The sequence below is a fragment of the Hibiscus syriacus genome, unplaced genomic scaffold (assembly GCF_006381635.1).
Source record: "Hibiscus syriacus cultivar Baekdansim isolate YM2019G1 unplaced genomic scaffold, ASM638163v2 tig00112285_pilon, whole genome shotgun sequence".
In the NCBI taxonomy this organism is placed as follows: domain Eukaryota; kingdom Viridiplantae; phylum Streptophyta; class Magnoliopsida; order Malvales; family Malvaceae; genus Hibiscus; species Hibiscus syriacus.
Window position 1 is genome coordinate 3,811,620 of NW_024063293.1, and position 72,089 is coordinate 3,883,708.

General features: G+C 34.8%; 6 protein-coding genes and 1 pseudogene across 7 annotated transcripts; 4 read left to right on the top strand and 3 right to left on the bottom strand.

Moving 5' to 3' along the window:
• Positions 1-13,185: 13,185 nt before the first annotated feature.
• Positions 13,186-14,504, bottom strand: LOC120177241 (WUSCHEL-related homeobox 11-like). Its single transcript, XM_039183462.1, has 3 exons — positions 13,905-14,504; positions 13,428-13,603; positions 13,186-13,334 (listed from the first exon to the last, which is right to left on the bottom strand). The coding sequence occupies exons 1-3, from the start codon at positions 14,443-14,445 to the stop codon at positions 13,317-13,319; spliced, it is 735 nt and encodes a 244-aa protein (XP_039039393.1). The 5' UTR covers positions 14,446-14,504; the 3' UTR covers positions 13,186-13,316.
• A 7,433-nt stretch (positions 14,505-21,937) lies between these two features.
• Positions 21,938-22,830, top strand: LOC120177320 (LOB domain-containing protein 20-like). The gene is made up of 2 exons (XM_039183505.1): positions 21,938-22,351; positions 22,471-22,830. Exons 1-2 carry the CDS (start codon positions 21,971-21,973, stop codon positions 22,828-22,830), a joined length of 741 nt encoding a protein of 246 aa, XP_039039436.1. The 5' UTR covers positions 21,938-21,970.
• Positions 22,831-36,929: 14,099 nt separating this feature from the next.
• LOC120177225 lies at positions 36,930-41,171 on the top strand (annotated as a pseudogene).
• A 142-nt stretch (positions 41,172-41,313) lies between these two features.
• On the bottom strand, positions 41,314-43,185 carry LOC120177192 (tubulin alpha-5 chain-like). Of its 2 annotated transcripts, none has more exons than XM_039183413.1 (5): positions 43,068-43,185; positions 42,730-42,947; positions 42,445-42,644; positions 41,814-42,322; positions 41,314-41,730 (listed from the first exon to the last, which is right to left on the bottom strand). In XM_039183413.1, the coding sequence occupies exons 1-5, from the start codon at positions 43,178-43,180 to the stop codon at positions 41,415-41,417; spliced, it is 1,356 nt and encodes a 451-aa protein (XP_039039344.1). In that variant the 5' UTR covers positions 43,181-43,185; the 3' UTR covers positions 41,314-41,414. The 2 variants fall into 2 exon arrangements, with proteins under 2 accessions (XP_039039344.1, XP_039039345.1); XM_039183414.1 differs by having other exon boundaries at positions 41,415-41,730; positions 42,730-42,944.
• A 1,510-nt stretch (positions 43,186-44,695) lies between these two features.
• Positions 44,696-49,093, bottom strand: LOC120177193 (probable disease resistance RPP8-like protein 4). The gene is made up of 2 exons (XM_039183415.1): positions 48,841-49,093; positions 44,696-44,910 (listed from the first exon to the last, which is right to left on the bottom strand). The coding sequence occupies exons 1-2, from the start codon at positions 49,075-49,077 to the stop codon at positions 44,785-44,787; spliced, it is 363 nt and encodes a 120-aa protein (XP_039039346.1). The 5' UTR covers positions 49,078-49,093; the 3' UTR covers positions 44,696-44,784.
• A 2,055-nt stretch (positions 49,094-51,148) lies between these two features.
• Positions 51,149-52,832, top strand: LOC120177321 (putative disease resistance protein At1g50180). The gene is made up of 2 exons (XM_039183506.1): positions 51,149-52,096; positions 52,824-52,832. Exons 1-2 carry the CDS (start codon positions 51,149-51,151, stop codon positions 52,830-52,832), a joined length of 957 nt encoding a protein of 318 aa, XP_039039437.1.
• A 13,987-nt stretch (positions 52,833-66,819) lies between these two features.
• LOC120177322 (disease resistance protein RPH8A-like) lies at positions 66,820-68,361 on the top strand. The gene is made up of 2 exons (XM_039183507.1): positions 66,820-68,074; positions 68,189-68,361. The coding sequence occupies exons 1-2, from the start codon at positions 66,820-66,822 to the stop codon at positions 68,359-68,361; spliced, it is 1,428 nt and encodes a 475-aa protein (XP_039039438.1).
• Positions 68,362-72,089: the final 3,728 nt, after the last annotated feature.

Consider the following 72,089-nt stretch of genomic DNA (forward strand, 5'->3'; position numbering starts at 1 on the left):
CAGAGACTATACAACGTCTTGATGAAGAGATATGGTTTGATTTTCCACCGGCGTATACGTGTTTTGGGCGGGATGAGTTTTGCTTAATCACCGGTCTACGCTTCGGACACGATGATGTAGGTCGGTACACTAGACACATTACCCACCCATCATGGCTATCCCGGGTTTTTCCTGAGCTGGAGAGGCCGAGTCTACACGTAGAAGACCTGACAAGATTGTTGAATAATAAAGATGGTTTTACTCGGATGGATGACGTCGACGTTGTCCGAGTATGCCTTCTAATTCTTTTGCATGCCGGTTTTTAGGCAGAGAGGCCAAACAACCTATTCCAAATGATCTAATCAAATTGGTAGAAGACCTAAATACGTGGAACATGTTTCCGTGGGGCTCATATTTATGGAAAGCTACATGGAATAAGTTATCGTCTGCCTTGGATGATCGAAAAAGTTTGCATGGCGATGGTTCCAAATACACTTTGACAGGCTTTATTTGGGCCTTTAAGGTAAGAATTTTTATATGATGTTTCCAAAATTATAAGTAATTATTTAACAATTACTAATGTTTGTTATTATATTGTTTGTAGATTTGGATTTTTGAGGCCTTTCCCGCCATGAAGACATATGCAATAAAAACTTCAAATGATATTCCCAGGGCTATTTCCTGGAAGAGGAAACGGACCTTGCAATGGGAATATTTACTACGGTATACGACAATAAATAATGTAAGTTAACATAAATACTACCATATGTTTATAAACAAGTTATTATTAGTACACGTTTAACTTTGTTTGAGCTTTTATATTGTTAGAAGGCCAACACTCCTCTACAGAGGCTGACACCCACGGAAGCTGAGCTTGCCACTGATTGGTGGCAAGCTAGTAAGCGTTTTTTTGATGGAACGGTTGATGAGCAGCCTCCACTTCGGGAGCCATCACCTCGCCCAGAGCTATCACCTCACCCAGAGCCATCATCTGATCGACCCGGCTATACACCTCCACAACGACATCCATCACCTATTCTGTCACATCATCGAGCCTCTTCTCCACCATCACCGCAAGATAGGCGACCGGCAAAGATGCCACGACGTTTATCTCCCTGTTCTCCACCTCCACCTCAACGGGATGAGTTAGGGGAGTTACGTGATGAGGTCAATGCCTTGCGTGAGGAGGTCGGTACTTTACGCAAAGACGATGGTGCATGGCGTGTTGAGGTGTCTACATTACGCGGTGAGGTAGCCGCTCTACGTGAGATGGTAGTATCGTTGCAGAATGAGGTTCATACTCTACACAACGAGGTAAGTTTAAGATTTTTCATACTCGTAATTCATTCGGTTGCTGCCAATACTGCTAAACTGTTTTTGTTAGTATTTGTTTTTGGTTTTGTTTTTGTCTTTTGGTTGAAGTAATGCAATCCATTCAAGTTTCAATTTGCAGAAGAAGAATAGTTTACTTTCGCAACACGAAAATGACTATCGCAACGCGAAAATGGCTATCGCAATGCGAAATGAAAATCACAATGACAAAATCGCAATGCGAAATGAAATCGCAACGGCAAAATCGCAACGCGAAATGAAAATCGCAATGCGATTTGTGTTTCGCGTTGCGATTTTGCCGTTGCGATTTTCATTTCGCATTGCGATAACCATTTCGCGTTGCGATAGTCATTTCGCGTTGCGATTTTAAGTTTCGTGTTGCGAAAGTAAACTATTCTTCTTCTAGAATGTTTATATATGTTGTCCTTTTAAATGTTTATATAAGTGCTTACTTCTGGAATGTTATCTGAGCATTTTGTGAACTATGATAGAATAATGATTTGGGTGAATACAATGCTAGTTTGAAACATATTTGTCTTTGTTTAATATCATGTCTGTTTATTTACTGATTTATGTATTAATTTTTTTAGCGGCCCGATAAGGTGGATGCTTTACGTCGGGTTTTCCTTGCACGACGGAGTTCACGCATCAGACGGCGTGGACATGCTATTACGTCTCCGTTCACCCCAATGGTGCGAAGACTCCGCAAGAAGAAGCCCGACTCACCGGTCATCCCTCAAGAGTCCCCTCCAATCGTTCAAGAGGCCCCTATTCTCCCTCAAGATTCCCCCCCACCGTTCAAGAGGCCACTGTCATCGTTGAAGAGGTCCCTCCTACCATTCCAGAGCCAGATTCACATGGGGTAATATATCGAAGTATTGAGAAACCCCCACCGGTTCCGGACATGATGGATGAGAGTTGGCTCTCGTATGAGTTACCGGCTAGTACCCTTCCGGTATCTGAAGTGGAGAGGAGACAACTACCGGAAACAATTGTGGATAATACCCTTTGGGCTAAGACCGCAGTTGATTTTTAACTACATGAGTGGAGCCAAGGGTGTTACACTGACATCAGCAAACTCAACGATGAAATGTTTTTGTTGCTTGATCGGTCTTGGTGGGGTGTGCTATTAGGGGTTGAAGACAGTGGCTATTTGGATGGGAAGGTAAGTCTTATATTTGTCTTATATATGATTTTGATTAATTTGTTTAAAAATTAATGTAATTCACTAATATATGTATTTTTTTGTAAAACAGCATATCGATGCGTGGGTGTCACGTCTACTAATAATAAGGAAGCTTAGGAAAAATAAAAAAAATTCGCTATATACAATAATGCCGACGGCTTTTCACGCAGTTCACTTGAAGAATCAACGAGATGAATCATTTTTGTTGGGCAATGGACAAGCTAAACTTTATCCTGCATGGTGGGAGGTCGATAAGGTTAGTGTTTATTTTTTAAATTTTTTAAAGGTGTTCATAAATAAGTGCGCAAATAAATGAATTATTACTTATGATCGCAGGTGTTTATCCCTGTTTTGGAACGTCGTCACTGGCTTCTCGTCCAACTTCAGCTCCCATCCCTGAAGATAATAGTGTATGACAGCATGATCAATTACATATCACTGTCTGATTTGAGAGATATTTTCAAGGGATGGAGCTCTCATTTGGCTAAATTCTTGGATGAGATTAAGTATTGGAGTCATTCTGGACACAAGAAGCCAAAGAAGTTCAATGTCACAGTTGTTAGAGACGAGACCGCGCCACAGCAATCGCTGGGAGCCAGAGGGGATTGTGGTCCTCTCGTATGCCTTTGCTTGGGGCGTTTGACGACGGGAAGCACAGATTTTTTACCTCCCACCGATAGAGATAGAGCTGCAGTAGGCTTGTGGTTTCGGCATTATATGGCTAGAGCAATATATTCGAGACGCTGACTACCTGCATCCGCGTTATGAAAGTGTCCATTGTTAATTGGTAAGTCAAATGCAAGTTTTGTTAACATATATACTCCTTTTGGTTTGAAAATGTTTGGTTAAGTACCTAGAATTCAATAATTTGCTGTTTGTAGGTTTTAGATGTGTAGGAAGTCTTGTTTGAGCAAATGTTTGGTTTTGCAGGTTAATCCTTAAGTGAGCTGCGTTAAATGGATGTACAGGGTCACAATGTTGTTGATTCATTGATTCAATAATTGATGAAGAAATAAGAATTATTATTATTTTTTGATTGTTTAATTGATTTGTAAAAGATGATTTGTAAATGTTGATTTGTTTAATTGATGTGTACATAATTTGTGTTGAAATGTAATAGTTGATTTGTTGATTTTCAATCTGCTTTATGTTGAAGGCAAAACAGACTATCGTAACGCGAAATGGCTATCGCAACGAGAAAATCGCAATGCGAAATGAAAATCGCAACGAGAAAATCGCAATGCGATTTTCATTTCGCATTGCGATTTTCTCGTTGCGATAGCCATTTTCGCGTTGCGATAACCATTTTCGCGTTGCGATAGTCAAATGAATGTCTAATAAGTGATAACAACTGAACAGATCATAGAAATGTTCAAACTCAAGTTACTAATACATGCCTAACTGAAAATGTTAAAAGTGCACACATAAAATACACATAATGCAAGTTTTGTTAACATATATACTCCTTTTGGTTTGAAAATGTTTGGTTAAGTACCTAGAATTCAATAATTGTTAAAAGTTTATGCATGTTAATCCTCGTTGCCTTTTTCATTTCGCATTGCGATTCTATCGTTGCGATTTGCATTTCACATTGCGATGGTCAAATGATTGCCTTTCGCAACGTGATTCTGACTTTCGCAACGAGATAATACAGAATCGCAATGCGAGTTTCAAAGTTCGCAACAGGTTTTAGTTTCGCAAGCCAAATTTTTTGTGTATATATATACGCAGCAGCAACAACTCATAACCTAAATCCCTAAATCGTAACTCATTCCATCTCCATCTATCACTCTCTCCGGTGACATCCGTTCCTATATCCAACGACATCCTTCCCCATCCGGCAACAGGTCTTAGTTTCACATCTTGTTTGTTTAGTTACAACCATGAAATCATCTAATGTTGATCATGTTTGGATAGATTTGTGTTTTGGAGGGTCATGGGAGAATGTTCATGGTGTTTTACAATATATGCCTTTACCCATGAATCTTCAACTAAAACTGTCATTAAAGAAGTTAACTTATGAAACCCTAATGTTACGTGTTTCAAAGAAATTGAATTTAGAGCCCCTAAGTGGATTTAGGCTATCTTATCAGAGAAATGGTAAAGTTTATTTGTTAACCGACAATGAAGATGTTGAACGATTCATTGCTTACATTAATGTTTCAAGTGATGATGTTACATTGTATGTTGTTGAACCTAGAAGTAGTATTGTTGGGTCAGTAACGGGTAGTAATCAACTAAGTGGGTCTCAAAACCCATAGCCTTTCTCTAATCCAAATCCAAATCAACTTTCAGCACCAAATTCCGGTTTTCGTATTGACCAATTAGACGATGATGAGCCAAGAGAAAAAATTGTGAGTACTAGTCAGTATTCGAAATTTGATCTTGGTTAATACCCGAACTTTGATATTGGTCAATACACGGATTTTGATGATGTTTCAGAAGAAGAAACAGACCCTGCGTGTAATGATTTTGATATTGGTCAATACCCGAATTTTGATGATGAAACACCCGTTGCCGAGGAAGATGTTGTTGATGATAATGAGGAGGAAGTTACGACTGTGAATGAACATGTTGAACATCAATTCTGTAATTCATATAATCCTGAAGAAGAAAAAGAAGAAGAAAAAGTCCCCGAAGAAAAGAAAATGCCACGGGAGTATAACTAGAATATGCCAGAATTACTTCAGCTACCGGAAGAAGAGTTGGCAAAGAAAGCAGTTGATTGTTACACAAAAGTTATTCATATCAAGAAAGATGATTGTTTTGATACAAAGGAAGACTTGAAGATAGCTTTGTATACGAAATGTGTGGAAGATGGCTATCAACTAAAAGTTAACAAATCAAGCAAAGATCGTTTCAAAACAAGGTGTACGATTGACAAAAACTGTACGTGGCGTATGATTGCAAAGAGGATAAAAGATTGCGCAATGTTTCAAGTTAGGACTTTTATTGATAAACATACATGTTCAAGAACCCAAGTTTTTCCTCACCATAGACAGGCAAACAAAAAGGTGTTGGGTGGTTTTCTGGCTGAGTTAATGTTTTTGAATGGCAGGGTATATCGGGGACATGAAATTATGACTGACATGAATGCTCGGTTCAAGATTAGTATATCATATTCTCAAGCTTGGAGAGCCAAATGTTATGCCTTGGAATTGTTGAGAGGGTCGCCAGAAGCATCATTTGCCCAACTGCCGGCTTATTGTCACAATTTAAAGCTGAAAAATCCTGGGTTGGTAACTCATATCAAAACAGATAGAGATGGACGCTTTGAGTTGCTGTTTCTCGCCATTGGTGCTGCGGTTAGTAAATCAATATAATTTTGTTGACTCATTTTTGTTAGTTACATGCATTTCACATTTAAATGATTATATTTCTTGTGTATATTATTTTGTAGATTCGTTCATTTATTACTTGCATGCGCCCAGTTATTATAGTTGACGGAGCACATTTGAAAGGTCGATACCTTGGAGTAAACTTATTAGCAGTAGCCATGGATGCTAACAATGGGATATTGCCAATAGCTTACGGGGTTGGCAAATCTGAAACCTCTGATTCATGGACATGGTTTATGGGGCATCTTAGTGATTGCATAGGTCCTATTAGCAATCTGACAATCATATCCGATAGGGCAAACTCAATTGACAACGCTGTTAGAAGGTGTTTCCCATATGCTTTTCATGGACTTTGTGGTGTTCATTTGTATAGAAATCTAAAATCAAGGTCTGCTGGTATAAAAAAGCACAAATGGACATACTGGAAGGCTGTAAAGGCTTATCGGGAAGTGGATTTCAATAAGCATATAAACTGTTTAAGACGTGTTTTGCCTCAGTGTGCTCAAACACTAGAAGATGTCGGGTTTGAAAGATGGTCAAGAGTACATCAACTTGGAGCAAGATATGGTTTCATGACGTCTAATAGTGCAGAATCAATTAACGCTCTAAGTCGTCATTCCCAGAAATTACCCATTACTATGTTAATGGAGTTTTTTCGAGCCTCTATTCAACAGTGGTACTACAAGAAAAGAAACCATGCAGGTATTATTTCTTTGAATTCGTAACTTATCATATATTTTACTAAGTATTATTTATTTAAATTTACAGGAACATTGGAACATCGTGTTACACCATGGACTGAAAAAAAGATAACGAAACGTGTTGTGAAGTCAACGTCATGGAGAGTTGAACCATGTTCAAACACTTTGTTTGAAGTACTGGATAATAACTTAAATGGGCTTGTCGATCTAAATGCAAGGACGTGTAGTTGTATGAAATGGAAAACATCTGGTTATCCGTGTGGCCATGTTATAAAAGTTTCTCTTCATCTAAACCAAGATGATTCAAGCACATACGCTATGGATTGCTACACTACAGAAGTATATCGACAGACTTATGCCGAGATTGTCTACCCTATTTCACATCCTTCTGAGTGGGACATACCAGATGACTTACAAACAGTTTTGCCACCAGCCATGGACAGAAGGCTACCTGGCCGACCAAAAAGTCATGATCGTATACCGTCTAAGGGTGAAGAGAAGAAGAGATCGACATGTAGTCGGTGCAAGGAAAGTGGTCATACAAGGTTGACATGTGGATCACCAGTGCCATCACAATCATCTTTTCCTCTACCAAAATATGGATCATCATCAAAATCCAAAGCTCATATGGTGTCAAGAAAAAGGCAATCAAAATCGCAATCATCTTTAAAATCCCAATCACAACTGGCTTCACCTTTTGGGACTGTTAACTTAGGTGATTTTTAAATGCAAACGTTGTATTATGTAGATTTTATGTGTGAACTTTTAACATTTTCAGTTAGGCATATATTAGTAACTTGAGTTTGAAAATTGCTATGATCTGTTCAGTTGTTATCACTTAATAGGCAATCATCTTAATGTCTATCGCAACGCGGAAATTACTATCGCAATGCGAAATGAAAATCGCAACGAGAGAATCGCAATACGAAATGAAAATCACAACGCTAATTTCGCAATGCAAAATGAAAATCGCAACGAGGGAATCGTAATGCGAAATGAAAATCGCAACACGGATTTAATTTCGCGTTGTGATTTTTATTTTCGCGTTGCGATTTTCATTTCGCATTGCGATAGTACTTTTTGCCTTCAACATAATGCAGATTGAAATCAACAAAATCAACCATTACATTTCAATCAATTAAACAAGCACAAATAAGAATTATGTTAACATCAATTAAACAAATCAACTTTTACAAATCACTTTTTACAAATCAATTAAACAATCAAAAAATAAGCAATAATTATTAGAGAAAATAACACTTCTACTATTGAATCAACTTTTGCAGCCATACATCATTTTCACGCAGCTCACTTCTGAGATTAACCTGCATAAACCAAACATTTGCTCAAACAACACTTTCTACACATCTAAAACCTACAAACAACAAATTATTGAATTCTAGGTACTTAACCAAACATTTTCAAACCACAAGCCTATAAACATACCAATTGTTTATGGACATTTTTATAACGCGGATGCAGGTAGGCAGCGTCTCGTATATATCGATCTAGCCATATAATGTCGAAACCACAAGCCTACTGCAGCTCTATCTATATCGGTGGGAGGTAGATACTTTATAATTCCTGTGATCAAACGGTCCAACGCCAAGCATACGAGAGGACCACAATCCCCTCTGGGTCCTTTCGTTTGTTGTGATGCGGTCTCGTCTCTGCTAACTGTAATATTGAGCTTCTTTGGCTTCTTGTTTCCAAAACGAGTCCAATAATTTATCGCATCCAAGAATTTAGCCAAATAAGAGCTCCATCCCTTAATAATATCTCTTAAATCAGCCAATGATATGTAATTTATCATGCTGTCATATACTATTGCCTTAAGGGATGGGATCTGAAGCTCGACGAGAAGCCAATGGTTACGTTCCAAAACAGGGATAAACACCTGCAATCATAAGTAATAATTCATTCATTTGCGCACTTATTTATGAATACCTTTAAACTCAATCTAAAATAAACACTAACCTTATCGACCTCCCACCATGCAGGATAAAGTTTAGCTTGTCCATTGCCCAACGCAAATGATTCATCTCGTTGATTCTTCAAGTGAACGGCGTTAAAAGACGTCGGCATAATTGTATATCGTGTATTTCTTTTATTTTCCTTAAGTTTCCTAATTATTAGAAGATGTGACACCCACGCATCGATATGCTGTTTTACAAAAAAAGACATATATTAGTAACTTACATAAATTTACAAAAAAATAATCAAATGAAAATATAAGAAAAATATAAGACTTACCCCTCCATCGAAATAGCCATTGTCTTCGACCCCTAATAATACGCCCCACCAAGACCGATCAAGCAATAAATAGATATCATCATTGAGCTTGCATATGTCAGTGAAACACCCCTGGCTTCGCTCATGTAGATAAAAATCAACTGCGGTCTTAGCCCAAAGGGTGTTATCCAGAATTGTGTCCGGTAGTTGTTTCCTCTCCTCTTCAGATACCGGTATGGTACTGGCCGGTAACTCATATGAGAGCCAACTTGAATCCATCATGTCCGGCACGTCAGAGGGTTTCTCAAGAATACTACATATGACGCCATGTGAATCGGGCTCTTGAATGGTGGGAGGGACCTCTTCAACGATGACAGTGGCCTCTTGAACGGTGGGAGGGGACTCTCGAGGAATGATAGGGGCCTCTTCAATGATAGGAGTGGACTCTTGAGGGATGACAGACAAGTCGGGCTTCTTCTTGCGGTGTCTTCACACTATTGGGGTATACAGAGACTTAATAGCACGTGCACGCCGTCTGATGCGTGAACTCTGTCGTGCAAGAAAAACCCGACGTAAAGCATCCACCTTATCGGTCCGCTAAATAATTAAATACAAATATCAGTAAATAAACAGACATGATATTTAAACAGTGAAAACAAAGATAAATATATTTCAAACTTTCAACCAAAAGACAAAACAAAGACAAATATTAACTTCACAGTAAGTAAAAAGTTTAGCAGTTTTGGCAGCAACCGAATAAATTTACTAAGCAATCTAAGTGAAATGGTTAATTTAAGTGAAATTACGAGTAAATTTATCATCAAGTTAAATATGGAAAATCTTAAACTTACCTCGTTGCGTAGAGTATGAACCTTATTCTGCAACGATACTATCATCTCACGTAGAGCGGCAACCTCACCACGTAAAGTAGACACCTCCACACGCCATGCACTATCGTTATCAAGTAGAGTACCGATCTCCTCACGCAAGGCATTGACCTCATCACGTAACTCCCTTGACTCATCCCGTGGAGGTGGAGAATAGGGAGATAGAAGTCGTGGCATCTTTGTCGGTCGCCTATCATGAGGTGATGGTGGAGAAGAGGCTCGATGATGTGACGGGATAGGTGATGGCTCTCGTTGTAGAGGTGTATAGTCGGGTCGATCAAGTGATGGCTCTAGGTGAGGTGATGGCTCTCGAAGTGGAGGAAGTGAAGGCTGCTCATCATTCGTGCCATCAAGAAAACGCTGACTAGCTTGCCACCAATCAGTGGCAAGCTCAGCCTCCGTGGGTGTCAGTCTCATTAATGGAATGTTGGCCTCCTAAAAATATAAAAACTCAAACAAAGTTAAACGTCTACTATTAATAACTTGTTTATATATGATAGTATTTGTGTTAACTTACATTATTTATTGTCGCATATGATATTAAGTCTTCCCAATCCAACAGACGTTTCCTCTTCCAGGAAATAGCCCTGGGAATATCATTTGAAGTTTTTATTGCATATGTCTTCATGGCGGGAAAGGCCTCGAATATCCAAATCTACAAACAATATAATAACAAACATTAGTAATTGTTAAATAATTAATTATAATTTTGAAAACATTATATAGAAATTCTTACCTTAAAGGCCCAAACAAAGCCTGACAAAGTGTATTTCGACCCATCGCCCCGCAAACTTTTGCGGTCATCAAAGGCAGACGACAACTTAGTCCAGGTAGCTTTCCATATATACGAACCCCACGGAAACAGATTCCATGCATTTAGGTCCTCTACCAATAATATTAGCTCCTGAGGAATAGGTTGTCTGGCCTCTCTGCCTAAAAAGTCGGCATACAAAAGTAGTAGAAGGCATACTCGGACAACATCGACGTCATTCATCCGAGTAAAACCATCTTTCTTATTAAACAATTTCTTCATGTCGTCGACGTGTAAGTTCGACTTCTCTATTGACTCATCAGGAAAAACCCTGGATAACCATGATGGGCGGGTGATATGACGAGTGTACCGGCCTACATCATCGTGTCCGAATCGTAGACCAGTGATTAAGCAGAACTCCTTCCGCCCAAAACAAGTATACGCCGGTGGAAAATGAAACCATATCTCTTCCTCACCACGTTGTATACTGTCGGGTAGATCGCTAGTCATGGTCTGAAGCCACAAATGGGTCAAACTAGCATCTCCACCCGGATGCTGTACTCTCAGCCATGGCCCGAAGCAGGTTTCTTCAAACAATTTTCTTTGTGCAGGTGAAAGCTTCGAAGCAATTGTAGTGGCTAGGCTAACTTTATTCCTTAATGTCAATGAAGCCGAAAAAAATTTCTACAAAAAAACAATAAACATACCAAGTTAGATATACCAAAAACTACACTGTCAAGATATACCAAAAACAAAACAATAAACATAAATAGTAGTTTATTCTTGAAACTAAAATTTGCAACACTGTTTTTGTCTTTTGGTTGAAATGAAAATCGCAACGAGATAATGAGAATCGCAACGCGGAAATGACTATCGCAACGATAGAATCGCAACGAGAGAATCGCAACGCGAAATGACTATCGCGACCATACAATCGCAACGCGAAATGAAAATCGCAATGCGATTTTTGTTTCGCGTTGCGTTTTTTATTTCGCGTTGCGATTCTCTCGTTGCGATAGTTATTTCCGCGTTGCGATTTTCATTCTCGAAACTATTCTTCTTCTGCATTACTTCAACCAAAAGACAAAACAAAGACAAATACTAACTTCACAGGCTAAAGTTTAGCAGTATTGGTAGCAATCGAATGAATTTAATAAGAAATCTAAGTGAAATGGTTAATCTATTATTGAAATTACCAGTAAACTTATCATCAATCTCAATATGAAAAACCTAAAATAATGCAAAAATTTCAAAATAAAAATAAAAAAAACTAACCCTCGGAGGTTGATTTTCCATTTCTGAATGATTGTGAGGGATTTTTGACTGTGAATGATTGTGAGGGATTTCGCCGGCGATAGGGACGGAAATCTTCGGAGATGGGGACGGATTTCGCCGTAGAGAGTGAGAGATGGAGATGAGACTGAGTGTTGTGATTTTGGGTTTGAGGTTATGAGTTGCGATTACTGTGGACGGTTTAGTTTCCGATTTATTAAGAAAAATTTCGTGTTTGGAATTTGAAAAAAAAAATACGCGTTAATACGAATGGTGCTATGTAAATCGCGTTGCGAAAGTCAGAATCGCGTTGCGAAAGTCAGTATCTCGTTGCGATTTTGTATTATCGCATTGCGATAGTAAGTATCGCATTGCGATAGTCAGTATCGCATTGCGATTTTCCCAATTCGCGTTGCGATTTACTTATTCGCATTGCGAATTAGGAAAATCGCAACGACACTGTATACCATCGCAACGCGATTTCCAACTATCGCAACGCGAAATGCAACGCGAATTTGCGATAATGGAGATCGCGTTGCGAATTAGCGATCACATTGCGATTTTGTTAGTCATTTTGGCAAATCCGGAAAAAGTTGGTTAAAACCGTATATTATATGGGATTTTTGGTCACTGAGGTTATTTTCTCTTATTACTAAGACCAGTTAATAAATTTTGGTAATGTTTTATATTTATTTATTACATATATAAATGATTATAATTCAAGTATGTGATTGGATTTAAAATAAAGGTTTTAATATACAATTGTATATATTAGTCGATTAATAGATCGAATACTAGCCATTAATTAAAAAAAGTTTTCTATCACATTATTTATGGAAAATTTGTTAAGATATTGTAGTAGAAAATTTATTTTCCCATGTAATGCACTACAAAGATTTTTTTTAAATGGGGAGTTTTGAACAATAACATAAGGAAGACGCAAGGAACAATAGGCATTTTCTGCATGTCTGGAGAACACGTGAGGATCACCCGACATATTCTGCATTCCATAGGAGCATGGTGAAGTAAGACATGGATGTGTACCGTCCATGGGAGCATGGGGAAGACGCCATATTTTCCCTGCATCTTCATAACGACGCAACTATTTCGAGTGTCTTTCCCGTGATACTGTTCAAAAGATTTCTTTTGAGAAAATAATTTTGGGAATGCATTAACCAGAGAATTTTGTTCCGAGGACATTTTTTTAACTAATTTTGCCTATTACCGATTAAATTAAATTTTAAATGTAATTTTTGAAAAAAATATAAAGAGAAGGAAAGGGAATGTCTAAAGACTAATTTATCAATACATCACGAGATTTTTTTGATTAGTCTGAAATTATTATAAGGTAGCATCTGTTCGAAAGATTTTCAATCATTGACAATGAACGTTTAAACACCCTTATAAATGCCGTGTTTGAACAACCGAAAACATGCATACATGCAATAAGATGATTTGAGGCATATACATATATGGCTTCAAGCTTAATTATGATATAATCCCATGCACTAATCTCTCTTGGTTTAGAAATGGTTTTCTATAGATTTATGTATAGAAAACCCTGCAAATATCAATCATTTTTTCTCAAAATTCAAAACTAAAAATACATATACATATTTTTGCAGCTTCAATTCCTCTTCACGGTGTTCTTGAAACCTGCAAACATCAAACATTTTTTCTGTATAACGAAATGTGAATTGAGAATCATTCAAAAACAAAAACTTTGAAAAATAGATGAATCAATCTTACAAGGAAATAACTTTCACCAGGAACCAAGCTCTCAAGCAAAAACCCAAAGTCATTCATGGGGAGAGGCACACCAGAGGAGTGGACCAACGCTACATCTTGTCCAAACATGGCCTTAATGTCCAGTGAACCCCTTGGAACTTCACTTGGTACTCCATTGATGAACACTGTGATGAACCCTAAAACAAAATCCCAGAAAATTTACAAGAGAATATTAAGAATACATTGGGGGTAAAGGGTAAACTTTAGGGTTTACTTCAATCATTTCTTCTCTCTTTGCAAAGAGAAAAAGTTCCATATAAACATGCAGCATATATTTGGGGTATAGTGCAACTCTATTTTCAAACCACTGAATCCCATTGGTACATCACAAGAAAGTTACTGTTGCAGATTCTTTTCAAAATTCAACTTGAAGCACTGTGCTATGTTAGATTACGGACTTAAGAATTTATATCGAAAGTTTAAGGGGTATGAAATTACCGGATTGATATTGCAAATTCGAGATTTCCGATGGGCACAAAACCGATGTGATGCTCGAGATTTGATCTTGAAACCCCATTTGAGGGGATATGGAGAGAAGATTTTCCATGCCATCATCACTCATAACACCATAGGAAGAAGATGAACCAACGAGGAAAGGTGGGAAAGAACTGAAGTTAGAGACATCACTATGTTCAAACTGAATTGCACCACCGCTGCCGCCGCCAGCAAATGGTTGTGATTGGTTATTATTTCTTTGTTCACTAGCTCCGGCGGCTTGCAGCTGTCGTTGGCGGCGGCGAGACCTCGAACGTCGGTTTTGGAACCAGTAGAACACATTGGCATCAACAACAGCACCGAATTTCTCGAGCAACTTTCTTATTCTCACGGTTTCGTCCTTGGGAGGGTTCACCATGCCACTATTGAAGATGGACTCGAGTATGAGGATTTGTTCTGGCTTCGGTGTCCACCTCGACCGGACTGGTTCACTCCTCTCTGAAACATGGCTCGGACTATTACGGTCTGGAGCTTGATCTTCCATTGATGAAGATACCTAGGTTTGAAATATATGAAAAGAAAAGAAAAGAAAACCAAAACACATGAATATACAGTCTAGAATACATGAGGGAGGGTGAAGTTTATATATATATATAAGATACTGCTGGATTGTCACCTTTTGAAGTTACCAAATCACCCTTTTGCTGGTTGCACCTCTTAGAGTTGAAATTACTTCTTTGCCCCTCAAAGCTTTATCAAAATGTTCTACCTTTTATCAACAACTAATTGGTTTAGAGGGATGTGGTACTAGATCCCTTAAATAATATCATGAGTTCAAATCTTGATATTGTGAATAGAAAAGGTTAGATTAAGAGGATCGTCTCTTGATAGACTTCTGCAGTACTCGATCTTGATTAGTCAATCAATATATTAAATACAATAATTAAATAAAAAAATTTATATCCTTTAGCTTTGATTTATTTGAATCCATTTATTCAATTATTCTTAACATTAACTCGGTTGGTATCAATATTGTTACGCACTTTCAAAAATTAATTCATTAATAAAATTTTTGCCCATTCTTAAAAGTTTTGAATTCTACCGAACTAAAATATGTCGTTTTAATAATTATAAGTTGATATGATAAGATAAGATAAGATAAGATATTAAATCTTTTAAGTAAGATTAGACATTTAAATACAAATATTTTGAATGAAGAAAAATGAATTACGAGAGTCATCTCATATCGAACTTCTATAATATTTGATCCAATAAAGACGTTCTCTATATGTTCTTCCTATTAGTTCCAATCAAATACCTATTCAATTCTAGCTAGCTAGTCATCTTTGGTTTAAAGATTCAAACTTTATCATATGCTTCTTCATACTTGACAAAAGGTGAAAAGCCTACTTTTTGGTGGATTTATACTTTAGTCCTTCAATATTATTCTAAATCAACATTAAGCCACAATTAGCTTGCCGTCAAAGAGAATGACAATGTATCACATTTCCCCCCTTCTTGAATACTAATTATGGTCACCCATTAGATTTCAATAAAGAAAACTAAGCAAAACATTAGTAGTATTGATTTATATACCCATTAGAGATGCCAAAAGTCCTAAAATCGATTGGATACAATGATAAAATATATTATACTTTTAAGGAGAGAATAAAAATTTGAACTTCGAAAATAACATTGTCGAAAAAGATAACTCTAAATCTTGAATACGAATCATAAAATAGAGACGAACGATTACTATATATATATATATATATATATTATATCGAAGAAAGAACCGATGAAAAAGAGAGGTCAAAATGGTAAAAGAAACAAGGAGGAAAGGGGGGATGTGAAAGAGGGAAACAAAGGGTTGGGGTAAATGGCAAAGTGCATGTGAAGGAATGCATGGAAAGCTGAGTCCATGTAAAGAGAAGAGACAACTTTTTTTTTCCTTTTCCATAATAATAATCAAATCTATAAAATAAACAACCTCAAGTAATGGTCAAAAAATGGTGCCATAAATTTATTATTAATTGACAATAGCAGGAAATTCAAATATCAATAAATTGTATCGTAAAATTTTAAATTCTTATATATTTAAGATATTTTCTTCATATTTTTTTATTGAAAATCTGATTTTATCTTCTTACAATTTTATAAGTCCACAAACCCTCTAACATAAAATCATACGTCCGTCGCCGTATACGTTCCTATTCATAAAATATTATTGTCCTTAGTTTGGTTTAGGTTTTAATTTTTAGTAAAGGAAGCTCAATAAATTTGGGTCGTGAGTGTGTAAAATGATTGATGCAAAGGTTTCCATAAAATGGGAAATTGTACGTTGATTTTTATATATGGATAGTAAAAATACTTTTAGCTTTATTAGGTGTTTTTGTTCATAAATACTCCACTCTATATTTCCCTCTATCAATATGAAGAAAACTACTATTGCAATGTCGGCAATGAAAAATACACGACAAAAATACAATATATATATATATATATATATATATATATATATATCTTTCATATTCGTTTAATAATGTCTGTTTTAGTAAATATTTTTTTGTTTGTATTTATTAAAAAATATTTTATATTGAGAAAACTTGAAAACGAAAAACAAATAATAATTATAATAAGCTAAAGTTTAATAAGAGAAATAAAGAGAAAACTCCAATACATGTGCCCCAAAAGCATAACCAAATGTTGGTTGATGTCCCCTAAAAAATAATTTCAAATAGGAAATGAAAATTACTAAAAAAAAAAACTTATAAAATGGTAAATTCAGGTAAAAAAAACTAGATTCATGTAAGGGTTTGTACATTATCTCAAATTCTAAAATTTAACTTTTAAATGTTTTGTAGTTATAAGTTCAACAATTGACAACAAAAATAAATAAAATTTAATAAATATATTAATAATATTTTTTTAAATAAAAGATAGTATAAAAACTTAATATCATAAAATTAAAATATAAAAACTAAAAATATTATTCGGACAATTTTACCAGTTTCATGGGAGTGATTATGGCGTACGTTGCCAAGTTAGTGCGAGTTTTACGAGGGTTTTGTAGGTTTTTGGACTTTTACCACAAATGGAAAACTGCCTACTGATTTCACTGTGCCAAGGAATCCTCACTGTGCTGTACTCATCGTCTGCCTCCTTTATAAAATATATAATAGGCTAAACTATATATTTAGCCACCCAATTATCACTTTAACTCAGTTTTGGCCACTCAACTATTACTTTTTTAAAAATCATATTTAACGTTACGTTTTGGTCATCCACAATTAAAAAACAAACATTATTATTGATGTGATATTTTTTTTTATTTTTTCAATAATGAAGTGATATTATCTTATAGTGACACGTTAATATTATCGTTAACTTCTTAACAAGTGACTAAAATAAAACTAAAATATAACATTAAGTCCGACAAACTCTTTAAATTAAATTAAAACAGAATCTAATCATACAACTCTAATATTAGTTGAGGTGAAATGTATTTCTTTTCTCTTTATGTAACTGTAACTGTTTTTTTTTCTTCTGATAATGCCGCCACTATTACTTCACTTATTGGTTTAACAAGTACCACATATATATTATATTTATATTTACAAAAACCAATAGTACAAATGACTTGGAAAATTAAAACCAGAATCTGATGTGTGTTTTGGGAGGGAATGCCAGGACCACAAAATGTTTTTAACAATCTTTGTCTCTTCAAACTACTTGTTCCTTCTAGCTTTGTCAACTCTAAGTAATTGGAATTGGACCACTAACTCCCTCAATAATTAGCTCTCTCGACTCGAGAAGACGATCCGATGTATCGATTCGAGAGATCTGATTTGATAATTGTTTTATGATAATAAGATTTATGTTTAATGTTGGAGTTTTTACTAACATTTTTTTCTTCGTATGTTTCGTTTAATGAAATTTTTTTAACGAAACGTTGAAGATACATGAAATTGAGGAAACCATGACATTTTAGAGCAATTATATATATGTATATAGCTATAAGCTATTGGGGCATATGATAATAGAGGGGAGAGATGTTGCATTCAACCCACACAGTTGCAAAAGGCATTGATGTGTGTCAAAAATGAGAGTACAAACAACATGGATTGTGGCTTTTCATTTGTCCCTCCAAACTGTATTGTCTAAGGAGTATTATTATGATTCTTTTATGGTCTTAAGTTTCTTTTCAAAGCCCTCACCCTAGGAATAGCCTCTTCTTGTACTTATACTTTATGTTTTGCCCATAATGGTTTCAATCCTGGGTAATCTACACCCATGATCACTTAACTACGACAATATTCTAATCCGATATTTGGTCTTTTAAGGGTAAACTACGCATTTAGTCATTCAACTGTCACTTTGGTTTTGTTTTGATTATTCATTTTTTTTCAAAATCATATATAACGTTATGTTTTGGTCACCCGCCATTAAAAAAATAAACATAACTACTGACATAGATTTTTTTTAATGATGACATGTTAATATCACAGTTAATTTTTTAATAATAGGTGATCAAAATAGAACCAAAACATAAGGTCGAGTATGATTTTGAAAAAAATAATAGTTGGGTGATCAAAACGAAACCAAAGTGATATTTGAGTGACCAAATACATAGTTTATACATCTTTTAATTCTCTCAATCGTACCACTTAACTATTTAAATGATGTCAATCAAGTCTACATATATAAGCATTTAACGGACGTGACTGTTAAAAAATTGATGTAATCACACATTTAATCTTTATTACTTACACATTTTATCAATTTGGTCCCTATTACTTACACATTTTATCAATTTGGTCCCTATTACTTACACATTTGGACGAGTATTCCTCTTGAGAGTCTTTTCGGTTACTGCCGACATTTACTTTAAATTTCATGTATAATTTTCAAAGGATTGTGTTAACTTCTGAAAGCAACAACCATTTCAATAATAACATCAATCAGGATGTATTTACTTTAAGACAATAATTATTCTACATCATAGTTGATGTGTGATTTATTTTATTAATTTGATTTATTTATATAGTCAATTAATCTATTTTGTAATATCTATATTTCCATTTTATAAAAGGAATATATTTTAATCATACCAAACTTAGAAAAATATACATAATATTAAACAAAAAAAATCTCAGCTTATTTGATTATGTCATAAAACCCCTAAACTGAGATTGTTATATAGTTTATGATTATATGTGTTCATTTAAATAATTGGGAATAAAAGTGGAATGCGTATTTTATTATAAGATGAATCTGAAAATAAACCCATTGTGGGCTTTTTCTTATTTTATATATTTAATTTTGGCCCATTAGTTTACCAACTCGACTTGATGCACACATTAAACCCAAAATTTGTGGGCTTTTCCTTATTTTATATATTTAATTTATATTCTTCAAAAAGATTATTTTTGACTTTCGTGTCATTTTAGGTTTGATTCGATTGGATTAAATCTATTAAATTTTAAATTTATGATCTAATCGGTTCAGTTTCAATAATATTGATTAGAATTGATTGATTTTGCAAACATTTTATCTTAGAACTCTTTGTGTATTAGTTTTTTCTATTCGAGAATTTTCATGAATCCCGAATATATTTAGAATGAACGTGATACGTGCATCACAAAACTCACATTAAAAGAAGATATATTAGCATTTCCAATTGATCTATACGAACAAGTCTTGGAAAAGAACAATAACAGAACATCAGACTTGCGACTACTTTTCGAATGAGATCCTGATCTTATTCGGTCAACATTTATTCTTTATATATGACCGTCTGTCTCTTGGCTTTCCAATATTTTTTGAATCGCATCAATCCGATATCGTGAACTCAAGATACGTCCATTTTATTGAAGATAACGCATGAAGAAATTTCTATACAAGATTAATACGAGATTTCATGAATATTACGAATTTTTTATTGATTATTTGTAATATAGTTTAATATAGGATGATGTATTATCTTTTAAGATTAGATTTATTATTTTATTAGGAATTAAGATAGAATCGAAACATTATCTTTATTCATTAGTCATGTTACAACAAGGACTGCTCACCTATATAAAGGAGGTTTCATTTAACTTTGAAAAGGCATATTTATTTGATTAATAATACAAAGATAGTTCAATTTTATAGGTATTGATTGCCTTGTGCCTTCGAAGCATTCTTTTCATTAAGTTCTTTAAAGTTCCTTTGTGAGAGGATCTTCACACTCTCATTTGATTTCTCATTGCTATTAGGAGGGCTGGTTAGAGTCAATTATCGAGTTTGTCTAGTCAATTGCGACTAGGGTGTTTGTATGACAACTATCTATCAATCATCATTATCATCCGCTACGGCATCCTTTATCAGAACAATAAAACTCTTCTAACACTGGTTTTTTCCATCCACAAAACTCTAACCCTGAATGAAAACACTGAGATGATGCTGCCATCTAGTATTAATTCCTCATGACACCTCCGCAGCCAGCCGGGCCTGCAAGAAGAGTCGTCAACGTTAAACTTGACAGTATTCGCCGCGGGAAAAGTCGAACAGATCCCAGATCGAGATCGAGGAATAGTAACACCCGCGTCACACAGCTTTGGAGATATATCCACCAGCAAGCTCTAACTATGTGGTCAATGCCATTTTATTGATTGAGAATAAATTGTTTCGTATTTCATTGCTCTGTGATTCTTACTGTTGCATAAATACAAAGCAACCTCCATCGTTATTGTTGGTATTAAAATTTAACACGAGTCAAAGAGCATTTGGCATCGATGGTAATTAGGTGCTCAAAACAATTTAAACATCTCACTATTGTAATTAGGTCTCGGTTTCTCACGATTTAAGTGTTATGTGATTCGTTTGATGAAAATATAAAATGAAAAGAAAAATAGCAATACAGAGTAGTTGTGGAGGCTCTCAAGGTTTATATATATAATTAGGATTGTAGGTTTTGATGTATCTCTACGAATTTTATGTATCATTGTTTGTGATCTCATTTATTTATGGCTTAATTGAAAAATAAATACTTAAATTATACCTTTTGTCTAATTTAGATATTCATTAAAATGCGTGCTTAATATTTATTTTGTTATAATTTAAGGGGTCTATCACGAATTAGTGCTTAACAAAGTATGTTTTTTTAATTTCTATTAATCTTATTTAAAATAAACTAAAACCATTAATTTTTAAACCCCTAAATTACTTAAAATACCTAAATTCCATAAATATTTAAACCCATATCTCTAAATCTCATATGTCACCGTCGAATCAACTACCCTTAATATCGCCAAACTCCCATCGTTCGGTCGCCCCTTGTTGCCGTATGTCTTCGTTCAAAATAAAATAATCGCAACACTTAGTCGGTAATCTCGTCACACGAGATAATTTTTTTCACCCAACCATCGTCTGTTTGTCGTCGTTGGTGAGACTGCACTACTGCCTAAACCAAAATTGAGCCTCCTAAACCTTTGCTCGCCGCATGGTCTCTGACAGTTTAAGGGGATTAGATAATTTTTTTTTGATAAATTAAAAAATTTAGATTTTTTTAGAAATTTAGGTTTTTTATTTTTAAAAATTTAATATTAATCATAAATTAATACTATGTGTCAACCAACTAATGGTTAAATAACTTTAAAATGATAACAAAATGAAACATTAAGTATCTTAAATGATAATAAAATAAACATTAAATACCTACTTTGATCAAATAAAACTAATAGACACCCAAAACAAAGAAAATATATAATTTGAAAACTTATTTTTTAATTAAATTTTTATTTAATTATCATTTATGAGTAATAATATAAAATTATTATTAAAAATGATAACAAGAACGTACTAGCAGCTCAGAATTTAATTCATGTCAATTGGCATGACATCCATGATACTACTCCCACACGCCACGGGCAGCACAAATCTTGTGCCTTTCTCATAAAGGCAACCCCTTTCTCAACTCTCACACCCACACTTAACATCATCTGTGCCCAACATCTTTTCATGTCAATTCTATAAACATAAACATCTTTGCTCTCTTGAAAATACATCCCTAAATAGCCCTTGAAATGGCCGAGCCACACTGCCATGGCATGTCCGAAACTACCCGTAGGAAGGGAGCCGGCAAGCGCGCCACCATCCCGGTTGAAGTCGAGCCAGTGCCAGAAGTTGCCCTAACCCCGACAGCACCATGTGGTGCATGCAAGTTCTTGAGGAGGAAGTGTATTGGTGGGTGCATTTTCGCACCCCACTTTGGCTCGGATCAAGGTGCGGCCAAGTTTGCTGCGGTCCACAAGGTTTTCGGTGCTAGCAACGTTTCCAAGCTCTTGCTTCACATCCCGGCGAACCGACGGCATGACGCGGTGATCACGATATCGTATGAAGCTCAAGCTAGGCTATCGGACCCAGTTTACGGTTGTGTCTCGACCATATTTTCTTTACAACAACAGGTTAATCAACACATGCACTGCCATATTTTAGTTTCTTTCCTAATTTGATTTCTTTTAAATGGAAACCAATAAAATATAGACTCGAACTCTTTACCTTATTTAAAAGATTCTTTTCACAGGTAGCATCGCTGCAAGCCGAGCTAGCAATGGTGCAAAACCAGCTGATCAACAGTCGATTTGCGATGGCGAATGCCCTTCAAAACTCGCAGCATCATCATCAACAACAACAACATGAGCAGCATATAGCATTGCTTCAACCAGCATACTCAAACAATTCCTCAGCATCCAATAATCTCATAAACATAAGCAACTTCGCCTCCAATTTTGAACTCGTGGCTGAAACTACTAATACTGCACCCATTTCTTCTCAAAGCATGGACCATCTTCACCTCTCCATGCCGTGCCATGACGACGAGGACGACGAACAAGATAGTCGGATTCCAGCCATGTTCGTCAATCAGATAATTCATCGTACATAATCTTTACGATATCTATCTATCCATATATATACATAAACATTTTTTCTTTTTCCCTTCGAAATATACAAACTTATGAGTCTTAATAATTTATAAATATATAGGATGGATTATATGGATATGACATATATATAATAAGTAAATAGTTGTATGTTATTTATTATCGCAAAAAGGATTAATTTATATTAAAATAATCTAATTTGATTCAGTTTAATTGAATTTAATAACTAAATAAAGTATGAACTACATATATGAATATTCTAAATTTACCGATGAATTTAGATATTTTTAATACTCGTGAATAAAAGGAAAAGGTCAAACTCCAAAGGAGTTGGTAATTAACAAAATGAATAATATCAATAGATATTTTTTAGTTGGTTTTTTCATGAGAATGAATGAATATATCCTCTTTTCAAATTTTTTTATTAAAATGGTACTCAAATAATATTATTAACTAAAATTGCACCTTTTGGATTAAGATATGTCTCCGTGCAAACACCTTAGGAAAGATGTGTATTAAAGAGAGCGTCTTTATCTACGTGATAAGTCATCAGGGTGATCTCTCTAACGCTAATATCACTCGAGATAAAAAATGAAAGAAATGAAGAATATTATATCAAAATATAAAAAAACTAGAAAGTTTATTAAAAAAAGAAACAACACACACAATACATGTCAAAACACATGCTTGTATGAGTACAGATCAATCGAACAGTAATAATGACGTATTTATATAGGATTTATCTTCAAACATTCAACGAGTATATATTTATAAAATTATATTCAAATAATTAAATTTGTATAAGTTTACATACATACATTCACACATACATACATATATATATATATATATGTATGTATGTATATACATATGTATGTATATACATATGTATATATGTATATACATATGTATATATATATACATATATATATATATATATATATATATATATATACAACATATTTGGATGCCATTAGTATGTAGTTTTTACAATGTAAGAAATGTCACTTTCAATCTGCTTTGTGACCTTGAAAAGAATCAAGTCAAAAACCTTACACTCATATTAGTTTAAAAGCCACTTTCATGGCAACAAACTTTTAAAATCCATTTATGTTCCAACAACAATCTTTTATTATTAATATATTTTTAATCATAATTAAATTTTACAAAAATATAAATTCAGATAAACGTGTATAAATAGTAGGTTCAATCATATGTAAAATGACAAAAAAATCATCTTAAAATTTCTATTGATATTAGTCTCTAATTTTTTATTTTAATTTTCAATTTTATCCTCAATTTCGTTCTCTCCCATTAAAATCGTTAGTTACCTTTTAACCGTTTAAACAAAATCATCAAAAATTATGTTTAGTTATATTATGAATAAAAGTTATCTTTAAATATAAATTATCTTATACTTACTTATATTAATAAAAAAATAAAATAAAATACATCGTATAATGACTCTTGAATAAAAGACAATACAAATTATCAAAATCGTCAATTTTTAACATTGATTTTAATAATTATTATAAAAACCATCTTAATTTCCTAACACTTTCATTAATAATATTCTTTATTCATTTAAAATCATAATATCTCTGTAAATTTACCATCGAAATTTAATAAAACAAAAAACACAAAATAGCATAGTGTCGACAATCATTTTCGTCCGAGACTATATATTATTATTATTATTATTATATTACAATTATTATTATTATTATATATATATATATATATATTATTATTACAAATAATACAACACGAAGGCCCATTTTACAAAATCAACCCGATTCAGGCCCAAACCCAGTTCAGGCCCAGACCCGATTCAGGCCCAAACCTAGTTCAGGCCCAGACCCAGTTAAGGCCCAAGAAGCCCAAAACTCGAATAAGGTTTTCACATCTCATCTTAGCAGTCACATATGACAACCGTTGGATCTGGAGAGATCCAACGGTCAAGATCAAATCTAGCAAGAATCCTATAGTTCACCAACCCTAGGGACTATTCCGGCACCGCCTCCAGATGGTCCACTTCGACGTTGCCACGACGTCGCCGCCTCCAACAGAAGGATCAAGAAGAAGCGAGGATAGCCGCACACTTCATCGCCATATGGTGAGTCACCATTGTAGATCCAGTGACTAACCAAAATGAACGGTTGTTAGAAGCTTTCTCAGGCCTATAAAAAGCCTTGAAAACCTACAAAAAAAGAAGACGACAGCAAGAACAGGAAGAGAGCAAGCAACACCAAACGAGTAGGAAACAAACCGAAAGGAGAAGAAAGAATAGGAGATCTTACCTTCGGTAAAATCTTAGATCTAGGCCGTTTTGAAGTTTTTTAGAAAAAAGGAAGGTGGTTTCGAGTTTAGGGTGAGCCGATCTACGATTTGAGCTATTTTTATTTTTTTTTCAACCGTGAATAGTGATCGAAATAGTGACTGGCTACGTGAATAGTAACCGGCTGGTGACCGGAATAGCGATCGGCCGGTGGTCGACCGATGAATGGAGCTCTCTCCGGTGAGGGAGTTTAGAGAAAAGGGAGAGCAAAACAGAAAAATGAGGAAAAATGAGGGAAAATGACCTATTTTGCCTTATTTATACCCAAATCAAAACTACATCACTTTGGGGAGGGAGTGTGTGTGCAATTTTAGGATTGATAAATCACGTCCATGGTCCTTGTATTCTGTAATTTTCTATTATAATTACCAAAATTAGGTTTCTATATCTTTTAATTTTGTCTTCACATTTTATTTTTTTTTATTTTAGTCACTACCCGTATATTTACATATATTTAACTAATATTTTAGGATTATTTACACTTTTTATATATATATTTTATAATATTTCGAATATTAACCAATAATTTATATTTTTTAAATTTAATCCTATATTATTATTTTGGTTATTATTTAATTGCAATTTTATTTTATTATTACCTTTTATGTTTAAATATTTTAAATCTAGTATTTATTTATTATTTTTTATTTTAATCACATATGTGTATCCTAATAATATATATTAGTGCTTATAATAAAATAATATAATGAATAGAAAAAATAATAATAATGAAATAAAGTAATACCATTATTAAAAGTAATAATAAAAATTAGAAAGTGAAACACTATAATTATGGTGTTCCATTTTAAAATACATTCCACTAAGTTATGTCCACATTTTTATATATTTTTTTAATCCCATGTTTTTTTAATTATTTATAATGTTTAATTTTTTATTTTTTTTCTTGAAATATGTATTTTATTATCTTAATTTTAATATTTTTAATATTTTCATATTATTAGAGGATTATTTACAACTATAGTACTTTGCATATTAACTGTTAAAATAGTAACCTTAATTTTTATATTTTATTGATTAAATCATTAAAATTATTATATGTAATATGGTTATTTTATTTTATACAATAAGTCATAAAATATTTCCTTAACTTATTAAGAAAGTATTTTAAATGATTTGTTTGTATAAAATAATATTCTTAATTTTTTATGGGATTATAAATTGAAATTAAATACAAATTTGTTAATTTATTGCAAAGACGTTAATTAATAAACAATGTATCAATTATGGGCGTTGTGGGGGTGATAATCCTTCTCCACACGTAACCGACTCCCGAACTCATTTTCTGATAAGCATACCCTTTTTGTGTTATTTTAATATTATTTTTATAAATTTTATTAAAATAACAACATTTTTTGTGACCAATCATACCTCGATAAAATGATTGGTGGTGACTCCTCAAATTGTGTTTTAACTTATGCCAGAAGAAAAACACTTACTTTTTCGAGACGGGATTTAGAAAATAACGACACTTGTTTTCGCCAGGCGGAATACCGTCTCGACAGCTTGGTGACTCTATTGGTGACTTTTTTTAAAAGAGAGTCAAGCCACCAATTTATTAATTAATTATCTTTGCAATAAAAATTATAAATTTGTTTTAATTCCTTGATTATTTTAATAACCATTTTCTGTATAAATACTTGTACTAACTGGTTTGCTATTGTTTTCAGGTTTAATTAAATGTCTTTATATTGAAAGAATAAATTTGTTTGTTGTGCATTATTTATTTCTTTTTATGCTTTTCTTCACACAATGTATGGGAAACTACTCCCTCGTATGATTTTTACCTCCGTATGGGATAGGGGATCATTCCTTGAACTCACACCTTATGTTCCTCGTGTGGTTTTTACCTCCGTATGGATATAAGGAAGCGTGTTCCTTCGAATTGAACTCGATCTGAAAGTCTGTAATGGACCAGGATTGAGGGTTTGATAGTCCAAGGGGACACCAACAAAGGACAATTCGATAACCATTTTTACCTTAGATCCAAACCCAGCATATAATAAACCTAGAACTCGAATCTAGTCAGAGCCTAACCTAGGAGAATCTCGTAAGGTTAGCACACAAGGAAAAACATGTTGAGTCTTAATTTACTTTATTTTCCTAATAAATGCATGCGAACTAGAAATCATGCGGTTAGATTTATTTCTCCAAATAAAGCATGGAACTAGATTATATGAGGTTAGGATTTTTATGATATTACTACCTAATTTTCCTTTGTTTGTTTTTTATCATTTTCATTATGCATTACATTTTTCATACCATGGTGTTGATTCATGATTGATGTTCATATAGAAGGCTAGAAATATAGAACGAAGAGTCTTACATGAAGTAGAAAATAATGCAGATGTATCTATAATATGTTTAAAACTTTGTTTTAGTATAAAAGTTGTTCTAAGGAATCAATTCACTATCAACACCTTTTTGCATACATGCATTTGCATTGCACAATTCGTATTCTTATTTTTGCATTTCTGCATTTTTTACATTTTCATTTTACATTCACAACTTTGCATTTGCATTCGCATCTTTACGTTTGTATTTACATTTTCATTTTTTACATTTGCATCTTTGCATAGTTATATTTATAGTTTCAATGTTACATCATGCATTTGCATTTTGTTTCAAACTATTTTACATGCATTTAATCATAAAAATATGGGAATAATTCGTGGAGGATTTCATGACAGAATTTTCGAAATCAAATTGGAGCTAATTTGGTCTTCCTAGAGAAGAATAAGAGTCATGAATAAGATTTTAGCAAGGGTTGGTAGAATCGAGAAACTGCAAGAGCAATTTATCAAGATTCAACAAGAAATGACTGATCATGCAAAAAAGTTCCAGGATGATTCAAAAGAACAAATGACCATGTTAATGGACCTGGTGAATGTTGTGATCCATGGAGAGAAACCCTTAGAGGATCCCGCTGTGAAGGTTGTGAATAAGGTTGTGAATGATAATGATGAGTTCGAAGTGATATTGTCTGATGATCAAGAACCTATTAGGGAGCATGATAATTCAAGACAACTTCAAGATTTGGTCCAGGGGGCATTGATGAATTAATGGTGAATGAAGAATCAATGAAAGAAAAAAGTCCACTTGTGAGAGACAAGCTTTACCTAAAGAAGAGGGGAATAGAAAAGGGTCAAAAGCTGATCAAGAAGAAAAATAATATGCAAGGTTTTCAATTCCATCCCTTCCACTTTTCGAGTGAAAATTTGCATTCAAAAATGCTCTCAGTAGAATTAATTACTCCATGATATGTCTAGCCACAGTGGCCTCCAAATGAAAAGTGGACCTATAAGGAGGTTACTTAGATAAATGAGACTGGAACTCCAAATTGTTTAGCTAAGGTTCCTAGTAACCTTTAGGGAAATTTCCAAGATCCTTTAGAGCAAACAATTCAAAAATGCAAGGTAGAAGAAGGGGTTAAGGTTCAATGCTTAGAAATCATTACCTCGACAGAGACTAATGTGATCGAATCCTGTGAAGAATATCAGATGCAAGAAAATGAGAAAAGAAATCAAAGTAAAAAGGCTTCTATTGATGTAATTCGAGATTGGCCCATAGGTTTAAAAATAAACTGGGAAGATGCCACCATGAAAACATATCAAACACCCATATGGCCATATCATACTTCCTATGATAGATGGGGCTTTGGGCAGTTTAGAGAACCTGACGAATACTACGCCCATCACAGCTGTAATATGTGTTCAGAACCAGGACAAATGTATTGTCACCAATGAGGATTGTTTTGAGCCCAACTTCCAATTGATAAACGAGAAGATGAGATCTGAACAAAAAGCTGCTAAGAAAGAATAAAACTGATGCGTCTGAGGAATCATCCAAATGAGCCCAGATAAGAGAAATGATCAAAAGATGGGGGGAAAGTGAGGACAAAAACTCTGGTCCAATTATAAACCAACATTCTAGGAATTATAGGGCAAGCCTAATAAACAAGTGGAAGTTGTTATATACCACTGTAGTACTTTCTATTTTCATCATCTTGTTTGATCATATTTTTCTTTTTCTTTTCTCATCCTTTTTATGATAAATAAATTTGTGTTGTTTTTATGGTTATGAGCAATGAATCAAATTTTAATCTTGAAGTTTTTGAGTATCAAATAAATTAAATATTCTTTTAATTTCTCAAGAGTCATAGATCTTTGGAAAATGGTAAAATTATACTTTCCATATCCCATCCAACGCCATTTACTTGATCGTTACAAAAACCAAATCCTGACACTACATTTATCCGAGACTCTGAAATAATGTGTCTACCTATTTTTGAGACACCAAATCCATATGTTTACCTTTTTGGGTAGAGTTGATTAGTTTATAACATTCCACCATATACACGACTTCAAAAGGCATACATTTATCCTTCTAGATACAAAACCATCATACTGGTAAAACCAAAACCTTAAAAGAACCAAACTTTCAATTATCCGTGAATCTTCCTACAAGAAGAGACAAGATGAGGCATCATGGATCAACATATCGAAGAGAATTTCGAGTAATTAGGGCATGCTCGAAGCAAGAAGAAAAAAAATAAGGGGATTGATTTAAATAATTATATCATGCATTAATTACATTGTTTTCATGTAAATAAAGTTAATCCTGAATATTCATCCCCCTGGGGATACCTCTTTTTACAAAGACTTATGTGTATGAAATTATTTTTTCTTCTGATTCAACCCTAACCAAGGATCACCCTCCACACTGGGGGGGTAAAGATGAAGGACATCTGCTCGCATGAGTGAAGATCATCAATCCAAATTTCGCTACAAAAGTAAATCATGGTGAAATAAAGTGAGAAATATCAAGAAGTTACAAGGTAGAACAAATACAAAGTGCTTGAAGATCAATTCATTCAAGAATAACGAAAGAATTTCTGAAATGCAAGAAGAAAATGAGGTGCTCAAATGAGATTTTAGTCCTATACTCATCCATCAGAAAAAAAGAGAAAAAAGAGAGCAAAAAATAAAAGAAAAAGAAGAAAAAGAAAAAAGAAGAAAAAGAAGAAAAAAAAGAAAAAAAGAAAAAAGAAAATGAAAGAAGAAAAAAGAAAAAAAAGAAATTGAATTAAGATGGGTGATTCATTGAGCCTCAACCTACAAGGTTGATCAAGTACAATTAGTTCAAAGATTCATATTCAACAAGAAACACAAGAAATGTTCGAGATATAAGAGGGATCCAGAAAAAGAAATGATGAAATACAAGTAGCAAAGCAGATCCAAGTCAAGCAAGACAAGATTGAAGGCATCAGAATGAATTGATCCTTGATTCAATTACCCTTAAACACTTGTTTGGGCCTATTTATCCATTTCTTTCGTAACCATAAGTCACGGTCTACGTTACGTACCTGAAAAGTTCATTCTAATCATACATGGATTTCTAAGTAAAAGAGACTATCTTCAGATTTTATTTCGCCTCTCAGGATTGATTTTTATTTACAAAAATTGTTTTTTAAATCTTTAATGCATGATATGAAAAATGATAAAAGGGGGGTTAAGATGTAAAATTTCTAAACAACATCTTGAAACCAAAGGAGGATTCGAGTTGAAAACCTGAAAAGGCGACTCGAATATTGAATGGTGAAACAATAACATAAGAGATGATCTTAAGCTCTTGATGAAGCACCACACATCCCAAAGATGTTCCTGAAATTCTGGAATCAAGAAGTATCTCTATGAGACGAGCATAACAACCATTTCTTCAAGTTAGTGGATGCTCAAAGAGACATATATACTAGACCAACCTGAAAGAACCTTACTTTACCAGAATCAACTTACACCTTAAATCAATCAATAATTTTGGCACTTGCCATAAGACTATGATTTTTGAATGATTTAAAAGAGTAGTTGATTTATTTGATATTCTTTGAACTCATGCTTATGATTTGATTCAATTGTAAACCTGTAAGGGGCAATATTTTACAAAATTCTTTCATTCTTTGATAAAGAAAAGAGAAAAAATATTTTCAAACAGGACAATCTCAAAGGAGAAAGGTCTTTGAAGCAAGTTGACGCTTATTCTACCTCTATCGGAGAAAAAGAATAAGAAATGCCAGAATAATGAAACACTTCACATTCTTGAAAGCAAGTGGTTCAATAAGCCAGAAAGTATGGAGAATTGCACTTGTAAACGCTCTTTTGTGACATTATTAACAGCTCATCAAGAAGGATTACCCTATTCAAAAGGGGAACATATCTCAGAGCATAGCAAAAAGGCAAGAAAGTGACCCGTCAAGAAGAAGATGATCATCTCATTCGGAAGAGGCACATATCTCAAACATATCTGTCAGAAGGATTGATCACTTCTTAAGTTTGTGACAATATGAAGAGAATCCCTCAAGTTACTTAACAACATTGTTGTTTAGTAACAATGGAATGAGAGCATTCAAGATTAAGAGATTTGGGCACGAAGAGAGCCACAATGATCCACAAATGGGGCATTATCAAAGTTGTACCTCATGGGAATCATGAGATTCAAATTCAATGGACATTGAGAGTGAACCTTTTGACTTGAAGGTTGGATGTATTTTTAAATGTCCATATTATCCATCTGGGGCATCTTGAAGGCTCACATCAGCATAAAAAAGACATAAGTTATCCATGTGGGTATCTTAAAGGCTCACATCAGCATGAAAAAGACATAAGTAATCCATGTGAGGCATCTTGAAGGCTCACACCAGCATAAAAAGGTTGAAATATTTTGAAAGTCCATTTCAACCAGAAATAGAATGTTGGGACATTTTGAAGGCCCATTTCAATCAATCAAAAATGATTCATGAAGGGCATTTTTGAAGGCTCATATCAACAATAAGCAAACACTGGGCATGCTAAAAGCTCATATCATCCTTCAGAAAGATCATTGATTTGAACAAATATTTCCAATAATACAGAAAGGTATGAAGAATGAAAATGGTGAAATAGTGATAATAGAGATGACCATATATGATCATTTTGTTCATCATACGGTTGCATTATACTGGTAATTTCACCTACATTGATACTGACAAGTTAAGGCATCCCACTTGTATTCCCAATGAGCTTTGTTCTTAAGTGACGTCCTACAAAAGCTCTGAATGCTATGCAAAGACCTTCACTGAAAAAATATGGGTAGAAGTCACATGAAAATAAATAAGATAAATTCTCCTTGTGATGTGTTTCAAAAGTCAAATTAGAACAAACACTATTATCTCATTGGTATTTGCTAAGTTTGGCATATTTACATCTACATTCTCCAAAGATGATAGATTCTCATTTCAAAAATGAAAGCTTTATTGGATTTTCACACAAGTTCAAGGACAAAATGGGGACACTGAGGTCATAATTATGACTGCAACAAGAGCTCCGTAAATGAAACATTTCTTATGTGACTTTAATGCAAATTGAGACAAGGAAGACACAAAGAAACAAGTTGATCAAATGGTTTGTTAAGAAATGCAAGCTTGATAGCATAAGTTGCTACACTGATATTTGGAGGAAACCCTGGAAAGGAATTATTAAGTGGAAGAAGATTGAATTCGTCACTATGAAGTCAAACTAAGATTGAATCGACCTTTTACATTCATAAGAACATTATTTGCATAAAAGATCATGCATTACATTTAATTGCATTTGCATAAATACATTTTTCACATGAAGATGCAGGGACAAAGTACCTTATAAATGTAAGGTAGAATTCAAATAAAAAATACAGGAACATGTTAGGAGAGACAAACATCTGAAGAATAGATGAACACAATCCACAAATGAAACATTATTTTGAATTGGGGCATGGTACCCAACCAACAAGTTTCTCATTTAATCTTTTTTAGAAAATGAAATTCTTGAAAAGTAAGAAGTTTCTTACCTAGTAAAGTATTTCCCACAAATTTGTAAAACCTCCGGGTCATCTATAAAACCTTAGGGTAGGATGTTTTCGCATGAAAATGAGAAAGCGATTACCAAAGTTTCTCATTTAATGTTCTAGAAAATTAAAACCTCCGGGTAATTTGTAAATCCTCCGGGTCATCTGTAAAACCTCAGGGTAGGATGTTTTCGCATGAAAATGAGAAAGCCATTACCAAAGTTTCTCATTTAATGTTCTAGAAAATTAAAACCTTCGGGTAATTTGTAAATCCTTAGGGTCATCTGTAAAACCTTAGGGTATGATGTTTTCGCATGAAAATGAGAAAACGATTACCAAAGTTTCTCATTTAATGTTCTAGAAAATTAAAACCTCCGAGAAATTTATAAATCCTCCGGGTCATCTGTAAAACCTCAGGGTAGGATGTTTTCGCATGAAAATGAGAAAGCGATTACCAAAGTTTCTCATTTAATGTTCTAGAAAATTAAAACCTCCGGGTAATTTGTAAATCATCCGGGTCATCTGTAAAACCTTAGGGTAGGATGTTTTTGCATGAAAATGAGAAAGTGATTACTAAAGTTTCTCATTTAATGTTCTAGAAAATTAAAACCTCCGGGTCATCTGTAAAACCTTCGGGTCATCTGTAAAACCTCAGGGTATGATGTTTTCGCATGAAAATGAGAAAGCGATTACCAAAGTTACTCATTTAATGTTCTAGAAAATTAAAACCTCAGGGTAATTTGTAAATCCTCCGGGTCATCTGTAAAACCTCAGGGTAGGATGTCTTCGCATGAAAATGAGAAAGTGATTTCCAAAGTTTCTCATTTAATGTTCAAGAAAATTAAATCATCCGGGTCATCTGTAAAACCTCAGGGTATGATGTTTTTACTTTAATTTCCTTATAAAAACTTGTCAACATGACGAAAATTTCTTGTCTTTTTATCTTTGCTCTATTCTTGTTAATACAAAAATAAGCAAAGAGGGGCAGCTATCGATAGTCATTTTCATCCGAGACTATATATTATTATTATTATTATTATATTACAATTATTATTATTATTATTATATATATATTTATTATTACAAATAATACAACACGAAGGCCCATTTTACAAAATCAACTCGATTCAGGCCCAGACCTAGTTCATACCCAAGAAGCCCAAAACCCGATTAGGGTTTTCATATCTCATCTTAGCCGTCACAGATGACAACCGTTGGATCTGGAGAGATCCAACGGTCCAGATCCAATCTAGCAAGAATCCTAGGGTTCACCAACCCTAGGGACTATTCCGTTGTCGCCTCCAGATAATCCACTCCGACGTTGCCATGCCGCCGCCGCCTCCAACAAAAGGATCCAGAAGAAGCGATGATAGCCGCACACTTCATCGCCCTATGGTGAGTCACCATTGTAGATCCGATGACTCACCAAAATGAACGGTTGTTTGAAGCTTTCTGAGGCCTATAAAAAGCCTTGAAAACCTACAAAAAAAAGAAGACGACGACAAGAACAAGAAGAGAGCAAGCAATACCAAACGAGTAGGAAATAAACCGAAAGGAGAATAAAGGAGAGGAGATCTTACCTTCGTCGAAGCCCAAACGTCGTCGGAAAAGTTGATTTTACCGAAGGTAAAATCTTAGATCTAGGTTGTTTTGAAGTTTTTTAGAAAAAAGGAGGGTGATTTCGGGTTTAGGGTGAGTCGATCTATGATTTGAGCTATTTTTATTTTGTCCGACCGTGAATAGTGATTGTAATAGTGACCGACGACATGAATAATAATTGACCGGTGGCCGAAATAGTGATCAGCCGGTGAACGGAGCTCCCTCCGGTGAGGGAGTTTAAAGAGAAGGAGAGCAAAACAGAAAAATGAGGAAAAATGACCTATTTTGGCTTATTTATACCCAAATCAAAACTACATCGTTTTGGGGAGGGAGCGTGTGTGCAATTTCAGGATTGATAAATCACGTCCATGGTCCATGTATTCTGTAATATTCTATTATAGTTACCAAAATTAGATTTCTATATCTTTTAATTTTGTCGTTACATTTTTTTTATTTTAGTCATTACCCGTATATTTACATATATTTAAATAATATTTTAGGATTATTTACACTTTTAATATATATATTTTATAATATTTCGAATATTGACCAATAATTTATATATTTTTTAATTTAATCCTATATTATTATTTTGGTTATTATTTAATTTCAATTTTATTTTATTATTATATTTTATGTTTAAATATTTTAAATCTAGTACTTATTTATTATTTATTATTTTAGTCACATATGTGTATCCTAATAATATATATTAGTGCTTAAAATAAAATAATATAATGAATAGAAAAAATAATAATAATGACATAAAGTGATATCATTATTAAAAGTAATAATAAAAATTAGAAAGTGGAGCACTATAATTATGGTGTTCCATTTTAAAATACATTCCACTAAATTATGTCCACATTTTTTTATATATTTTTTTAATCCCACGTTTTTTATTAATTAATTATAATGTTTTATTTTTTTTATTTTTTCTTGAAATATGTATTTTATTATCTTAATTTTAATATTTTTAATATTTTCATAGTATTAGAGGATTATTTACAACTATAATAATTTGCATATTAATTATTATAATATTAACCTTAATTATTATATTTTCTTGATTAAATCATTAAAATTATTATATGTAATATGGTTATTTTATTTTATACAATAAGTCATAAAATATTTCCTTAACTTATTAAGAAAGTATTTTAAATGATTTGTTGGTATAAAATAATATTCTTAATTTTTTTATGGGATTATAAATTTAAATTAAATACAAATTTGTTAATTTATTACAAATACGTTAATTAATAAACAAAATTTTGGGGGTTGTGAGGTGCTAATCCTTCCCCACAAGTAACGACTATCGAACTCATTTTTTGGTAAGCAAACCCATTTTGTCTTATTTTAATATTAGTTTTATAAATTTTATTAAAATAACAATTTTTTTTGTGATCAATCACACCTCGATAAAATGATTGGTGGCGACTCCTCAAAATTATATTTTATCTAATGCTAAAAGAAAAACACTTACTTTTTCGATAAGATATTTAAAAAATAACGACAATTTTTCGCCGGGCGGAACGCATAGCTTTCACTCAACAACTCTCTACATTGCTTCTAGGAAAATATTATTCTCCAAAGCCAAATTAATAAAGTTCAGTTCACACACTTTCACCAACCGACCTACCAACCAACCCACCAACCACCCACCAACCCCATAAATATTTAATGAAAAAAGTAAACATAAGACGACTATGTAAATATAATAATAATAATAATATTATTTAACATATCAATAGCTAAAGATTTTTTTATTTTAATCATAATATTTAATTTATTGATCAGTTAATTTAGATTAAATATCATTATTGAAGTTACGTTTTCAATTTATATTACATTATTTATAATAGGAGAATTCAAAATCTTAACCTTAAACGAAATTTAACATTTTATTCCGTTAAATCAATTGTTTGTCAATGATAATCAAAAAATTCTTTTAAATTTCCATATCTTTTAAGTTTGAAATTTTAGTCCTAATATGAACATGTTAAATGAACTTCTAATATTAGTCAATATATTATGTATATACAAATTTTATTCTTCAATTTGATCATTTTAAATCTTTATAATTTAGTCATATTATCCTTATATTATTTGAGTTACGGCTAAAGGTTTTAAAACTCGAAAAGTACAAAGAATTAAAATCAACTAAAATCAAAATACAAAGACCAAATTCACAACTCATGCATAGTACAGGAACTAATAAAAATATTTAACCAAAAATTTAGATCTGATCATGAGGCCTTTATTTGGCGGTAGGTAGCCACTAGCCGGCCACCATTTTTGGCATATAAATAAGCAAACCAATTCCCTCTCTCAAATCGTTCCACTTCTTCCCTTCTTCCACCGAATCTCTTCTCTCTCCGGTTCCATCTCCGACCGCTGCGGTACAGTCCGGTTTCAACTTTCATCACCATCTTTCCTTCACTGTCTTTTCTTTTTCCCATGTATCTTCTTCTCTGCTTTTATTATCCATCAATGAAGTGCCACTCTTTTATCTTTCATTCATTTTCAACTATCATTGGTGCTCCTTTCTGGGTTTTCATTAATCTGAGGTTTTCAATAAAGTTATAAAGATTGCTTTTTTTTCATTGAGATCAACCTACAGTCTGCAGGTGTCAGAATTTCAACTGTAAAAGTTGATTTTCTTTCCGGGTTTTCATCGTTATAACTTAAAAGTTTGTATTTTACAACTTGGGTTTGAGACCAATTGGTTGCTATTAGAAGCATTGGTTAAGTTTTGGATTTTATATATGTAGTGTTTCACCATTGACTCGTCGCTATAGATTTAAAGTGAAGTGAACATTTTGTTTGGTTATTTACATGAATTTATAACTATCTTTGAATTTTAGGACTCCTAGATTACTAATCACGTGTGCCAATTGACATGAGCTTTTTGATCTTAGTCCGTGCTAAATTGCAGATTCTGTATGGAACTTAGCTTTGATTCCAATGATTTTTCAGTTCATGAATATAGGACAGTGTTACTTTTATGTTTGATTTTATATGATGAAGCTGAGTTTTGAATTTTTGTCTGTTCTTTCATTTGATGCAGAAATGGCTTCCCACATTGTTGGATATCCCCGCATGGGACCGAAGAGAGAACTTAAGTTTGCTTTAGAATCTTTCTGGGATAAGAAGAGCAGTGCTGAGGATCTGCAGAAGGTTGCAGCTGATCTCAGGTCAGCCATCTGGATACAGATGGCGGATGCTGGGATCAAGTACATTCCAAGCAACACTTTCTCTTACTATGACCAGGTACTCGATGCCACATCGATGCTCGGAGCTGTTCCACCTAGATACAGCTGGAATGGTGGCGAGATTGGATTGGACACTTATTTCTCCATGGCCAGAGGAAATGCCTCTGTTCCTGCCATGGAAATGACCAAGTGGTTTGACACCAACTAGTAAGTTGCCCTTCTTGGTCATACTTTATTAGCTTTGTCGAGCATTCGTGGTTTTCTCGTGCTAATACCTATATTCTGTGCAATATGTCGTTTCAGCCATTTCATTGTTCCTGAATTGGGACCTGATGTTAACTTCTTTTATGCATCTCATAAGGCGATGTTGGAGTACAAGGAAGCTAAGACGGTATGTTCTTTGGAACCAATGTTTCTATCTACCAATTAGGATTCATAAGTTGTTCTAAATGCATTAAGATTGCTTCAAGGTTTTGGACCTAAGTGATAAAGATCTTTTAGCATACTTTATATGATGCAATGGCTTAGAACATTCGGTTAATTTGGTTGTGGTTCAGGTGACCTTTGTTCGTATTATATGTTTTGTACATCTTATGTGATGTTTTTGTTCTTACTGTGAAACTTGGATGCTGATTTTCTGTCCCTCATGCAGCTTGGAGTCGATACTGTTCCCGTCCTTGTTGGCCCAGTCTCATACTTGTTGCTTTCTAAACCGGCAAAGGGTGTTGAAAAGACCTTTTCTCTTCTGTCTCTCCTCCCCAAAATCATCCCTATCTACAAGTAAGAATCGGTTCTTTTATTTGTCGACTTGTTTACTTTTATTAATACAACTACTGTAATTTGCTATTGTATCCCTGACTCTCTCTACAGGGAAGTTATATCCGAGCTTAAGGCAGCTGGTGCATCCTGGATTCAGTTTGATGAACCCACCCTTGCTTTGGATCTTGACTCTCACCAATTACAAGCATTCACTGCTGCTTATACTGATTTGGAATCTACTCTCTCCGGGTTGAATGTTTTGGTTGAGACCTACTTTGCTGATCTTACAGCTGAGGCGTACAAGACCCTTATTGGATTGAAGGGCGTTACCGCTTATGGTTTGGATTTGGTTCGTGGAACCCAGACCATTGATTTGGTCAAGAGTAATTTCCCCAAGGGAAAATACCTCTTTGCTGGAGTTGTCGATGGAAGGAACATTTGGGCCAATGATCTTGCTTCTTCTCTTAGCACCTTGCAGCAGCTTGAGGCTGTTGTGGGAAAAGGTATACTTGCATTTGATGGTTTGTAAATTACCTGGTGAATGTTACAATTGTGTCATTTATCATGTGCAGACAAGCTTGTGGTGTCCACCTCCTGCTCGCTTCTCCACACTGCCGTTGATCTAGTGAACGAGACTAAGCTAGACGATGAAATCAAATCCTGGCTTGCGTTCGCTGCCCAGAAAGTTGTTGAAGTCAATGCACTTGCCAAGGCATTGGCCGGTCAAAAGGATGAGGTACCTCCTTATATGTTTGCCGTTTGTTTTTGCTTTCTCAAGATTTGGATGACACGGTGTTATTAGTTGCTTATATATTTTCAGGCCTTCTTTTTGCCAACGCTGCCGCTCAGGCTTCGAGGAAATCCTCCCCAAGAGTGACCAATGAGGATGTTCAAAAGGCTGTAAGTGTTTCAATAAACTAAATTTCCTGTTATGTCTTTCAATTGATAGCTCTGCAGTAAAAAATATTTATTTTCTTGCGTGTTTTACCATGTTTGCATTCCCAGGCTGCTGCTTTGAAGGGCTCTGACCACCGTCGTGCAACCGACGTTAGTGCTAGACTGGATGCTCAGCAGAAAAAGCTTAACCTACCAGTTCTCCCCACCACAACAATTGGATCCTTCCCTCAAACCTTGGAACTCAGGAGAGTTCGTCGTGAATTCAAGGCTAACAAGTGCGTAGTCGAGAAATTTTTCTTGATATCTTTCGTATAAGATGTTATTTTTTAATCTTCTTTTAACTAGTGATCTTTTATTTTCTTCAGGATATCGGAAGACAAGTATGTTAAAGCCATTAAGGAGGAAATTAAGAAGGTCGTTGACCTTCAGGAAGAGCTTGACATCGATGTCCTGGTTCACGGAGAGCCTGAGGCGAGTATTTGTTTTGTTTCGACCTTTTATACCTTAAGTACTTGGCAAGCATCCTAATCATAGCTTAAAACTGTGCAGAGAAACGATATGGTTGAGTATTTCGGTGAGCAGTTGTCTGGTTTTGCTTTCACTGTTAATGGGTGGGTCCAGTCCTACGGATCTCGCTGTGTTAAGCCACCAATCATCTATGGTGATGTTAGCCGCCCCAAGCCAATGACCGTTTTCTGGTCATCGACTGCCCAAAGCATGACTAAACGCCCTATGAAGGGAATGCTTACGGGACCTGTTACCATTCTTAACTGGTCCTTTGTCAGAAATGATCAGCCCAGGTATGTCCTAGAAAGCCTATAGGCAAAAATGGTCAGAAATATTACATTTCTACCTGCATATTCATAGTTTGACTTTGTACGATTGCCGTTTCCAGATTCGAGACCTGCTACCAGATTGCCTTGGCCATCAAGGATGAAGTTGAGGATCTAGAGAAGGCTGGTATCAATGTTATCCAAATCGACGAAGCTGCTTTGAGAGAAGGTCTGCCTCTTAGGAAGTCTGAGCACTCCTTCTATTTGAAATGGGCCGTTCACTCCTTCAGGATCACCAACTGCGGTGTCCAGGATACTACCCAGGTTTGTACCTCGCCTCACTCGTTTCCCTTCTCGATACTCTCCATGATCACCATTCGTTCTCTTCTGTAAAAATTGGACAGATCCACACCCACATGTGCTACTCCAACTTCAATGACATCATCCACTCAATCATTGACATGGATGCCGATGTGATCACCATCGAGAACTCACGTTCAGACGAGAAACTTCTGTCGGTCTTCCGCGAAGGGGTGAAGTACGGAGCTGGAATCGGCCCTGGTGTCTATGATATCCACTCTCCAAGAATACCATCGACTGAAGAGATCGCCGATAGGGTTAACAAGATGCTTGCGGTGCTCGAGACCAACATCTTGTGGGTTAACCCTGACTGTGGGCTCAAAACCCGTAAGTATGCCGAGGTGAGACCGGCACTCAACAACATGGTCGCCGCCGCCAAGCTGCTCCGCACCCAACTCGCCAGTGCCAAGTGAAAAGCTTTATGTGAGTGGTTTCTCATTGTTTTCAATTACTGTGTTTTCCTTATGAAATATTTGTTGGTAATACACGCCTCCAAGGCCAATTGATTTTCTTTTAATTTGGAAGCTTCATATTATTATTATTATTATATATATATATATATATATATATATATAAATGATCATGTCCGAACTCTATTTTTCGAAATAATTTGTCGAATTTTATTAGAAAATGCTAAAAATTCCAATTGGATTTCAAGTTATGGCACAAGGCATAAACGTTGTTACATAAAAAAAAAAAAGCTGTTGATGAACTGAAATGAAATTAGGAGTTAACCAGTATCTGTCGTTTTCATAAAAATGGTAGATGCTCTAGTAATCTTCAGGTGGTTCTTCGTCATCTTCGGGGGCTTCGGCGCCAACTTCCTCGTAATCTTTCTCGAGAGCAGCCAGGTCTTCACGAGCTTCTGAGAATTCACCTTCCTCCATACCTTCACCTACATACCAATGGACAAATGCTCTTTTTGCATACATGAGATCGTACTTGTGATCGATTCGGGCGAAAACTTCAGCCACTGCCGTGTTATTGCTGATCATACACACAGCACGTTTTACCTCGGCCAGATCACCCCCAGGTACCACCGTAGGTGGCTGATAGTTGATGCCACACTTGAAACCAGTAGGGCACCTGCAAAAAAACCCGGCAATGATCATAAAATTGCTTATGCTTAATCCATTTTGCTGAAATGAAAGCTTAAAATTTCAACTAACCAATCTACGAAGTGAACCGTTCGCTTCGTTTTGATGGAACGGACGGCAGCATTTACGTCCTTCGGTACGACATCTCCACGGTACATCAAACAACACGCCATGTACTTCCCATGCCTTGGATCACATTTAGCCATCATGCTCGCCGGTTCGAAAACAGCACTGGTTATCTGGGGAACTGATAACTTCTCGTGGTAAGCCTTTTCAACCGAGATCACCGGGGCATATGATGAGAGCATGAAGTGGATACGAGGATACGGCACGAGGTTTGTCTGGAACTCGGTAATATCGACATTGATAGCACCATCAAACCTCAACGAAGTCGTCAAAGACGAGATAATTTGAGATATCAGGCGGTTCAAATTCTTGTAAGTTGGCCTTTCAATATCCAACGACAGCCTGCAGATATCGTATATAGCTTCGTTGTCGAGAAGCACGGCGACATCAGTGTGTTCGAGGAGAGAATGTGTCGAGAGAACGCTATTGTAGGGCTCCACAACTGCAGTAGAAACCTGCACAATGGATAGTGTGGATTTGGATATTTGTACATATCTACCTGATAATGTAACGTAAACAGAGTCGTCTCGAACATTTTCAGGGCCATGAGCCGGTTTGGAATTTAAACCAAAATTACCTGAGGAGAAGGGTAGATGGTGAAGCCAAGTTTAGGCTTCTTCCCATATTCAACAGATAAACGCTCCAAAAGCAATGAGCCTAAACCAGAACCAGTTCCACCACCAACAGCATTAAACATCAAAAATCCTTGCAATCCACTGCAGTTATCAGCCAATTTTCTCAATCTGTCAAGGCAAACTTCGACAATATCCCGACCAGCTGTACCATACGATAATGAATCAATGACTTGAACTTTAAACCGAAATGATTCAAAAACTCGAAATTAAACGAAGTTTGATTGTACCTGTATAATGTCCTCTTGCAAAGTTATTAGCAGCATCTTCCTTTCCGGAAATAAGTTGCTCCGGATGGAACAGTCGTCGATAAGCCCCGGATCGGACTTCGTCGATGACCGTCGGCTCTAGATCGACGAATAAAGCTCTCGGCACGTACTTTCCGGCTCCGGTTTCACTAAAGAAGGTGCTAAAAGCGTCATGGTTGGCACCTGCATTACCCTCACTGCATGCAAACACAATGAATTGATCAAATCTGCAAAAAAACACATCCTAACAGCAAGCACATCAAAGATGAAGATAGTAATTGCATGATGCATGCAAACCATACATATATCCATGATCTCACCTAGGCATCATGCCATCGGGTTGAATCCCATGTTCAAGGCAATAAAGCTCCCAACATGAATTCCCAACTTGAATCCCAGCTTGTCCTACATGAATGCTAATCACTTCTCTCATTTTCTTTTTTTAAAACCTCTCCAACAAGCCTTGTTATCTCTTTCTCAAACGCTTCTTTAAGGATATATGAAGGAGATAAGGTGAAAGAGAAGAGAGAATGAAGAAAAAGAATGAGCGTTAAAGAAGAAAAAGCTCAAAAACGGGTATTGATTCATTGTTAAACAGCCACGAACGATGAAGAGTTGGTTAAGGTCTAGCCATTTGGAGCCATCTGTATGGTGTTCCACTGGCTATTTTCATATTTTTATCTATTTATTTTTTTATTTAATTAATTTTATTTTAAGATTTTAGGTTCTATTCAGGTATATTATGCACGTTGAAATTCGAGTAAATTTAAAATGTTTGACGATTTATTTAACGCATAAAGAGATGTTGGCCTTGTGTACATTATACTAAACAATATACTTAATATTTTTGTCCGATATAATAATGATTTAATTCGAGTTATAAAAATTACATGTTCTAATTCCAAATCTCCTCATTTTATGTTTAGTTTTTTCCCCTAATTTTTTTTATTGATAAATCGTTCATCTCTCTTTTTTCTTTTTGTCTTTGTTAATTGACGACAACATCAATTTTAATGTTGGTTACCAATCGTAGATATTCTTTATTACTATTTTATTTTTTTATATTACATCTTTATTTTTTTAATAAGTCTGTATGACACGTTTTCATATGTCTTTTGACACATTTTTCGATCGTTTGGCCGTTGTATTCACTTATTTTTTAAGGGTTGATTAGACATTGCACGACTGATCAAGATGACACTTATATGTTATAATGTTGATCTTCCCTTCTTTGGACACTCGGATTGGATTTGAATACCTGTTATGCGTTCGTGGATAGTTTTTCAAGTCACTCGAGTCTGATTTGTGATTTGTCGGTGGTCTTTCAGTAGTTTGATATTTTTTGTGGTCCATTTACCGATACGATCAGATCTGTTTGTATCTATCTTTGTTCAAGTTTTCTTAGTTAGATTTTAATATTTCCTTGTATGATCCTTATGTGATTTTAAGTTGCTAGTTTTGTTTCAATGATAATAGAAAATTGTCATAATTATGTGCTTAATTTACGATTATGATTGTAAATATTTATTGTAATTTAGGATATTTCCTATTTTTGAATAAAATTAGTGATTTCTATAAAAAAATCGAGTTATAATAGATCAATAGCCGATTGGTCTAGTGGAACGATGAATTAGATCCTTTAAGCAAGATCAAGGAAATCGTGATAAACGTAACGCGATCACAATCAAAATTTAAATCCTTTATTTCATGATTATCGAAACCAAGCACATCCCAATTAAATGCTTTTTTACTTGTGATCTTTGTGGAAAGATGGTTTGAACAATGTATCATGCATCAACTACTGAGCCAAATGCTCGAATAATAGAAGAGTAAACCGAGTAGATTTTACAATAGTTTATGATAGTCTTAAACACTAATTAATATTTCAAATATACAGAAGCCAATCTCATGTGAACAACAATAGAATCCACACCATAGAAGATTACAACACCATCTTACAATATAACAATATCTCTCACCAAATTACACATAAAGAGTGCAAAAAACACTTGTTGAAAACAATTAGCTTGGGATAAATTAATAGTCTTGGAATATGATAGAAGGAATATGCTGGGCTTTGTACAAATCCTCTCCTCCTTCTACCACTTTATCTTTGAGTTCCTTTGCCACTGCTTTAATCTTCATTTCTTGGAGGGTTGCAATGTGTTGGAAATAAAACACCCACACAAACAACTTTTATTGAAACTCAAACAAATATTACAAGAGCACTCTCACTCAAAAACAAGAACTACAACTCACTCTTATAAGACCTTGCTTCTTCACTCACTTAGAAGCTCTTAATTTTTCTTGATGCTTAAACTAAAATGGGGAGGGGTATTTATATTACTCAAGAACAATCCTACACCACACAAATAAAATAATTTAAACCATTAAAAATGAGACATGCCTAACTCTCACCTAACTAAATTGATATAAGCAATGACATCTTCTCCTAATTGATGTAAGCAATGACATCAACTTAATTTGGGTTTGGGTTTAGGCTCCCATAATGGATCAAGTTTATGATCCAACACCCCCCTTAAACTTGATCTTGTGACCCCTAGTAAGTTCCTTAATCTTATGAAGTCTTCACTTTTCAGTGGCTTGGTAAAAATATCAGCAACTTGATCTTGTGACTTCACGTATTCAACTTCCACATCGTTTCTTGCAACACACTACCTTATATAGTGGTAGCGAATGTCGATGTGCTTGCTTCAATCATGGAATACTGGATTCTTTGATAAGGTAATGGCTGATTTGTTGTCGACATAAACCTTGGTAGGCTCTTCTTGTATCAAACCTATATCATTCAATAGATTTCTAATCCAAATTGCTTGACAAACACATGAAGTAGCAACAACATATTCCGCTTCACAAGTGGACAATATGACAATCGGTTGTTTCTTTGACATCCATGTGAAAGCAGTATCTCCTATGAAAAATATGAATCCAGTAGTGCTCCTTCGATTATCTATGTCTCCACCCCAATCACTGTCGCTATATCCAACAAGCTTGTAATCATTAGAAACTGAATAGAACAAGCCAAAGTCAATTGTACCTTTCAAATAGCGAAGAATTCTCTTTGCGGCTTTAAAATGGGTGGCTGTTGGAGATTCCATGTAGCGACTAACTAATTCAACTGCGTGAAGAATATCGGGTCTCGTGCAAGTTAGATAGCGTAGACTTCCCACCAAACTTTTGAAGAATGTTGGATCTACACTTTCGCCTTCTTCATGTTTGGACATCTTGATCCCGTATTCTGTTGGTGTGCTTATTGGCTTACAGTTCTCCATCTTGAACTTCTTCAGTATCTCCTTTGCATAGCTTTCCTGTGAAATGAAAATTCCATCATTTTGTTGCTTAACTTCAATGCCAAGGTAGTACGCCATGAGCCCCATGTCTGTCATCTCGAATTCTTTCATCATCACATCCTTGAATTCATTAAACATGCTTGGGTTGCTTCCGATGAAGATCAAATCATCCACGTAGAGGCATACAATCAAAATATCTCCATCTTTGATCTTGATATATAGAACATGCTCGTAGGGACATTTTTTGAAGCTATTCTCTTGGAAGTACTTGTCGATTCGGCTATCCCATGCCCTTGGTGCTTGTTTTATCCCGTAAAGAGCCTTCTTCAACTTCAACACCTTGTCTTCGTGCCCTTTGACTTCATAGCCTGATGGTTGTTGAATGTAAACTTCCTCTTCAAGAACTCCATTTAGGAAGGCATACATTACATCCATCTTTTGTATCTTCCACTTATTTTGAGCTGCCAAAGAAATGATTAATCTGATAGTCTCTAATCGAGCAACAGGAGCAAATACCTCATCATAGTCAATTCTAGCCTTTTGACTATAACCTTTAACAACTAGTCTCGCCTTGTGCCTTTTAGTCTCTCATTTGGCGTTTTGCTTTGTTTGTACACCCATTTGACACCTATCACCTTATGTCCCTTGGGAAGTGAGGTAAGTTCCCATGTGTCATTCTTCTCGATGGCTTTGATTTCTTCGTCCATCGCATCTCTCCATTTCTTTTCTTGTACCGCTTCTTGAAAGCTCACTGGTTCACAATCGACAAACAGACAAAATAATGTAAGATTATCTTGTCGTTCAGTTACCTCATAGATATCTCTAAGGCTTCTTGTATGTTGCACAACTCTTTCACTTTGACTCCCACTTGATGATGACGAAGGTAATGAGTCTCCTTGAGTGGTTGATGTTGGTGAAGTAGGTGGAGTTTCAAGCTCTTGTTGAGGTTCTTGTTGAGGTTCACCTAGTTGTTCCCTCATTATATGGTCATATTCTTCAAACTGAAGAAAGAAATTGAAGTCATCTGCATGAGAGTTAAAATCCCATTCTCATTCTTCGTTGAAGACCACATCTCAACTAATCACAATATTCTTATTGTCTGGATTGTAAAGCTTGTAGCCCTTCGAATTAGCATCATAGCCGATGAAGATAAAACTCTTGCTTTTATCATCAAGCTTCGTTCTTCTCTCGTCTGGTACGTGAACATGGGCTATACTTCTAAAGGTTCTCAAATGGGAAATGCCAGGCTTTCTTCCACTCTATGCCTCTTGCGGTGTCTTTCCCCATACACTTCTTGTTGGAGATCGGTTTGACAAGTAGACTGCACACGATACTACTTCCGCCCAAAATTCCTTGGGTAGTTTCTTGATTTTGAGCATGCTTCGTGCCATGTCGAGAATTATTCTATTCTTTCTTTCTACCACACCATTTTGCTGGGGGATCTAGGAACTGTCATTGGTCGACGAATTCCATTTGCTTCACAGAACTCTTGAAACTCCTTGGAAGTAAATTCTCCACCTCGGTCGGATCTTATGGCTTTGATATTTCTACCGCTTTCTCTTTCCACTACTACTTTGAACTTCTTGAAGACTTCAAAAACTTATGACTTCTGTTTCAAGAAATATACCCAGGTTTTTCTTGAAAAATCATCAATGAAGAGAAGAAAATAGTTACTGTTACCAAGAGAGCTCGGCTTGATCGGTCCACACACATCGGTATGGATGAGCTCGAGTGGATTCTTGGCTTTTGTCTCATAGTTGTTGTTGGAATTGTTATTGTTGTAATTCCAGCCTCATCCACGACCTCGACTTCCACCTCGTCCATGGCCTCTACCTCTGCCTAGGCCACGTTGGTTTATATCATTGCGTTGGCTTTCATGCATATCCTTGAGTTGCAGCTTGAGGAGTTGCTCAGTAAACCCATGCTTCTTCTTATGCTTCTCTTCGTATTCTTGCAATGATCCTTGGAGTTGCTCGATCGTCATCTCTTCCAAGTATTTAGTTTCTTCAATCGTCATGACGATGTGCTCAAATTTGGGATCCAACGAACGGAGTATCTTCTCTATTATCCTCACATCTTCTAACTTTTCACCATTTCTTTTTAATTGATTAGAAACAGCTACTACTCTAGAGAAATAATCTTAAATAGACTCAGATGCTTTCATGTGTAAGGATTCGAATTATCCTCTTAATGTTTGGAAATGAACCTTCTTTACTTGCTCGGATCCTTTGTAAGAGGTTTGCAGCTTCTCCCACGCTTCCTTGGTAGAGCTTGCACTTGAAATCTTTTCAAAACCATCATCATCTAATGCTTGATAGATGAGGTATAGAGCCTTATTATCTCTCTTTCTTGAATCCTTCAAAGTTGTCTTTTGATCCGGTATAAGAGTAGCAAAAAGGCTCTCTACCTCTTGTTGGAAATAAAATACTCACACAAACAACTTTTATTGAAACTCAAACAAATATTACAAGAGCACTCTCACTCAAAAACAAGAACTACAACTCACTCTTATTAGACCTTGCTTCTTCACTCACTTAGAAGCTTAATTTTTCTTGATGCTTAAACTAAAATGGGGAGGGGTATTTATACTACTCAAGAACAATCCTACACCACACAAATAAACTAATTTAAACCATTAAAAATGAGACATGCCTAACTCTCACCTAACTAAATTGATGTAAGCAATGACATCTTCTCCTAATTGATGTAAGCAATGACATCAACTTAATTTGGGTTTGGGTTTAGGCTCCCATAATGGATCAAGTTTATGATCCAACACAATGAACCTCAATCCATCTGGAAGTATCTTCATCCCTGAGCATTCCTCGATCTCCAATCGCCGAAGACAAGGCATGGCTCCTTCATCCACATTCCACTCCTCCAAATTGAAGACTTGTTTAAGTCTTAAAGACTCAAGTTTAGGAAAACCTTGTGCAGAGAAATATATTTTGTTTGCTATTAAAGCCTCATAATCCAATTCAAGAATCCTAAAGTTAGGCAGCTTCTCCATTGTTGGCATCGGATCTTCCTCTAGCTTACACAATATCAATATGTTTTATTTGCTACTAAAACATAGGGAATATTGACTTCCAGTATTGAGCTAATGATGAGAGTTGGAATGTTGGCAAGGGATGGGGAATGTTGAGGTTCAGTATTCTGTGTAGTAGTTTGGTGAATGTTAGTACAATTGTTATAACCTGCTGTGTGGTGTCTATTGTGCATGCGGTTATGAGTATGTTAGGGTTCTGTTATGTATGAGTTTACACGTGAGTTTCTTTCAGCTATTATAAGTAGTCTGACTAGTAAAAAGGTTTCATACAATTTCTAATAAAAAAAGGTTCAGAGAGGCTCTTCTCTCTTTTCTTTATCTTTTCTGTTTAGATAGCTTCACTGCATTCTTATCAAAGGGGTTTTGAGTTCATGATGGAGAAGTTGCCATCATCTTTGGGCGACTTAAGCTGCCTGCAAACCTTGGATTTAAGAATTAGTTATGATACTTATGGACCTATTCATTCCACTCATGTACCTAATGTGATGTGGGGATGGAACAACTACGACATTTATATCTCCCTATGTGGTTTAATCATGAAACAAAGTTGAAGTTGGGTGTTTTAAGAAACATGTAAACACTTGTGAACTTCAACACCAAGAATTGTTATCTAAAGGGTCTTATCAACATGAAAACCTTAGAGAGTTGGTGATTCGAGGGCGGTTGAGATCGAAGATTTTAATGTTGAGGAGTTGGACAATAATTTACCCATCATTGAAGGCAGGTATCTCCATTCCGTGTCTATTATCAATTATGGAAGAATAGACCCAAGACATTTGAATCACCTCCTTTCAAGCTGCCGTAGTTTATGTAAGTTGAGTTTAGATGTGGAGATAAATGAGCTACCAAATTATGATCACTTGTCTTCGAATCTCGCTTACATAAAGTTGAGATCATGCAAGCTTGCAGAAGATCCGATTCCAACACTAGAGAAACTGCATAACTTGAGGATTCTTAAATTGCATGAACATGCTTTAAGGACAAACAAAATATTCTGCTCTGCACAAGGATTTCCTAAACTTGAGTTCTTAAAACTTAAACAACTCTATTGTTTGGAGGAGTAGAATGTGGATGAAGGAGTCATGCCTTGTCTTCGGCGATTGGAGATCAAAGAATGCTCATGGCTGAAGATGGTTCCAGATGGATTGAGGTTCATTACAACCCTCTGAGAACTGAAGACTAAATCAATGCCAAAAATGTTCAAAGATAAAGTGGTGGAAGGAGGGGAGGATTTTGACAAAGTCCCGCATATCCCTTCTATCATATTCCAAGACTTCATCCGAAGCTAATTGTCTCAAGGTATATATAGGAAATGCTTATATTCTTATCCTCTACTTTTTTACTTTGATTAAGTAATCTTTCATACAATGTCAACTACTCAAACATGACGATATATATATACAGGGAAAGAAGGGATGGGAGCAAGTGTTTTCTTCAGACTCTTTATGTGAAATTTGTGTAATTTGGTGAGAGAGATTGTTATATTGTAAGATAGTGTTGTAATCTTTTATGGTGTAGATTCCATTGCTGTTCACATGAGATTGGCTTTCTTAGAGCAATTCGAATGCAATGAAGCTGATGTGAAATCACAAAAGAGAAAGGGAAGAAAGAAAGAAATGTTCAGCTCATCAAAAATCAGCTGAATCACTGACCCTGTTTTGTTTCTGTCAGGCTGCCTTTCTCCGCACAATTATTTCTTATTAGGTGCAACCATATCTGTCATTTTTATTGCCAAATTAATTACATTAATTCTGTTCGACATCTTTATATTTTTTTATCTTAATTAAAAAAACCACTTTATTTATGCAAGGAAAAACATCCTCCACACAATACAAGACCATCACACCTTATCCAAAACAATCAAACACGATGTCAAGCTCTTTCTTCTTGCACAGCGCAAGTTACTACTTTCCAAAGATTAATCTTCATCTGCCTTGTCCATTTCCTTGTAAAAACATTATCCACGTCCACCTGTGTCTATTCCCAAACACCTATGTCTTGACCGTCTCGGAACTGTGTTAGACTTGTATTAGAGTCAGTAATGGATTTCGCTGCTGTTTCTTTTGTGCTCGAAACAATCGGTGAGCTAAGTCAACAAGTAAAATCCCTGTTGGGTGTCGAAGATCAAGTTGAGAGCTTGGAAAGGGAGCAGAGATGGATGCAAGGCTTCTTAAATGTGGCTGATGCAAGAAAAGTCGATAACAAAGTTATACGTACCAGTGTTGCCGAGATCAGAGAATTAGCCTATGATGTTGAAGATGTGATCGAAACGTTTACCCTCAAAGTTGCTTCTGAAAGGAAATCTGGTTTTTCAAACAGCGTCAGAAGATCCATTTGTTTCTTCAAGGAAGGTCGCTTGCTCCACATGATCAGATCAGAGATAAAGAAGATCCGGTACAGAATCGAAGAATTGACTCGACGCTTAAAGACGTATGATGTAGCAATGTTGGTGGATCAAGGAGAAGGGCCGAGTTCTTCAGCTGAAAGGAGAGAAGCAAGGCAACCTTTCCCTCATAAAATGGATGAAAACATTGTTGGAATGGATGGTGATATCAAGAAACTTGTCTCGGTTCTTGTGGAGGAGGAAAGTGAATGCAGATTTGTTTCAATATGGGGAATGGGTGGTCTCAGGAAGACAACTCTTGCCAAGAAAATATATCATCACAACCAAGTGATTGGCCATTTCAATCACTTGGTTTGGGTATATGTTTCTCAGCAGTTCCAAAGAAGAAAAGTTTGGGAAACAGTTCTATCTGGTTTGGAGAATTTAAATGAAGATGATAGGAAGAAGAGGGATGAAGAATTAGCAGAGAAGTTGTACAACTTTTTGAAGGATGAAAAATGTCTGGTGATATTTGATGATATCTCTAGCACTAAGGATTGGGATAGTCTAGAACCTGCATTTCCAGTTGAAATGAGTAGAAAGATTTTGATCACCTCCCGAAATAAGTCCTTTCGCATGCAACCGAAAAGGATGTTGCGGAAGACGGTTATCGGATAGAGCAAAATTGCAACTGATAATTTGAGAAAATAAAAATGAAAATAAATAAGACATAAAATTTACGTGGAAAACCCCTAAATAATATAGGGTAAAAACCACGGGCAACGGTAGAAGAATTTCACTATGAGAAAATAGGAATTACAATTTCTCTCGATCGACCAAGGAGAAAATAATGATAATTCTCTCTTGATAAAAAGGAGAAAACAACTCTCAAGAAACTCTCTAAATTCTCTCTAGTATTGGAAGAAAGCTAGAATACTTTGAGATGATTTTAAAGCTAAATGAGCTAGGGTATTTATAGTTGAAACTTAAGGACTAATCTTGTAAATACCCTAAAGTGAAGGACTAATTTTAATTATCCCTTTTAATTTTTTCAACAAAAGTTGGCTGCCTAATTTTGTTCAAAGCAACCGACTGCCAACCAACTTAGACTTTCAACAATCTCCCACTTGAAGATTTGATTGGAACAATCATATCTTCACACCATTCTTTCTACCTTGTACCATCATGTTGCTCACTTTTCTGACAGGCCACAAGAGGATCGACACCAAGTAAATTTATCAGCGTTGATCACCTTCGTCATGAAATCTGCTATGTTGTCTTTGGTATGGATCTTCTACATATCTATCGTCCCTTCTTCCACCTTCTCACGAATGAAATGGTATTGACCTCGTATGTGCTTTATCCTTGAATGAAATGCTGGATTCCTTGCTAGGCGCTTTGACTGTCATAAAATAGAGAAACATGCTCTTGATTATGCCCAAGCTCCTCCAATAGCATCTTCAACCAAATTGCTTCTTTACTGGCTTGTGTAGCTGCTACATATTCTGCCTCTGTTGTGGATGTAGCCACAACTGACTGCAATTTTGAAACCCAGCTTACAGCTCTACCAGCAACTTTGAACACATATCCTGTAGTAGATTTGCTTTTATCCAAATCCCCTGTATAGTCAGAATCTACATAACCATTGATTAGTAAGTTTGATCCTCCGTAACATAATGCAATATTTGAGGTCCCTTTGATGTATCTTAGGATCCTCTTTACAATATTCCAATGCTCTTTGCCTGGATTCGCCATGTACCGACTAACCACTCCCACTGCTTGTGTAATGTCTGGTCTTGTGCATATCATAGCGAACATTAAACTTCCCACTGCTGATGCATACGACACTCGAGACATCTCCATCCTCTCTTCTTCACTGTTAGGACTCATACTGGAGGATAATTTGAAGTTAATAGGAAAAGGGGTAGAAATTAGCTTACAATCTTGCATGTTGAATCTTGACAAGATCTTCTTCAAGTAATTATTTTGTGAAAGCCAAATCTTCCTATTACTTTTATCTCGGTGAATTTGCATCCCTAGAAACTTGTTTGCTGATCCCAAGTCCTTCATTTCAAATTCCCTAACCAGTTATGCCTTCAATTCTTCAATATGATCTTTGTTGGGTCTTGCAACCAACATGTCATCTACATACAACAACAATATAACAAAATCGTTATCACCAGACCTCTTGAAATAAGCACAAGGGTCTGTGTTAAGTATGTTGTATCCAAGACATATAATGAATGAATCAAATCTCTTATACCAACACCTCGACACCTGCTTTAGACCGTACAGAGATTTGTTCAACCTGCAAACCAAGTTCTTCTTTTCTTTTTCTTCAAAACCTTTAGGTTGGAGCATGTAAATATATTCTTCAAGATTTCCATGAAGAAAAGATGTTTTAACATCTAGCTGCTTGTTGAGTTAATCGATTGACGAATATGGCCAAGAGGGGGGTGAATTGGCAATTAAAATTTTGGTGGAAGCTTTTGCAAAAAATTGAAAGAAATTTGCACAACGATTTAGAGTGGTTCGACTCTCTCAACCAAAGTCTACGTCCACTACCTTAGCTATCCACACTAAGGATTTTCCACAAATTCACTAATTTATCTTTCTTTTGAGGACAAAGAGTAACCTTACAAACCCTCAAGAATTATACCCCAAATTATTGAGAACACTCTCTCCCAAAGAGAACAATACAAATTTGCAAACTTACAAGAAAATCCTCACAAGGTAGATTGTTTGCACAATTCTAGAACAAAGAAAATAACACTCAAGAATGAATACAATTGAGCACAATAAGTGTTCTTGAAAGCAAAAAGAATATTGAATGAAAAATAGGCTTGAAATGCTCAAACTTGAGGTTTGATGCTTTCTCTTTGATTCTCTCTTGATTCTAGTTGCTTGATGTTTCTTGTTCTTGATCAATGGCTTCTAAGCTTGCTTAAATACACCTTGAATCACTTCTGAATGTTAGGGATCATTAATGAAGATAATGTAGCCGTTTTAGTGTGAAATCAATTAATAAAACAGTTTGGAGCGTGGGGGGAATCGGTACCCCTCATAGGGAATCGGTTCCCTAAGTGTAAAATTCAAATATTTCGACCGTTGAACAGTGGGGGGAATCGGTACCCCTGAGGGGAATCGGTTCCCTCTGAGCAATCTGGAATTTTTGGCTTTGAAACGGTTCGAAATACTTTGTAAAATTATTTTGAAATTGTTTTAAGATTAAAACTTAATTTTACACTTGAGTAAGGATTAAAAATGACTTTTGAAAGATTTAGAGTAATGTTTTGATATTCGAATAAATATATCGAATATACTTAGAAAATCTTTTTGGAAAATCTTAAAATTCATTTAACTTAATTTGTTATATCGAAATATCAAAATGTTTTCAACAATCTCCCCCTTTTTGATATAACAAAACATTTTAGTAATTTTAAGTTTGAAATCAAGTTTTGAAATTATTCCCCCTTACTTTAACACTTCTCCCATTTAAAACATTTAACACTTCTCCTTCTTTTTGTTAAATCAAAAGGACATTTTAAAAGAATTTAAACAAGGTTTTCAAATTACTTAGCCAAATTGATTATATATAGTTTAAGCTACTAAGATCACAATCAAGAGAAACGTTAGCCATTAGTTTCTTAATCAATATTCATAATTAATGTGACATGGCAAAATTGGTCATATATCTAACATGATGTAAATGATGCAATAATGAATAAATTTAACCACACCAAATATATAAGTTCAAACATCCAAACAAATCCAAAGTCTAACAATCCACAAAATCAAACATTCCAAAATATTCAAAATGTTGAAACAATAATCTTTTAGTTCAAAGTTCTAAAGTTAAACACATAATCAAACATCCGGATCGGGAGGAGGAAAACAAGCTCTCATAGCAGCCATCTCATGTGAGAGTGCATCAATACGTTCATTCATCGAAGCGTTGTTTGTGCGCATCTCTCGGAGAATTTCTAATTGTTGAGCTCCCATTGTGGATAAATGAGACTCTATAGAAGTAAAGCGCGAATCCATGGTAGCATATCGGAAATCGAATGTCTCCATAAAAGATTGAAAATATGGAGGCATTTGATGCGTTTGTTGTGCTTGCTCCTCGAGCTGCTCCTCGGGCTGTTCAGGCTCATCTTCGACTTCATCGATGTCTCGCATTAATTGTTCAAGATCGGGATCATCGTCACCTTCTGGTGGAGCTCGTGAAGAACTAGCTCCCGGAGTATTTTCAGAAGATCGAACCCATTCACCGGTTTCCTTATCCTTTATCCATCCCGCTCTCGTTAAGGAAAGAAGATTAATTTGTTTCTTTAGAGGAAAGGAAACATCTAGACCAACTCTAAGCCCAGCTTTAGAAAAAAGATTACTCAAAATGCAACCGTAAACTAGAGATGAACAGAGTTTCTTGTTAGGAACAAGATTTACAGTTTCAACAATTTCAGCAAAAATGATCTGAGGTAGGTTTATTTTATTACTGTTTTCGAAACAATGTAACCATCAAAGATCCAAGGCTCTAAGAGTATAATAATGACCTCCGGATGGTCGAAACCACCAAGAAATCATTAGATGAAGAAAACGTTCATGAAGGTCTAAGACACTCGCACTATCCCTTCTTTTATTATGAGAAATATTGATAATACCAAAAATGATGATTTCTAGGACCATGATGATTGAAGCATGAATTTTGGATAGTTATATTGGGATCAACTGGATTAGGATTAGGAATTGGAATTTCAGGAATAGGAGGAGGATTTGGAGGTGGATTTGGTTGATGGTGTGAGCGACTAGATGATGACCTAGCACGTTTAGGATTGGACATGGTTTAGGAAATCATAATAGAATGGATAACCTACAGTTTAGAAAACACATGTATGCAATTCAATCAATCCCAAAACTCAATTGAGTCCTCAATATTTCAAGGTTATCTAAATCAATCCTAATGGGCAAAGTTTTTGAAAACTATTGAAAAATAAGATTTTGAAAAACAATATATGTATAGTTTTCATAACAACTACATAATTCAATTAAAACACAATAATTTGAAAAACATTTTTTTTATTTCAAAAATTTCAAAAGTTTTGGAAAATTCTTGTGTTTTTTATAAAATTAGTTGTAATATCTGGTTTCTAATCATTAAACAATCAATTCTCGATCACTATTTCTATCTAGAACTAATTAAAACTAGTCTTATGTTCAAAATCAATGAAATAGAGAATTTAGAAAAATTTACCTTGAAAGATGAGATTGAGTGGATTTTGATGTTGTTTGCACGATTTTAATGATGCTAGCAGGTTTAGAAGATGATATTTGAAGAGAATTCCGATTAAAAATGTTGTTTTGAGGCAAGAATGGAGATATGAGAGAGTAGAGGGGATAAACGGCGTGAAGAGAAGAGAGGTTTTGAGCCAAAACCAAGGGTTCTACCCGATAAAGCCAGAACCCCAGGGAGGTATCGATTCCCCTGTGGGGGGAATCGGTTCCCCTTCAAAGGGGGAATCGGTTCCCTCATGGGGGTATCGATTCCCTCTGCACCAAAATGCTAAAATCCGATTTTAAACACACAAAATGCTAAATTAATTTTCTCTAGTTGTATTGGCAACTCATATATTGAAAATTAATCACGTTCAAACAATCAAATTAATCTTTAAACTATATTTGAACATAAAGTTAATTTTTATCAAGAATCATAAACTCCACCTAACTAATAGCAATGAATGCAATCAAAAATTACTATTCTAAGCATTTTTCATTTAGTCTTAAAAGTGCTAAAATTATTTTAAACACTAAGTGAAGATAGGTTGGTCAAACCTAATTCTCTCCTAAGTGTCCAAAATCTTTCCTTGTCTAAAGGTTTTGTAAAGATATCTACTAATTGGTGCAAACTATCAACAAATTCTAGAACTACATCTTCCTTAGTGATATGGTCTCTAATGAAGTGATGTCTTATTTCAATGTGCTTAGTTCTAGAGTGTTGGATGGGATTTTTAGTGAGACAAATAGCACTAGTATTGTCACACTTGATAGGAATGGTACCAACTTCAATTCCATAATCAAAAAGTTATTGTTTCATCCATAAAACTTGTGCACAATAACTACCAGCTGAAATGTATTCGACTTCAGTGTTAAATAATGCAACACAATTTTGTTTCTTTGAAAACCAAGAAATCAGCATATTTCCAAGGAATTGGCAAGTACCGGAGGTGCTTTTCCTATCTAATTTGCATCCTCCATAATCCGCATCAGAAAAGGCATGCAAGTTAAAGCTAGAGTCTCTAGGATACCAAAGTCCTAAACTAGGAGTCTCCTCAAGGTATCTAAAGATTCTCTTAACAACTAGTAAATGTGATTCCTTAGGACATGATTGAAATCTAGCACATAAGCAAACACTAAACATAATGTCCGGTCTACTTGCAGTTAGATAAAGCAAAGAGCCAATCATTGACCTATATAATTTAACATCTACACATTTACCTCCTTCATCTAAGTCAAGCTTTGTTGAAGAGCTCATTGGAGTGTCATGGGGTTTGCTATTTTCTAGTCCAAACTTTTTGAGCATATCTTTGACGTACTTAGCTTGATTGATGAAGATGTCATCTTTTCTTTGCTTGATTTGGAGTCCCAAGAAAATGAGAGCTCCCCCATCATGCTCATCTCAAACTCACTTTGCATTAGCTTATAAAATTCTTGGCAAAGAACATCATTAGTAGAACCAAATATTATATCATCAGCATAAATTTGAACTACTAATAAATCTTTACCTTTATGCTTTAAAAACAATGTAGTGTCAACCTTCCCTTTTGAAAAACCTTTTTCAATTAAAAATTTTGACAATCTTTCATACCAAGCTCTAGGAGCTTGTTTTAAACCATAAAGCGCTTTTGTCAATTTAAGAACATGATCCGAAAATTTTGAATCTTCAAAACCTAGAGGTTGTTCCACATACACTTCTTCCTTTATAAAACCATTTAAAATGCACTTTTAACATCCATTTGATATAATTTAAATTCATGAAAACATGCAAACGCTAATAACATTCTAATTGCTTCCATCCTAGCCACGGGAGCATATGTTTCATCATAGTCTATGCCCTCTTCTTGAGTATACCCTTGAGTAACAAGTCTAGCCTTGTTTCTCACTATATTACCACTCTCATTAAGCTTATTCCTAAATACCCATCTAGTACCTATAGTAGATTTATTACTAGGCCTTTCAACTAATGTCCATACTTTACTTATCTCAAATTGATTTAATTTTTCTTGCATAGCCATAATCCAGTGTTCATCATTTAATGATTCTTTAATATTCTTAGGCTCTATTCATGAAATAAATGCAACATAATTAAAAATATTTCTAAGAGAAGATTGAGTTGTTACCCCTTTGGATGAATCACCTATAATCTCACCATCCTTGACATAGTTGTACTCTCTTGGATAAGATATTTCCCTTTCTTCAATGGTTGGATTTTCAAGAGGATCGTGAGTTTCCTAATTTTTCGTTTCTTTCTTTGATGATGGTTCTCCAATGTCATTTCTAACACCATTTGTATTTATAATACCTACATCATCATTCACACAAGAATCCTTCCTCGGAAGGGGATTATCATCGAAAACAACATGTATAGACTCTTCTACAACTAAAGTTATTTTATTAAATACTTGATAAGCTTTAGAATTTAAGGAATAACCCAGAAAAATTCCTTCATCACTTTTGGCATCAAATTTGCCAAGGTTTTCTTTACCGTTGTTTAAAACAAAACATTTACATCCAAAAGGATGAAAATAGCTAATGTTAGGCTTTTTATTTTTGAAAATTTCATATGGAGTTTTCTTTAAAGTAGGCCTAATCATTACTCGATTTACAACATAACAAGCGGTATTTATGGCTTCCGCCCAAAAATATTTTGGCAAATTATTTTTACAAAGCATGGTTCTAGCCATTTCTTCTAAAGTTCGATTTTTGCTCTCAACAACTCCATTTTGTTGAGGGGTTCTAGGTGCTGAAAAATTGTGACTAATACCATTAGAATTACAAAACTCAGTAAATCCAAGATTTTCAAATTCAGTGCCATGATCACTCCTAACACTAGTTATAGAGTAACCTTTTTCATTTTGGATTATTTTTGAAAAAGTGATGAATTTTTCTAATGCTTCATCTTTAGTACTTAAGAATAGAACCCAAGTATATCTAGAATAGTCATCTACCAAGACAAATGCATATTGTTTTCCACCCAAGCTAGTAGTCCTAGTTGGCCCAAAAAGATCTATATGGATCAATTGTAATACTCTACTAGTTGATACTTCATTAATGGATTTAAAAGAAACTCGCTTTTGTTTTCCTTTAGCACAAGCATCACATATTTTATCATTATCAAATTTAAGCTTAGACAACCCTTGAACTAAATCACCTTGAGTTAGTTGTTGCAAAACACTCATACTAGCATGTCCTAGTCTCCTATGCCATAACCAACTATCATGTTCATCCTTAGAAACTAGGCACAAATTAGTCATATCAATAGAATCTAAATGTACCATGTATATGTTTCCTATTCTATGACCAACAAGCATAATCTGATTAGATGCAATGTCAATGATTTTACAACCATTAATATCAAACATGACATTGAATCCCTTATCACAAAGTTGACTAATACTCAATAGATTATGCTTTATTCCATTCACATATAAAACATTCTTAATTTGTATGGAAGAGGTATTACCAATAGTACCAATACCTTCAATGTGACCTTTTGAATCATCACCAAAAGTCACTTCTCCTCCATTTTTGGCGTTAAGCTCAATGAACCAGTTTTTGTCTCTGGTCACGTGTCTTGAGTATCCACTATCAAGGTACCATGAATTTGGATTTGTTTCCCGTGACTTGTAGCAATGCTTCTTTTCCTACAAACATAGATTAATTTCTAATTTTTGGTACCCAAATTCTTTTGGGTCCATATTCATTAGTTTCCAAAATCATAGTCCCCTTAGGTATCCATTTGTGTAGGATATCCTTATCTTTAGTAGTAATGAGCTCTTTAGGAACCCATATACTTCTAACAATTTTTTCATTAGAGGTTCTTTGGGGACCTCTATGATTGTAGTTTTTAAAATTTTTTTTAACAAAGTTGGATTTTGAATTTTCTCCATTTTCAAAAATTTTTGTTCCAACTTTATCAAAAGAAGTTTTAATATCATCAATTTTCTTTTGATGATCATTATTGACTTTTGAAAGTAAATTTTACAAATCCAAATTTTTATTTTCAAACTCTTCTAGTTTGATTTGCAAATCTTTGATTTTACTTTCAAGATCGTTGTTGGTTTTGGATATGAGTTTATTTTCATTTTTCAATTTTGAAACATCATTTTTATATTTTAAAAACAATTTCTCATAATCCAAAGCCAACCCATTATATTCCTCTAATAACTCATCATAGGATAAATCATCAAAATCAGATGAGTTAGAGGTTACCTTAGAATCTTCCCCGAATGCAATCAAGCATAAGTTTGCTATTTATTGTTTCTCTTCATCGGAACCTTCTTCATCGCTCCATGTAGCCACATGAGCCTTGTGCTTATTCTTTGATTGACCATTTCTCTTCAATTGTGGGTAATCATATTTGACACGCCCCAGCTTTTTGCATTCATAGCAAATGATCGGGTCCTTCTCTTTTGGTTCATTTTTTGAGGCCTTCATTTCGTTTGAATTTTCTTCCTTGGTAAGGTCTCATCATTTTTCTGAACCGTTTGGCAAACAATGTCATTTCCTCGTCATTGTCATCTTCATCCGAATCACTCTCATTTTTTATGGATTTGAAAGCAACTCCAATGTTTTTCTTCTTCTCCTTCTCCTTTGGTGTCTCTTCAATCTTATCAAGGTCCACCTCATCTTCAAGCATCATTTCATGAGTGAGGAGTGAACCGATTAGCTCTTCAAGAGTTAAGGATGTTAGATCCTTAGACTCGATGACTGTCGTCTTCTTTGATTGCCATTGGAAGGGAGTAAACTAACTTCCTCACAAGCTTTTCATTTGAAGTGATCTCTCCATATGATTTGAGACCATTGACAATCGTTGAGAATCTATCCGTCATAGCTTTGATATCTTCATTTGGTTTCATCCTGAAATTTTCATAGCTATGCGTTAGAATACTAATTTTAGATTTCTTTACCTCATCGATACCTTCATTAGTGACTTGAAGTTTGTCCCATATTTCTTTGGCAGTTGTACAAGATGAAACTCTTCCGTATTCATCTGGTCCAAGAGCACAAAATATGATATGGATGGCTTTGGAGTTGAGCTGGAACATTTTTGTCTCTCCTTCACTCCATAATCTTGGATGAGTGAGAGGCTTGAAGTATCCTTCTTCTACGACATTCCATGCTCCCATGTCACTTGCTTGAATGAAGTACATCATCCTATTTTTCCAATAGGCATAATTAGCCCTATTGAATAAAGGAGGCTTGTTGACGGGCATCGAATCGAGACCGGAGTCGAAGTTTGAAGTAGAGGCCATTGATGACTTTGATTATCGATGTAACTCTTCCCGAATTGACTCAAGAGGTGATTAAACCTTCAAATGAGTTAGGCTCTGATGTCAATTGTTGAGTTAATTGATTGACGAATATGGCCAAGAGGGGGGTGAATTGGCAATTAAAATTTTAGTGGAAGCTTTTGCAGAAAATTGAAAGAAATTTGCACAGCGATTTAGAGTGGTTCGACTTTCTCAACCAAAGTCTACGTCCACTACCTTAGCTATCCACACTAAGGATTTTCCACAAATTCACAAATTTGTCTTTCTTTTGAGAACAAAGAGTAACCTTACAAACCCTCAAGAATTATACCCTAAATTCTTGAGAATACTCTCTCCCAAAGAGAACAATACAAATTTACAAACTTACAAGGAAATCCTCACAAGGTAGATTGTTTGCACAATTCTAGAACAAAGAAAAGAACACTCAAGAATGAATACAATTGAGCACAATAAGTGTTCTTGAAAGAAAAAAGAATATTGAATGAAAAATAGGCTTGAAATGCTCAAACTTGAGGTTTGATGTTTTCTCTTTGATTCTCTCTTGATTCTAGTTGCTTGATGTTTATTGTTCTTGATCAATGGCTTCTAAGCTTGCTTAAATACACCTTGAATCACTTTTGAACGTTGGGGGATCATTAATGAAGATAATATAGTTGTTTTAGTGTGAAATCAATTAATAAAACAGTTTGGAGCGTGGGGGATTCGGTACCCCTCATAGGGAATCGGTTCCCTAAGTGTAAAATACAAATATTTCGACCGTTGAATAGTGGGGGGAATCGGTACCCCCTGGGGGGAATCGGTTCCCTCCGAGCATACTAGAATTCTCGGAGCCAAACCATTCAGGGGGAATCAGTTCCCTCTGAGCAATCTGGAATTTTTGGCTTTGAAACGGTTCGAAATACTTTGTAAAATTATTTTGAAATTGTTTTAAGATTAAAACTTAATTTTACACTTGAGTAAGGATTAAAAATTACTTTTGAAAGATTTAGATTAATGTTTTGATATTCGAATAATTATATCGAATATACTTAGAAAATCTTTTTGGAAAATCTTAAAATTCATTTAACTTAATTTGTTGTATCGAAATATCAAAATGTTTTCAACACTGCTCTAGATGTAAGTTCAATGTAGCACACATTGCCAAAACTACTCGAACTATTGTTAGTCAAACCACATGAGAAAATATTTCATTGAAATCAATACCTTCTTTTTGAGCATATCCTTTGACCACCAATCTTGCACGATACCTCTCAACTTGATCGTCACCATTTCGCTTGATTTTGAAGACCCATTTGTTATCAATTGGCTTCCTTTCTTGTGGTAGTGGCACAAGGTCCCATGTATATTTTTATGAATGGCTTCGATTTCTTCTTGCATCGTCATCATCCACAGTGAAGCATCTGAGCTGTTTATTGCCTCCTGGTTTGTTGATGGCTCACCGTCCTCTATTAAAAGGCAGTATGCAACATTTCCTTCTATAACATAATCTGAGTGCCAATTGGGACGTCTTCTCACACGATTTTATTGACGAGTTGTTGGAGCTTCAGAACTCTCTGGTTCTTGTTCATCATGTGATGTTTCTGCTTCAGAAGAATCTCCTTGTTCAACCTCTTTTTCTACATGTATCTGTGTAGTCTCTGACTTTTCAATGCTATCATCGTCTTCTTTTCTTTGTAGCTTATCTTCTACAAAGATGACATCCCTGCTGATGATCACTTTGCGGGCAGTGGGATCCCACAAGCGATACCCCTTTACTTCATCAACATACCCCAAGAATTTGCTTTTCCTGGATTTTGGATCCAGCTTTAAGATTTCTTGGGAGTTATACATCACGTACACAATACTTCCAAATATATGGAGGTTTGAATAATCAGCTGATTTACCAGTCCACGTCTCTATTGGTGTCTTCAGCTCTATTGCAGTTGATGAAGCTCGATTCACCAAATAACATGTGGTATTGACTGCTTCTGCCCAGAATGATGTTTCTAGGCCTGCATCCCTTAATATTGCTCTTGTTCTTTCTAACAAGGTTTTGTTCATCCGCTCTGCCACTCCATTTTGTTGAGGAGTGTTTGCCATTGTGAACTGTCTTTTGATGCCTTCTTTCCTGCAAAATTCATCAAATTCTTCGTTTGTGTATTCTCCTCCGTTATATGTTCTGAAACACTTGATCTTATTTCCAGAATCAAGTTCCACCCGCACCTTGAAGTTTTTGAAAGTTGGAAATACGTCTGACATCTTCTTGATAGGGTACACCCAACATCTCCTGGAGTAGTCATCAATAAATGAGAAAGTATTTTGCTCCACCTAGGGATGTAACTGGTGCTTGCCATACATCAGAGTGAACCAATTCTAGAACACTTTTGCCTCTAGAATTTGATTTGTTGAATTTCAACTGGTACTGCTTACTTGTTATGAAATGGTCACACAAAGGAAGTGTTACATTTGTTAAGCCTGAAAATAGGTTTTGTTCCACAAGGACATTCATTCCTTGTTCTGACATGTGTCCAAGTTTCTGATGCCATAGCATTGCAGAATTTGAACTACATGAGGCAACAGAGGCTTCTGCTTCTAGCAAAGTCTATCCCTTCAGCATGTATAAGTTTGCAGCTATCTTTTCGCCTTTCAGCACCACAAGCGCTCCACGGAACACCTTCATGATTCCTTTTCGTGTTTCAATCTTGCTTGCATTATTATCCAACAATCCGTATGATAATAAATTTTTCTTCAGGCCTTTCATGTGCCGCACATCTCGAACAACTTTAATTGTTCCATCATACATCTTCAATTTGATAGTTCCCACGCCAATGATCTCTAAGGCATGATCCTTGCAACTATACACAGATCCTCCTGAGACAGGTTCATACTGATGGAACCATTCTCTTCTTGAGGTCATGTGATATGTTGCTCCTGAATCAATGAGCCATATATCTGCAAATCTTTTTCTGCCTTCCACGGTGGTTAACGCTTCATAGCATAGAACATCTCCATCATCTGAAGTGTTTGCGGTATTACCTTGTGGATTGGAGTTTTTATTTAGACTCCAATAATCCTTCTTCAAGTGACCCTTCTTTCCACAGTTGTAGCACTTTAAATTCTTCTTGCTCCTCGACTTCGAACTACCATGTTTGTGACTGCTGCTTTGGCCACGTTCTGTTGATCTCCCTCTCATCGTTGTCAATGCTTCTGCTTGTTGCAGATTTACTTGTCTGTCTTCCTTGTTCTTGCGTCGATTTTCTTCTTAGAGAACATCAGTTGCAACGTCATCGAAGACTAGACTGGTGACATTACTGTTTGTCAAGTTGATGATGAGTTGATCATACGAATCAGGTAGACTTTGAAGTAGAAGTTCATCACGTTCTTGTTATCCTATTGTACATCTTAAGGATGTAAGCTGAGAAAATAACGTGTTCAGTGTGTTTACGTGCTCCGTCACTGAAGTAGATTCTGACATACGGAGAGTGTACAATTTTCTCTTAAGGAAAATTTTATTGTGCAACGATGTGGCCTCATACAATTTGGTGAGATGATCTCATATCTCCTTAGCTGTCTTCTTCTCCTCGATGCTTGACAATACTTTATCTGCTAATGTTAGATAAAAGTTTGTCATAGCATTCCCGTCTATTTCGATCTATTTGTTTTCATCTGTGAAATCCATCGGCCTTTCACTGATAGCTGCTAGACAACCATCTTTCCTCATGATGGTCTTCATCTTCAATTTCCATAATGAGAAATTTCTACTATTGAATTTTTCAATATCAAATTTCATTGCCATAGCTTTTAGATAGCTCCCACTATTTCACTATCATGAATAATTCTCTGGAACCTTCAAAGAATGGGTAATAACTTCTTACTTTCTTACGTTGGAGGATCCACCTTTTGGTGGCAACCACAAAGACAATAAGTAGATATTACACACTCTAATCTGGCTCTGATACCAATTGTTGCGGAAGACGGCTATCGGATAGAGAAAAATCGCAACTGATAATTTGAGAAAATAAAAATGAAAATAAAAAAGACACAAAATTTACGTGGAAAACCCCTAAATAATATAGAGTAAAAACCACGGTCAATGGTAGAAGAATTTCACTATGAGAAAATAGGAATTACAACTTCTCTCGATCGACCAAGGAGAAAACAATTATAATTCTCTCTTGATAAAAAGGAGAAAACAACCCTCAAGAAACTCTCTAAATTCTCTCTAGTCTTGGAAGAAAGTTAGAATGCTTTAGGATGGTTTTGAAGCTAAATGAGCTAGGGTATTTATAGTTGAAACTTAAGGACTAATCTTGTAAATACCCTAAAGTGAAGGACTAATTTTAATTATCCCTTTTAATTTTTTCAACAAAAGTTGGCTGCCTAATTTTGTTCAAAGCAGCCAGCTGCCAACCAACTTAGACTTTCAACAAAGGATACCTGCATGAGTTGCAATGTTTTTCCAACGAAAAAAGCTGGGAATTGTTTCAAAAGATTGCATTCCTTCAAACTCATCCTACAGAAAACAAGGTTGATTCAAAATTGAAAGAGTTGGGGTGGAAATGGTTAAACATTGTGCAGGACTTCCATTAGCCATCGTTGCGTTAGGAGGAATTTTGGTTACCAAGGATAATTCATTAAATGAATGGTGAAAGGTATCTGAAAATGTGAAATCATACTTGAAGATGGGCAAAAGTCAAGGACCAGAAGATGTGTTAGCCTTAAGTTATGATGATTTGCCTCCATGTTTAAGACCATGTTTCCTTTATTTAAGCAATTTTTCGGAGGATTATGAAATATTCGTTGATAGGTTGATTCAATTATGTGTTGCCGAAGGTATTGTTTCATCAAAATAAAAAGAAACAGATGGTGGAGAAGTCACAAAAGATGTGGCGGAACGATTTAATGGAACTTGCAGAAAGATGCATGATTCAAGTACGGAAAAGAGACATTACAACCTTTAAAATCAAAAGAATTCATAAGCATGATCTAATGAGAGATCTATGTTTGTCAAAGGCTAAACAAGAAAGTTTTGTGTTCATTGTTGATCAATCAAATGCATCTTCATCATCCATGATCCGAAAGGTTCGTAGAGCTTCTTCACAAAAGTCTCTCCGGATACAATGCATTAAAAGTCCAAATCTTCTGTCACTTTTGTTCTTTAATGGCTTCAGTCCGGATGAAGAAACTGAAAAACTTTTCCCCAATATACTGTTGAACTACATAGATAACCATGAAGATAATTTGAATAAACTGAGATTGATTTTCGAGAGTTTGTTGGTTTGTGATACTGTACCTGTGGCTGTTGGTGTTCTGTTTTCTAAAGCTCAGGGAGCTTGGCGATACATGTGCAACAATTTCAAATTGCTAAGAGTCCTAAATTATAAAAGAAGACTTGATAATGAAGTTATTGCAGGACGCAAGTTACCCAATGATATAGGTAATCTCATCCATTTAAGATTCTTGAGTCTAAGGGGTATTGTGTTCTGGTGGAGGAAGTTGCCATCATCTTTGGGCAACTTAAGGTGCTTGCTGACCTTGGATTTAAGACTTGGTAATAAAGACTCTCAATCTATCCATGTACCTAATGTGATATGGAAGATGAAGAAACTAAGACATTTATATCTCCCTCTTAAATATAATAGTAAAACAAAGTTGAAGTTGGGTACTTTGAGAAACCTGCAAACACTTGTGAACTTCAACACCAAGAGTTGTTATCTAAAGGATCTTATGAACGTGACAAATCTTAGAGAGTTGGCGATTAAAGGCCCATTCGAGATCGAAGATTTTAACGTGGAGGAACTTGAGAAGAATCCACCTGTCATTGAAGGCAAATACCTCTATTCCTTGTCTATTATCGATCGTGGTGGACGAATAGACATGAGACAATTGAATCACCTCCTTTCAAGCTGCATTAGTCTCTGTAAGTTGTGTTTAGATGTGAAAATAAATGAGCTACCAAAGTACAACCACTTGTCTTCGAATCTTGCTTACATAAAGTTGAGCTATTATAAGGTTGACGATGATCCGATGCCAACACTGGAAAAGCTACCTAACTTAAGGATTCTTAAATTGCTTAATGTAGCTTTAAGAGCAAACAAAATAGTTTACTCCGCACAAGGTTCTCCTAAACTTGAGTCTTTAAGACTTAAACAACTCTTCAATTTGGAGGAGTGAAATGTGGATGAAGGAGCCATGCCTTGTCTTCGGTGATTGAAGATCGAGGAATGCTCAGGGCTGAAGATACTTCTAGATGGATTGAGGTTCATTGCAACCCTCCAAGAGCTGAAGTTTAAAGACGTGCTAAAGGAACTCAAAGATAAAGTAGATGAAGGAGGAGAGGACTTTTACAAGTTCCAGTATATTCCTTCTATCAAATTCCAAGGTGAATGTGTTATCCCAAGCTAATTGTTTCAAGTTAATATCATAATCTTTGCTATATATATATAGGATTGCTTAGATTCATAGCTACTGCAACTTCAGATTATATCTTCTCTTCTTCAACTTCAGCCGGAATACAATATTCTAAAATGTTCTTTTGGATGTCTATATTTTGCTTTAGCCTGTGTTTTGTTTGTTTAATTTCCAAGAAATTAACGACTTCCAATTTTATGCAATATCCAGTTATGGATATCCTTGAAGATATGATGCTCAATCCGAGTCATTACCTTGAAACACTTAAAGCACTCAGCAAAATCCGTCATTATGGATTCTTCTTTATGTATCTCACTAACCTGGTATTATTTCAAGGTGAGAATCATACCGTACCAAATGATGTGGAGGGCTATGCTACTTTTTAAAATGAGATTTTTAAAATATTTTATAATAAAAGATTAATTTGTCTAATTTAAAATTATGAAGGATCTACGAGGTTTTCTTTTTATACCAAAATTCATCATAAAACGATTAAAGATATTGTCAAAATCTTCATTTATAATTTTCTTTGTCATTTTCCCGAGAACCAAACAAAAAGTTTATTCTCAAACGTTATACATGGACGGGCCTAAATGATATTCATGTGAGTGACCCCTAAATTTTAGGGTTTTATGGCGAATCACATATCACATTTGTCATTGGATAGGTCCAGTGAAAGTGTTTTGGTTGCTGTATAAATTGGCTCAGATAAGGATGAGTAAAACTCGACTCGAAAACACTAAAAGATTACAACACCATCTTACAAAATAACAATATCTCTTACCAAATTACACATGAAGAGTGTGTACTTGCTCCCATCCCTTCTTTCCCTTTATATATATCATGTTTAAGTAGTTGAAATTGTATGAAATATTGCCTAATCAAAGTAAAAAAAGAAAAAAATAGAGGATAACAACATAAGCATTTCATATATATATATATATATATGATGTGGAGGATGTTTTTCTTTGCATTAATAAAATGTTTGACTAAGAAAAAAATATATATAAAGATGTTGAACAGAATTGATGCAAATAATAGAGGGGCTAAAATGAGTCATTTAGAGTAATGGTACAAATCGAGCACCCTTGATGATTAAAAGATTTATTATTATCTTTTGAAGTTTTGTTTTTAAGTATCATATATATGTGTGTGTGTGTGTCGAAACGATTTTTTTCTTAAAAAGACACAAATTTGATTTTTAAAATATAGTTTTTAAAAGATCTCGTCTCGAATAATTTTGTGACCTTTTTATAATAAAACATGATTCGAGGAGTCACCACCAATATTTGATTAGGGTGTGATTCGGCACCCAAAAATGTGTTTGTTATTTGAAAAAATATTAATTTTAATTAAAACAACAAATTTACGGTATGCGATACTAAAATTTGAGTTTGGGAGTCGGTTACGTGCGGAGAATGATTAACATTCCTACAACGCCCTAAATTGGTACATATTTGATTAATTAGTTGTCTTTGCAATGAAATTTAAGAATTCGAGTTTAATTTAATTTAAGATCTCATACAAATAATATTCTATGAATTTTAGGACAAAACACAATAATATTTAATTATTACCCTATCTAGAACAATCAACCTATCATGCCTTAAAACAATCGTTTTTTACCCCAATCAAAGTAAAGGAATATTACAATTCCATCCCCAAATTCATTATTAATTCCAAGTTTAAATGAACAAGTAAAAATAAATTTTTTGAATTTTAGGAAGGAAAAAGGAAATATTTAATTATCTTCTATCGAGAAGAAACAACCTCTCATGACTTAAAGCAGTTATTTCTTACTCCAATCAAAATAAAGAAATATTGCTATTTCCTTCTAAAATTTGATATTAATTCGAGAGAAAACGATAATATCTAATTACTTCCAATCGAGAATAAATGACCTCTCATGCCTTAAAACAATCATTTATTACTCCAATTGAAATGAAGAGATTATTATTTCATCCTAAAATTAAATATTAATCCGAGAGAAAACAATAATAACCAATTATTTCCAATCGAGAATAAATGACCTCTCATACCTTAAAACAATCATTTATTACTCCAATCGAAATGAAGAGGTATTACTATTTCATCCTAAAATTCAATATTAATTCGAATGTTATTATTTTGAAATTCCATTGAAAAATACATGAAAAAATAAAATAAATTAAAAGCATACATCAAGCAAGTACAATTAATTATTTATTTTACCAACCTTTAATGAGAATAAGGATGTTCAATTATTTAAATACATCGAGACGAGGCCTTGGATTCGATCTAACAGTCTTTTCTCGATGAACTTAATTAAAAGAACATGACCTTATTCTCAATCCCCAAATTTAAAATGGAATCAATTTAATTTGTTTAACTTAATGGAATAAACTTTCATTTTAAAATTATCGAAAGTAACTTTCTTATACGTTAAGACAGTCACTTTACGACAATCTTGAAATGAACGAATATTACCCTTAGTCAAATTATTTTGATTCGAGTTAAGAAATGCTTATGAGGGTATCATGCAAATTAATTTAAAATAGAGAAAAAAACTAATTAGTGACTAAAATAAAATAACATAAAAGCAACATGCAAAAATTAAAATATTATGAAATGCAAATAGGACTAGAATGTAAACAAATAAATCATCATGCAAAAAAATAAAATAAAATAAAGTGCAAAAGTGACCAAAATGAACAGTTTTAACATTAAGCGCCAAAATTGTAATGAATAAAAATAAATAAGATATGGGGATCAAATTAAAATAAAATAAAATTTCATGGTTAAATTAAATAAAATAAAAAACATATCAGAGATCGAAATATAAAACATGTTGAAGCTACATGGACTATTTAATAATTATATCTTTTTTACAAGCCTAAAACATGCTTTTAAAGATAAATGCATAAATTACTAAATCAGTCCATAGATTTTAAAATAAAATTAAATAATAACTACACATGACCAAAATGCAAAAACACGCTTAAATAAGGGAAACAAAACAAAAAATATTCCAAAAAATACATAAAATGCATGAAAACAGGTAAATAACAACTTTGATCCCTACAGGTGACCAACATGCAAAAACACACTAAACTATGGGGGACTAAACAGAAAATACCCCAAAATATATATAACATGCATTAAAATGGGTAAATAACAATTTTAGTCCCTACAGGTGACCAACATGCAAAAATGTGACTAACTTAAGGGGACCTATGCGTGATTTTACCCTTAAGTTTTCCAATAAAACCTATTTTTCTTTTTCTTTTTTCATTTTCAACCGAAACCTAAAAAAATATCACTCTCTCAACTCTCCCCTTTCTTACTTGATCGGTTTCACGGCGGTCGAAACCCCTTAAACCTAACCTAAAATGACCCTTTCACTTCGATCTGCCCTTCTTAGCCTAGATCCGAAGCAAAAACTACCGAATAAACCAGCTAAACCTCCCAAAACAACCTTAGATATTTTAGGTTCCCTATCTCCAGTGACTTTAAGGTGACGATTGGTTACCACTTTTGTTCTAACCCTCTCCTCGGGGCCTTTAAAACCACATGCAAGACCTATAAAAGCTAAAGGGAACTCTCGGCTCTCCTTCATAACGTTGATGTAACCCCCTCAGACCGATACAGGTAACCCAATCCGATCTGGAGTGTCACATTAGGGCCACCGAAGCGACCCATTGTAAAAATAGCGGAAAATTTAAAACTTTAATTAAAACATGTAA

Coding starts and splice junctions, on each gene's coding strand:
- LOC120177241 (XM_039183462.1), bottom strand. CDS start 14,445: ATGGAAGATCAAGCTCCAGACCGTAATAGTCCGAGCCATGTTTCAGAG. Junction 13,604..13,904: donor GAATTTGCAATATCAATCCG/GTAATTTCATAC, acceptor ATTTTGTTTTAG/GGTTCATCACAGTGTTCATC.
- LOC120177320 (XM_039183505.1), top strand. CDS start 21,971: ATGGCCGAGCCACACTGCCATGGCATGTCCGAAACTACCCGTAGGAAG. Junction 22,352..22,470: donor TATTTTCTTTACAACAACAG/GTTAATCAACAC, acceptor TTCTTTTCACAG/GTAGCATCGCTGCAAGCCGA.
- LOC120177192 (XM_039183413.1), bottom strand. CDS start 43,180: ATGAGAGAAGTGATTAGCATTCATGTAGGACAAGCTGGGATTCAAGTT. Junction 42,645..42,729: donor TGCAAGAGGACATTATACAG/GTACAATCAAAC, acceptor CGTATGGTACAG/CTGGTCGGGATATTGTCGAA. Junction 42,323..42,444: donor CCATCTACCCTTCTCCTCAG/GTAATTTTGGTT, acceptor TCCATTGTGCAG/GTTTCTACTGCAGTTGTGGA.
- LOC120177193 (XM_039183415.1), bottom strand. CDS start 49,077: ATGCCAACAATGGAGAAGCTGCCTAACTTTAGGATTCTTGAATTGGAT. Junction 44,911..48,840: donor TTCCAGATGGATTGAGGTTC/ATTGTGTTGGAT, acceptor TATTTCCAACAC/ATTGCAACCCTCCAAGAAAT.
- LOC120177321 (XM_039183506.1), top strand. CDS start 51,149: ATGGATTTCGCTGCTGTTTCTTTTGTGCTCGAAACAATCGGTGAGCTA.
- LOC120177322 (XM_039183507.1), top strand. CDS start 66,820: ATGGTGGAGAAGTCACAAAAGATGTGGCGGAACGATTTAATGGAACTT. Junction 68,075..68,188: donor AATAGTTTACTCCGCACAAG/GTTCTCCTAAAC, acceptor AGGAATGCTCAG/GGCTGAAGATACTTCTAGAT.